The sequence below is a fragment of the Salvelinus namaycush genome, chromosome 5, assembly GCF_016432855.1.
Source record: "Salvelinus namaycush isolate Seneca chromosome 5, SaNama_1.0, whole genome shotgun sequence".
NCBI lineage: Eukaryota > Metazoa > Chordata > Actinopteri > Salmoniformes > Salmonidae > Salvelinus > Salvelinus namaycush.
The window spans coordinates 24,555,250-24,625,375 of NC_052311.1; the positions used below are offsets into that span (position 1 = coordinate 24,555,250).

Consider the following 70,126-nt stretch of genomic DNA (forward strand, 5'->3'; position numbering starts at 1 on the left):
GGGGAATGGTTTTGCCCTTCGGAATTGGAGGAGAGGAGAGAGGCAAAGAACGGTTCCCTGTATAATAGCAGAACAAGACCAGTTGTAGTGAGTGTGTGGAGGGAAGGGACAAAAGGTGAACCATGAGGAACCTCATCCTGGATGCAGAAAGTTATTTAAACGTTCAATGTAGCCATTTTTATCTCAATGTCAAATCATTTCTGGGTAACAGTTAAGTACCTTACTGTGATTGTTTTCAATTAAAATGGTAAAAAAAAAAAAAGCTCAGCAAAGCGCAATTTCTCTAGCAATAATTTTGTTAGGACTGTCTGGGAGTGGGGGAAGGGGAAACTGAAAATTGGTCACCATGGAAGGCCAAAAGTCCCTCCCACTAAAACAGGCAGAAATTTCAAGTGCTCTTTTCTAACAGCTCTTACACTGAAAGGGCTTATCATAATTTTCACAATTTCACAGTATTATTCCAAACTGATAGTGTGGAAATATATAAAACACAGGAAAATCAAGTTTTTGAGTGCACTGGGTCTTTAAAACAAATTATTCTCCTGCTACTTATATACAGTTGAAGTTGGAAGTTTACATACACCTTAGCCAAATACATTTAAACTCAGTTTTTCACAATTCCTGACATTTAATCCTAGTAAAAATTCCCTGTCTTAGGTCAGTTAGGATCACCACTTTATTTTAAGAATGTGAAATGTCAGAATAATAGTAGAGAGAATGATTTATTTCAGCTTTTATTTATTTATTCACATTCCCAGTGGGTCAGAAGTTTACATACACTCAATTAGTATTTGGTAGCATTGCCTTTAAATTGTTTAACTTGGGTCAACTGTTTCAGGTAGCCTTCCACAAGCTTCCCACAATAAGTTGGGTGAATTTTAGCCCATTCCTCCTGACTGAGCTGGTGTAACTGAGTCAGGTTTGTAGGCCTCCTTGCTCGCACATGCTTTTTCAGTTCTGCCCACAAATTTTCTATATGATTGAGGTCAGGTCTTTGTGATGGCCACTCCAATACATTGACTTTGTTGTGCTTAAGCCATTTTGCCACAACTTTGGAAGTATGCTTGGGGTCATTGTCCATTTGGAAGACCCATTTGCGACCAAGCTTTAACTTCCTGACTGATGTCTTGAGATGTTGCTTCAATATATCCACATAATTTTCCTACCTCATGATGCCATCTATTTTGTGAAGTGCACCAGTCCCACCTGCAGCAAAGCACCCCCACAACAGGATGCTGCCACCCCCATGCTTCACGGTTGGGATGGTGTTCTTCGGCTTGCAAGCGTCCCCCATTTTCCTCCAAACATAATGATGGTCATTATGGCCAAACAGTTCTATTTTTGTTTCATCAGACCAGAGGACATTTCTCCAAGAAATACGATCTTTGTCCCCATGTGCAGTTGTAAACCGTAGTCTGGCTTTTTTATGGCGGTTTTGAAGCAGTGGCTTCTTCCTTGCTGAGCAGCCTTTCAGGTTATGTCGATATAGGACTTGTTTTACTGTGGATATAGATACTTTTTATTTCCTCCAGCATCTTCAGTCCTTTTCTGTATGACGGCTGCTTGGTCCCATGGTGTTTATACTTGTGTACTATTGTTTGTACAGATGAACGTGGTACCTCTGGGCATTTGGAAATTGCTCCCAAGGATGAACCAGACTTGTGCAGGTTTAAAAAAAAAAATCTGATGTCTTGGCTGATTTCTTTAGATTTTCCCATGATGTCAAGTAAAGAGGCACTGAGTTTGAAGGTAGGCCTTGAAATCCACAGGTACACCTCCAATTGACTCAAATTATGTCAATTAGCCTATCAGACACTTCTGAAGCCATGACATAATTTTCAGGAATTTTCCAAGCTATTTAAAGGCACAGTCAACTTAGTGTATGTAAACTTCTGACTCACAGGAATTGTGATACAGTGAATTATAAGTGAAATAATCTGTCTGTAAACAATTGTTGGAAAAATTACTTGTGTCATGCACAAAGTAGATGTCCTAACTGACTTGCCAAAACTGTAGTTTGTTAACAAGAAATTTTGTGGAGTGGTTGAAAAACTAGTTTTAATGACTCCAACCTAAGTGTATGTAAACTTCCGACTTCAACTGTATATATATATATATATATACAATTTCAAAATCCCTTCCTCAGGTCACTGCAACTCAATCCCTTATGTTAGCGTTTCCCAAACTCAGTCCTCGGTCCCCCCCTTGGGTGCATGTTTTGGTTTTTGTCCCAGCATTACTACACAGCTGATTAAAATAATCTATAATTTTGCTAAAACTTACTTGTTTGCATGTGCATGTTTATCTGTTTATAATGAGTCCATTTCCTGTATGATGATAACTTGTGGTTTTCCCTTTCACAAAAATCTTAGTAATGAGAGAGACCTCAGTCAATCTTATTTTCTCTCTCGCTCTCTCTCTTTCTGTCTCTCTTGTGTCATTAGCACACGGTCATGTGTGCTTCCTGGTTCTAATTAAGTCTCTCATGTAACATTTATGTCTGAAGTGTATATAGATTTCAGAGAACCATGTCATTTCCTGGAACGTGACAACATTGCCTCGGTGTGTGCACTCAGAGCTCATATAACTGTATTGTGTTGCATTACTGTAATTTGCCACAGACGTAATGGAACCACTTAAGAAATGAAGAGATGCTATCTTCCAGCTCGGTCTCTAGACACTACACACATGTACACACGTAGCAAACACACACATTTTGAAATGATTGCATTAACACACTGTGTGGATGACTCTAAGCGTGACTATTATAGCCATTATCATTAGACCCATAATGATATGTCATATAGTTTGTATTGATCTCTCAAAGGCATCTACTATTCTGTGTTTTCTGTTCTGCAGAGTACTGTCCACACGTTGTTCTGTTCTGCTATCACGTTTTAGGGAAGACCCAGATGCAGACAGTGTTGAAGTAACACAAGTTTAGTACTAGAAAGGGGGGCAGGCAAAATGACAGGTCAAGGGCAGGCAGAGGTCGGCAATCCAGATCAGAGTCCAAACGGTACAGAATGGCAGGCAGGGTCAGGGCAGGCAGAGGTCAATAATCCAGTGTGATGTGACAACGTACAGAACGGCAGGCAGGGTCAGGGCAGACAGAATGGTCAAAACCGGGAAAACTAGAAAACAGGAACTAGAAACAGAATGGAGCAAGGGGAAAACGCTGGTAGGCTTGACGAACAAAACGAACTGGCAACAGACAAACAGAGAACACAGGTATAAATACACTAGGGATAATGGGGAAGATGGGCGACACCTGGAGGGGGGTGGAGACAAGCACAAAGACAGGTGAAACAAATCAGGGTGTGACAGTACCCCTCGTCTAGGGGAGCCACCTGGCGTCCTACCTGGGCGCATACCTGGTTGACCGGGGTGCCGGCGTTGGAAATCAGCGATGTGGCCTGGGTCCAGGAGACAAAGGACTGAGAGAGATAGGTTTGATTCTAGACACATGAAAAGTGGGAAGTATACGGAGGGTACGGGGCAACAAACGATGAACAGCAGAGGGGCTAATGACCTTGGAGATGGGGAAAAGGGGCAATACACCAGGGGGGAAGATTGCTGGACTCCACCCGGAGGGGCAGATCCTGGGTGGACAGCCATACCTTCTACCCGAGACTATACCGGGGAGCCGGGGTCCCGTGGCGGTCCGCATGCTGTTGATACCTGGAAGTGGTCTTGAGAAGGACCGACCAGGTTCTCTTCCAGGTATGACGACAGCGGCGCACAAACATCTGGGCCAAAGGTATGCCGACCTTTTCCTCTTGCTCAGGGAAGAGCGGGGGCTGATAACCCAGGGACCACTCAATGGGCGAGAGATCCGTGTCAGAGCAAGGAAGGATGTTGTCGGCGTATTCGAGACCAGGCTGCGAAGAGTCTTCTCCAGGTCTTGGTTTGCTTGCTCCGACTGGCCATCGGACTGGGGGTGGAACCAGGAGGACAGCCTGGCCGACGACCCAATGAGTGTGCAGAACACCTTCCAGAACTGGGACGAGAACTGAGGACACCGGTCAGAGACCATGTCCACTGGGAGTCCATGGATCTGGAAGACGTGCTGCATCATGAGCTGGGCCGTCTCTTTGGCAGAGGGTAGCTCGGAGAAAGGAATGAAGTGGGCGGCTTTGGAAAACTGGTCCACTACTGTCAGGATGGCGGTGTTGTCATCAGATGGGGGGGAGACCCGTGACAAAGTCCAAGGATATGTGGGACCAGGGACAGTGAGGGACAGGCAGAGGTTGAAGGAGACCAGCCGGAGCTTGCCGAGGAGTCTTGTTCTGCGCACAGATCGTGCATGCGGCGACGAACGCGGAGACGTCAGGAACCATGGTAGGCCACCAAAAGCGTTGTCGCACCAAGGTCAGGGTCTGACGGGAGCCCGGGTGGCAGGCAAGCCTGGAGTAGTGGGCCCACTCCAGGAACGAGGAGCAGACCGCGTCAGGAACAAACATCTGGTTATCTGGCCCCCTCCCCTGGGGTTCGGCTGGGAAAGCTGCGCCTCATGAACCTGCTTCCCCATTCCCTAGCTGAGTGTCATCGCCAGGCACGATGTGGGAAGGATGGTCTCGGGTTTCCAGGGTTGTAGCCGTGGGGCTATAGCGGCGTGCGAGCACATCCGGCTTGACATTCTTGGTTCCTGGTCGGTATGAGAGGGAGAAGTTGAAGCGGGTCAAAGGCAAGACCAACCTAGCTTGCCTAGAACTGAGACGCTTGGCGGTGCGGAGATATTCCAGGTTCTTGTGGTCGGTCCACACAATGAACGGATGTTCCAGCCAGTGCCTCCACTCCTCCAATGCCATCTTCGTGAGAAGCTCACGATTCCCCACATCTTAGTTCCTTTCCGTGGCGTTGAGGCGTTTGGAGAAGAAGGCGCAGGGATGTAACTTGAGGTCCAGGGTAGAATGCTGGGACAGGACAGCCCCCACGCCGACATCCGAAGCATCAGCCTCCACCATGATCTGGCGGGACGGATCAGGATGAACCAAGATGGGAGCTGTGGTGAAACAGTGTTTGAGATCCCGGAATGCCCGGTCAGCAGCTGGGGACCACGTGAACAGAACCTTGGGAGAGGTGAGTGCAGACAGGTGGGAAGCCAGGGTGCTGTAACCCCGGATAAAGCGTTGATAAAAGTTTTCGAATCCCAGTAAACATTGCAGCTGCACCCTGGACGTAGGCTGGGGCCAATCCACCACCACTCTCACCTTCCCGGTATCCATCTATACACTCCCTGCAGCGATGATGTACCCCAGGAAGGGGATGATGGAGTGATGGAATTCGCACCTCTGCTTTCACAAAAATCTGGTTCTCCAGGAGGCGTTGGAGAACCTGGCGGACGTGGATCACATGTTCTTGGGTGGAGCAGGAGAAGAAGAGGATGTCGTTGAGATAGATGAAGACGAACTGGTTCAACATGTCGTGGAGAACATCATTAACCAGAGCCTGGAACACAGCTTGGGCGGTTGTTAGGCCAAATGGCCTGACCAGATACTTGTAGTGACCTCTGGCCGTGTTGAAGACAGTCTTCCACTCGTGCCCTTCCTGTACCCGCACCAGGTGGTAGGCATTCCATTGGTCCAGCTTGGAGAACACCGTGGCCCCCTGGAGCGGCTCGAAGGCCGAGGAGATAAGTGGTAGCAGGTAGCGGTTCTTCACCGGGATGACGTTAAGGCCCCGGAAGTCGATGCACGGGCGCAGGGTTTTGTCTTTCTTCTCCACAAAGAAGAACCCTGCGCTAGCGGGCGAGGCAGAAGGACGGATGAACCCTGCAGCTAGTGAGTCAATGTAGGTCTCCATAGCCTTGGTCTCCGGACTGGACAGAGAGTACAATCATCCCAGGGCGGAGTGGTGCCTGGAAGAAGGTCATTCCCGCAGTCATAGGGTCGGTGTGGCGGAAGCGAAGTGGCCCGGGCCTTACTGAACACCTCCCAGAGGTCCTGGTACTCCGCGGGAATAGCGGAGAGGTCCAGAGCAACTTCCGAGACCCCAGGAAGACATCCTGGGGCAGGCTGCGCTGACTTCAGGCATTGAGCGTGGCTCCCGCCCTTGATGGCACCAGCAGTCCAGTCTATGATGGGCTTGTGTCTCTGGAGCCAAGAGAATCACAATACCATGGAACCTGAGGAGACTTACTGAGCAGGAATTGGTCCGTCTCGCTGTGGTTGCCTGACACACGTAGGTTGATGGGGGTGGTACTGTGGGTGACCCGGCCTATAGAGCGCCCGTCCAGCGCTCTAACGTCCATGGGAATGGAGAGGGGCTGAGTGGCGATGCCCACCTCAGACACCAGGGTAGCGTCCATAAAGCTCTCATCGATGATGAATCGATGAGAACCCGGAGAGATTTAATTGGTTCCCCCACAGCAACATGGCATGAAAAGGAATGCGAGTAAGGGGAGAGGAGAAGTTCTCCGTATGGCCCACCAGAGTACGCGTTCCTACTGGTGAGCCTGGTCTTTTAGTGGACAGGTGGAGACGAAATTACCAGTAGTCCCATAATACAGAAAACTCTTAGTGTGAAGCCTGTATAGCCATTCGGCTTGAGACAGCCTAGCTCTGCCTAGTTGCATTGGCTCGGGAAGAGGTGAATCAGCAGACTTTGGAGACTCTCAGGGGAACTCGGGTTCTCTTGGCAACGGAGAACTCACGGACTTCCGGGATGTCTTGGAAGCGAGGCGGAATTCTTGGGTGGGCGAGTGAAATCAAATCTCTCCTTCCTTCGTTCCCGTAGTCGCCCATCGATCCGAATGGTGAAGGCGATGAGCGAGTTGTGATCCGTCGGTAGTTCCCGGGCTGCAAGCTCATCCTTTACTTCCCCCGAAACTCTGTGCAGGAACATGTTGAACAGCACTTCTGGGTTCCAGCCATTCTCAGCTGCCAATGTGCGGAAATCCACCGCATAGTCTGCCACACTGCGGGAGTCCTGCCCGAAGCTCGAGTAACTTCCGGGCAGCCTCTCTCCCGGACAGTGGAGCATCGAAAACTTTCTTTACCTCCGCCACGAACTCCTCCAGACTGAAGTACACGGCCGACTGTTCTTCCCATACTGCCGTTGCACAGGCGAGAGCCCTCCCACACATTAGCGTGATGAGGTACGCTATCTTAGAGCGGTCCGAGGGGAAGGAGGAGGGCTGCAGCTCGATGATGAGGGAACACTGAGTGAGAAACGCCTGACAGTTGTCCGACTCTCCATTGAAGTGTTCCGGGGAGGTAAGCGGGGTTCCCGGGAAACTGAGGTGGCCGGGGAGGTGGTGCTGCTAACAGCTGGGTTACTGAGGGGCTGGGAGGTTACCGTCGTAGTAGGCTGCCTAACAAACAACCAGCGGAATTGCTCCAGCAATGTGTTCAACGCTCAGTCATGGGATTCGGTCAAGGTCTGGAACTCTTCCATAAGACCACGAAGCAACTCATCGTGCCTTCCAATGGTGGCTCCTTGGGAGGAGGTGGCTTTGCGGAGCTGGTCTGTGTCTGCTCGGTCAGTCATGGCCAGTTCGTACTATCACGTTTTAGTGAAAACCCAGATGCAGACAGTGTCGAAGTAACAAAAGTTTATTACTAGAACAGGGTGCAGGCAAAACAACAGGTCAAGGGCAGGCAGATGTCGGTAATCCAGATCTATAACGTTTCAGGTAAGACCCAAGTGCAGACTGTGTTGAAGTAACAATGTTTATTACAGCAACAGGGGCAGGCAAACGACAGGTCAAGGCAGGCAGGGGTCGATAATCCAGAGTAATGGGGCAAAGGTACAGGACGGCAGGCAGGCTCAGGGTCAGGTCAGGCAGAGGTTGGTAATCCAGAGGAGGGACAACAGTACAGGACGGCAGGCAGGCTCAGGGTCAGGATCAGGGAAAGGCAGACTGGTCAGGCAGGCGGGCTCAGAGTCCGGACAGGCAAGGGTCAAAACCAGGAGGGCGAGAAAAAGTGAGACTGGGGAAAAGCAGGAGCTGAGAAAAACGCTGGTTGAATTAACAAACAAGACAGGCAAGCAGAGATCAATAATCCAGTGTGATGTGATAAGGTACAGAATGGCAGGCAGGCTCAGGGTCAGGGCGGGCAGAATGGTCAAAACCGGGAAAACTAGAAACAGACAGGAGCAAGGGGAACAACGCTGGTAGGCTTGACGAACAAAATGAACTAGCAAGAGACAAACAGAGAACACAGGTATAAATACACTGGCGATAATGGGGAAGATGGCAACACCTGGATGGGGGGGGAGACAAGCACAAAGACAGGTGAAACAGATCAGGGTGTGACATCTGCAGAGTACTGTCTACGTTGTTCTGTTCTGCAGAGTATTGTCTACGTTGTTCTGTTCTGCAGAGTACTGTCCACATGTTGTTTTGTTCTGCAGAGTACTGTCTACGTTGTTCTGTTCTGCAGAGTATTGTCTACGTTGTTCTGTTCTGCAGAGTACTGTCTACGTTGTTCTGTTCTGCAGAGTACTGTCTACGTTGTTCTGTTCTGCAGAGTACTGTTCACATGTTGTTTTGTTCTGCAGAGTACTGTCTACGTTGTTCTGTTCTGCAGAGTACTGTTCACATGTTGTTCTGTTCTGCAGAGTACTGTCTACGTTGTTCTGTTCTGCAGAGTACTGTCTACGTTGTTCTGTTCTGCAGAGTACTGTCTACGTTGTTCTGTTCTGCAGAGTACTGTCTACGTTGTTCTGTTCTGCAGAGTACTGTCTACGTTGTTCTGTTCTGCAGAGTACTGTCTACGTTGTTCTGTTCTGCAGAGTACTGTCTACGTTGTTCTGTTCTGCAGAGTACTGTCTACGTTGTTCTGTTCTGCAGAGTACTGTCTACGTTGTTCTGTTCTGCAGAGTACTGTCTACGTTGTTCTGTTCTGCAGAGTACTGTTCACATGTTGTTCTGTTCTGCAGAGTACTGTCTACGTTGTTCTGTTCTGCAGAGTACTGTTCACATGTTGTTCTGTTCTGCAGAGTACTGTCTACGTTGTTCTGTTCTGCAGAGTACTGTCCACACGTTGTTCTGTTCTGCAGAGTACTGTCCACATGTTGTTTTGTTCTGCAGAGTACTGTCTACGTTGTTCTGTTCTGCAGAGTACTGTCTACGTTGTTCTGTTCTGCAGAGTACTGTCCACATGTTGTTTTGTTCTGCAGAGTACTGTCTACGTTGTTCTGTTCTGCAGAGTACTGTCCACATGTTGTTTTGTTCTGCAGAGTACTGTCTACGTTGTTCTGTTCTGCAGAGTGCTGTTCACATGTTGTTCTGTTGTTGGGTTAAATTGGATTTAAAGGTGTTTTGTGTTCACATGTAGTGAGACTTTTGTTTGTTCAGGAGTCAGAGCAGAGAAGTGCTATGATGAGGAGAGGGAGAGTACGTGATGGAGGAACAGAGATAGAAAGCCAAAGAGTTGTTTTCCTTTTTTCTCTTTGTTCAGCGAAAGGGGGAGGTCCAATATGACCATTACCCAATGTGTGAGAAAAAGAGAGAGAGGCAGGGAGGGAGGGGGACAGAGTGACCTATGGAATGTACTAAATCATTACAGAGATAGAGGCACAGATAGGGTGAAACGAAGAAAGAGAGGACATTTATGCGAAAAGTCTTATCAGCAGCATTATGTGGTAACTAAAGGCTCTCACTCACATACTTCTAAAGAAACTGATGCAAAATACACTTATCGCTGTAGCTGTCTCTCATATAGACACATGCACACATACACACAACCCAGCTCTCAGGATGCCTAAGATATGGGCCTTTATTACGGATTTCTTCACCTACGAGACGACCAAGTCGGTTGTGGTGAAGAGCAGGTCTGTTGGAATCATCAACCGCGTCATACAACTACTCATCATCATCTACTTCCTATGGTCTGTACAACCTGTTTTTGCCTCTGTGTGTGTGTGTGTGATAATGTTGACCTCTCTTCTTCATCTCCTTTCCTCTCTCCAACATTCTAGAACTCTTGTTAATAATCCTCCTTCATTACCCCCCCCCCCGTCCTTCTCCACAATCTTCACCTCCATCTATCTCTCTTTCTGTTGTTGTTTAGTTGGGTCTTTATACACGAAAAGGCGTACCAGGTGAGAGACTCGGGCATCGAGTCTTCTGTCATGACCAAGGTGAAGGGCTTCGGTTACCATAACAATCGTGTGATGGATGTGGCGGACTATGTCGCCCCTACACAGGTCTGTGACAACCTGACCCTGACCGTGACCACTAACCCTTGACCCTAATCTGAGACAACACCAAAGTTATACTGCAGCGCAACCATACTTAGTTACTATACACAACCTGTATATTGTACACTCCCCTCCGTATTTATTTGGACAGTAAAGCAAAAAAAAAATATTTGTCTCGATACTCATTTTGGATTTGAGATAAACTGTTTTATATGAGGCGGTAGTACAGAATGTCATCTTTTATTTGAGGGTGTTTTCATAGATATCTGTTCTACTGTTTAGAAATGAAAGCACTTTATGTATCTAGTCCCCCCATTTGAAGCTGTCATAAGCATTTGGACAAGTTCACTTATAGTGTATTAAAGTAGTCAAACGTTTTTGGATTATATTGTGTCCAATAGAAATTAATGATAAATAATGCACAACATTTTTTAATATTGGTCCCATGACTTGAATGGGATTTGTGCCACAAATGCTAAAACGTTAGCATGTGGAAACAGTGCCAAGAAAACTAAACCAAAGCATGAATTGCTGTCATGTCTTGTCCATAGACTGCTTACGGGGTAAGGAAACCATAGTCATTTTGTAATTTGGGTGAAGTATCCCTTTAATACATTATAAGTGAATTTTTCCAAATACTTATGATACCTTCAAATGGGGGGACTAGATAAACAAAATGCTTTCATTTCTAAATTAAATGAAAATAACCTCAAGTAAAAAGTGTCATTCTGAACTGTTGCCTCATATAAAACCTTTGATCCCAAAACAAAAAATTCTAGAGTATAAAGCCAAATTAAAAGTTTTTGCTTCACTGTCCAAGTAAATAAGTAGGGGAGTGTAACTGTGTATACTGTGCAATATACAAAATATTGATTCAACTTTTGATTAAATGATCGCAATATGTAGGCGGAGTTCACTCAGTTGAAACATACCCGAACAGTCTTTTGATACTTGATATAAAGTGATTGAGCACTTAGTGGTGGTCATTTTAAACACTTAAAGGGAAATGTTTTGTGTGAGGTGATGATGGAAAAGTCCTTTGGTTGGGTGGAAGAAGTGGCTGAGTGGCTCGTGATGTATAGCTACTACGTCGGTTTAGCATTAGCCCAACAAACCGGTTGAACAATTACAAATTCATGCATTGGTTGAGGCTTTGAGATGATTTTAGCAGTAGGCCTGATATGTTGCCTTGACGATGTTTAGGCTAAACTGTTGGTTTTGAATATGATCTGACAGGGTGCCGCAGTGTTCTGCATCATCACCAAGCTCATCATCACAGAGAACCAGTTCCAAGGATTCTGCCCGGAGGTGAGTCCAGTCCAGTATACATGTACCTACCTGCTCCAGCACTCTATACCAGTGGTTTTTGTTTTAGCCACGGACAAGCATACCTGATTCTACTTGTCAACTCATCATCAAGCCCTTGACACGTTGAATCAGGTGTTTTTGTCTGGGGCTACAACAGAAAGGTGTGCTGTTGGGGGTACTCGAGGACCGGAGTTGGGAAACACTGCACCTATGCCATGTTTATAACAATACAGTGTACTCTACTCTATGAAGTCCCGGCCATTACCATTACTGTCTGTGTTCAGAGTGAAAGCAAGTACAAGTGTGACACGGATGAAGAGTGCGACAAGTATTTGGGGAGCTCCACTGGAAACGGTGAGTCCCTCTCTTCTCTTCTTCTTTTCTCCATCATTCCCGTGCTGGGACTCCATTGTTTCTTTCTCCTCTCTCTCTCTCTTGCTCACTCTCTTTGTCACCACATCCGTCGAAGTCGGCCCCTCTCCTTGTTCGGGCGGGGTTCAGCGGTCGACGTCACCGGCTTTCTAGCCATCGCCGCTCCATTCTTCAATTAGCCATTGGTTTTGTCTTGTTCCATTCACACCTGGTTTGCATTCCCCAATCACACTACATGTATTTATTCCTCTGTTCCCCCTCATGTCTTTGTGTGTAATTATTTTGTGTGTTACGTGTTGTACGCACTGGGCTAAGCGTTTGTTATTATCCGTGTGCTTATTTGTATTGCTATACATTTATGCTGTGTGACATTTGTGCGCGCTATACACTTTGCCTTGTTGGCTGGAGGAGGTTTTTGACGCAGCTGCGTCCATCTGTTTATCTCTCCTGCCATAATAAAGTGTGCGCCTGTTCACAATTCTCTGCTCTCCTGCACCTGACTTCACCACAAGTACGTGTAACAGTATAACTTTAGTACGTCCCCTCGCCCCGACACGGGCGCGAACCAGGGACCCTCTGCACACATCAACAACTGACACCCACGAAGCGTCGTTACCCATCGCTCCACAAAAGCCGCGGCCCTTGCAGAGCAAGGGGAAACCCTACTTAAGTCTCAGAGCAAGCGACGTAACTGATTGAAATGCTAGTAGCGCGTACCCGCTAACTAGCTAGCCATTTCACATCCGTTACACTCACCCCCCTTTCAACCTCCTCCTTTTCCGCAGCAACCAGTGATCCGGGTCAACAGCATCAATTTAACAGTATAACTTTAAACCGTCCCCTCGCCCTGACACGGGTGCGAACCAGGGACCCTCTGCACACATCAACAACTGACACCCACGAAGCGTCGTTACCCATCGCTCCACAAAGGCCACGGCCCTTGCAGAGCAAGGGGAAACCCTACTTAAGTCTCAGAGCAAGCGACGTAACTGATTGAAATGCTAGTAGCGCGTACCCGCTAACTAGCTAGCCATTTCACATCCGTTACATACGCACACGCCTGACACTATTTCTCTGTCTCTTTTTCTCTCCTTCTCTCTCTTCTTCTCTCCCTCCCTTACTCCCTCTCACTCTCTATCTTCCCCCAGGAATAATAACTGGTGCCTGTGTGAACTCCTCTAAAGGACGACGCTGTGAGATGGAGGGTTGGTGCCTTGCAGAGGACGACAAAGTCAACATGTAAAACCTTTATCTCATTATAGAAAAACCCTTGAATGAGTATGTGTCCAAACCTTTGACTGGTACTGTATATATATATATATATCTCTCCCTCCCCCGTTCTCAGGCAACCAATGATGGAAGTGGAAAACTTCACCATCTTCATCAAGAATAGTATCCGCTTCCCTATGTTCAATGTTACCAGGTGAGTCCCACACACCTCCCATTTCTGGGGCTGTAATGGGCAGACCTTTATGAAGTTGTGCTTGAGTACTTTCAGGAGGTCTCACCCATATCCGCGGGAAGTTGTTTTGAGTAGTGAGACTAACAATAAAATCAAAATTCCTAATGTGATGAGTACCCAGAGCATAGGACAAGATTGGTTAACAGTATCACTGCAGCCTCAGTTAATTTAACTCATGGCTGTTTGCAAAACAAAGTCTGTTGTGTACAGCACACATATTTATTTGTACTACATAATTACAACAGGTGTGCGTGTGTGAGAGAGAGAGAGAGAAAACAAGAGGGGCGTTGTAACAAAATGAGGTTAACACAAGATTGTGCCTAATAAAAACTGAAGGGGGAAAAGACGGTTTCATGAACATAAACAGCTATGCGAGACATCTTGGAGAAAACCGCTCACCTCGATCCAGCACCGACGGGGCCGCGACCTGTGTTGCTTGCTAGTGGGCTCATAAGCAGTATGTATACGTGTTTGACGTGGGCCGGAGCAGGCCTGTGAGCCGAGGGAGAGAGAGTGACATGTTCCTTATATGATATTGGTCCCTTTTCGCCAAGTTTAGAATTGTGAATTGAAAATAGAAGACTATTGCGAGCACTATTCACCTTAAGGGGAAGAGGGACAGGAAGAGGAGGGAGAGAGAACCAACTCAAACGAAACTGTCTATTGCACAGCAGAGCATGTGTCTGAATCCAACCCCCCTCAACTGAATAGATAAGTGCATAAATCATGAGCACATCCCTTACAAAACAGAGCTGAGCGCTCTCCATGGAGAATCGGGCCGGTGCCACCCAACTAAATCTAGCAAAGTGAATTCATTTATCACCAACGCCTCCCACCAAAGCACAAATTCAAAAACAAAATCTCAACAAACCACAACATAACACAAATGCGTTCAAGAAGAGAAAAAACACAGTTGACACATGTTTGTAGCCAACACCATATTATCCACAACCCACTGGGCACACCACATCATTTCAACGTTTATAATTGGGTAATATTTGGTTGAGACGTTGATCAATGAGATTACAACCATATTCACCCACTCAAAAAGACAGCCAAAAGTTAGTTGAATTTCCAGTGTGCTTTCAACCATCTAAAAGCACAACCAAATTCCAATGGAAAAACAATGTCGGATTTTTGGTTTAGTTGTCATATAAATGTGCTATCAGTGCACGTTCAACCATTTATAAGCACAGCAAAGTTCAAATGGGAATACAATGTCAGATATTGTTTATTTATACAATCACTGTGCTTCATCTAATACCAGAACCAAATGACCTGGATTGCAGTTGAGATTACATCAAAAATACATGGAGCAAATGAACAATACCATTTGAGATTCTGCACAGATTGTTATTTTACGAGCACAAGGCGAGACCCAGATGCAGACACGGGAGACAGATGGTTTGAGTCTCTGATATTTATTATAATCCAAGGGGTAGGCAAGAGAATGGTCATGGACAGGCAAAAGGTCAAAACCAGGTCAGAGTCCAGGTGGTACAGAGTGGCAGGCAGGCTGGAGGTCAGGGCAGACAGAATGATCAGGCAGGCGGGTTCAGAGTCCAGACAGGCAAGGGTCACAACCGTGAGGAATAGCAAAACAGAGAGAAGGAAAAAGCAGGAGAATGGGGGAAAACACGCTCGTTGACTTGACAATCAAGATGAACTGGCAACAGGCAAGCAGGGAACACAGGAATAAGTACCCAGGGACTACTGAGGAAAACAGGTGACACCTGGAGGTGGGTGGAGACAATCACTAAGACAGGTGAAACAGATCAGGGCGTGAATTACAGCAATTGTGAAGATCTCCACAGACCTGCGATGACCTATGCATTCTATAACATGCACGCTTTATATGATTACATAAGACATTTTATAGTTACAGAAAGCTCAACATGTGGCCATGAATGTGTTACTCATTTTAAGGTTGAATGTTCCATTCATTTGTAAGAGCCTTAACTTTAAGATATAAAGTTTATTTTTATTTTTGTAAATGTATAAAACATTTACAACTGAAATACCACATTTACATAAGTATTCAAGCCCTTTACTCAGTACTTCGAAGCACCTTGTAACGGCTGATTTCCTCCTCTTCGTCTGAAGAGGAGGAGTAGGGATCGGACCAAAACGCAGCGGTTGATGAATACATGAAGATTTATTAAAGCAAGACGAAACACGAAGAACACTTGAATAGATTACAAAATAACAAACGACGTAGACCGACCTGAACATAAGAACTTACATAAACACGAAGAATGCACGAACAGGTACAGACTAGCACAAACGATACAGTCCCGTGTGGTAACAAACACTGACACGGAAGACAATCACCCACAACCAAACAGTGAGAACAGCCTACCTTAATATGGTTCTCAATCAGAGGAAACGTCAAACACCTGCCCCTAATTGAGAACCATATCAGGCAACACATTGAACCCAACATAGAAACACATAACATAGACTACCCACCCAGCTCACGCCCTGACCATACTAAACAAATACAAAAAACAACGGAAAACAGGTCAGGAACGTGACACACCTTTGGCAGCGATTACAGCCTCAAGTCTTCTTGGGTATGAAGTTACAAGCTTGGCTCACCTCTATTTGGGGAGTTTCTCCCATTGTCCTGTAGGAAGGTGAACCTTCGCCCCAGCCTGAGGTTCCGAGGGCTCTCGAGCAGGTTTTCATCAAGGATCTCTCTGTTCTTTGCTCCATTAATCCTGAGTAGTCTCCCAGTCCCTGCCGCTGAAAAACATCCCCAATGCAGGATGCTTCCACTACCATGCTTCACCGTAGGGATGGTGCCAGGTTTCCTCCAGATGTGATGCTTGGCATTTAGGCCAAAGAGTTCAATCTTGGTATCATCAGACCAGAGAATCTTGTTTCTCATGGTCTGAGAGTCCTATAGGTGCCTCCTGGCAAATTCCAAGCAGGCTGTCATGTGCCTTTTACTGAGGAGTGGCTTCTTACTGGCCACTACCATAACGGCCTGATTGGTGGAGTGCTGCAGAGATGGTTGTCCTTCTGGAAGGTTCTCCCATCTCCACAGAGGAACTCTGGAGCTCTGTCAGAGTGACCATCGGGTTCTTGGTCACCTCCCTGACCAAGGCCCTTCGCCTCCGATTGCTCAGTTTGGCTGGGGGGCAAGCTCTTCTTCCATTTAAGAATGATGGATGCCACTGTGTTCTTGGGGACCTTTAATTCTGCAGAATATTTTTGGTAACCTTCCCCAGATCTGTGCCTCGACACATTCCTGTCTCGGAGCTCTACGGACAATTCCGTCAATCTCATGGCTTGGTTTTTGCTCTAACATGCACTGTCAACTGTGGGACCTTATATAGACAGGTGTGTGCCTTTCCAAATCATGTCCAATCAATTGAATTTACCACAGGTGGACTTCAATAAAGTTGTAGAAACATCTCACGGATGATCAATGGTAATAGGATGCACCTGAGCTCAATTTCAAGTCTCATAGCAAAGGGTCTGAATACTTATGTAAATAAGGTATTTCAGTTTTTATTTTTAATACATTTGCAAAAATTTCTAAACCTGTTTTCGCTTTGTCGTTATGGGGTATTGTGTGTAGATTGGTCCATTTATTTAATTAATTTTAGAATAAGGCTGTAACGTAACAAATTGTGGAAAAAGCCAAGTGATCTGATTACTTTCCGAATGCACTGTATCTACTGCTTGGATGGTTCCATCTGAGCACCTGGTTTAATCACATTCTTTAACAACATTTTTTGGTTGAGTTGGAGATGTGAATGCAACATATAATTTGTTAACTTGTCAACTAGTTAATGGGCTATTTACTGTTCCAGTTTGTCCATAGGTTAATAATTGATATGTTGGATATGCGTCTCCATCTCAACCAACAATCTCAGTTAAAGAAGACTAAAGAAGGTCTTATTCTTTAACTTAGATTTTTGGTTGAGATGGAGAAGTGGATCCAACATATCAATTATTCATTTGTTGAACAACTGGATTTAAAGCCAGACTAAAATCAGTGGCAGAGATGGAACTATCCAAGCAGAAGACACATCTCCTTCAAATGTTGTTATTTGGTTATGTTGACAACCAAACACAATTCAATGTCACTAAATGTCATTACATTTAAAATCAACCAGAGCTTAAAACCCTAGGCCTATGTGTATTGTCTATTTTTATACTGAACAAAAATATAAACGCAACATGTAAAGTGTTGGTCCCATGTTTCATGAGCTGAAATAAAAGATCCCAGAAATGTTCCAAACGCGCTAAAAGCTTATTTCTCAGACACTCTTATCAGGCACTCTTATCAGGCACTCTTATAAGGCACTCTTATAAGGCACTCTTATAAGGCACTCTTATCAGGCACTCTTATCAGGCACTCTTATCAGGCACTCTTATAAGGCACTCTTATCAGGCACTCTTATCAGGCACTCTTATCAGGCACTCTTATCAGGCACTCTTATCAGGCACTCTTATCAGGCACTCTTATCAGGCACTCTTATCAGGCACTCTTATCAGGCACTCTTAGACCCTCTTATCAGACACTCTTAGACCCTCTTATCCAGAGTGACTTACAGTAGTGAGTGCATACGTTTTCATTCGTACTGGTCCCCCGTGGGAATCGAACCCACAACGCTGGCGTTGCAAGCACCATGCTCTACGGGGCCATATATGAACTGTAACTCAGTAAAATTGTTGCATGTTGCATTTTATTTTTGTTCAGTATAGTTCAATTCTGGGTTGAATTGAAACAATAGCTGTTGATGACTTTGCAAATGCTATATAGACCTAAATAGTATCATTGATGACATATGTAATGAAGTATGGTTACATTTAATTTGCTCTGTTAAACCTACCCTGAGGAGGCTGGTGGGAGGAGCTATAGGAGGATGGGCTCATTGTAATGGCTGGAATGGATTAAATTGAACGGAGTCAAACATGTGGTTTCCATATGTGTTTGATATCTTTCCATTCATGCCATTGCAGCCATTACAATGAGCCCATCCTCCTATAGCTCCTCCCACCTTCCTCCTCTGAAGACAGCACATTAACGGCCCTGTTATACTACACCATCGGGTGTGGCTTTGCTGTCAGACATCAGCAATTGAGGGAATGCTTCCTTTGAAATCAATGAAAGCTGCTATACTGCCCGTGTTGCGTCACATCCAATGGCAGCGTCCAAGCTCGAGAATTGCGGAGGTTACATTTTTGATGGCTTGCCGGTAGTCATAAAACACCAAATGTGGCCTTGCGCTTGGGGGTGATTCTGATGAAGGCCCTCATCAGGGCATGTTAGTCCAATAGAGCCCCACATTGGAAGTGTCATGATACCCATAAAACCTAGCGGTCAAACAGGGAAATGGTTCCAATCGTTTTTCCAACATTCATTTTTCCCATAGGGAAAATAGGAAAAAGGAAATAGGAAAAACACTTAAAATAATGGCTGTGTTTCATGTAGGCTTACTCTGGCATGACGTTTTAAAAACTGTGTAAATCTCTCCAGGACAAGGTGACTTTTATCAATATATTTTCGGCTCGATTTGCTCTCAGATTCAAAAATAGTAATTAGCATCAGTAGACATCATACAAGACAAATCCCTGCAAGCTCCTGCACATCATCTCTAGCTGACACCTTTGTTAACAGGTATTGCGTCGATTTCAAACTTGCACAAGACAGTTCACAGAATTGTCAATATAAAGAAATGTATTCATTACTAAATTTAGATAGTTAATCCAGAGATTCTTACCTTTGCCTCGATTCCTCAGTCTCATCCAGATCATCATGGCATTTGTAGTTCTTTATTATAGCCTCATTAGCAGCTATTTGGCATTTAATATTAGGGGGTAAATACAGGCGAATATTAATAAAAAGTAACCTTGTTCGAGAGAGATTTACACATTATCAAAACATCACACCAGGGTCAGCCTACACGAAACACAGCCCTTATTTGAAGTGTTTCTAAAATCCCCTATGGGAAAAATGAATGGTGGAAAAACGATTGGAACCATTTCCTTGTTTGACTCAGGGGTGTAGCCAGAATTTTGAGGGGATAGGCCTAGAAAAATTTAGATAGGCATTTTTTTCTACTTATTTATTTAATTTATTTTGCAACGCTCACCGTATATTATTTAAGAATACAATCGTTTTATACTAGTGCATAGTACTCGGAGCAACCTCGTTACATATACAAATAATTACCTGTCCCAGCATATTAAAATAAGACAGTAACTTCAGATCAGTTGTCAACTTGCCAACAACATAAAACTTATCTTCAGATGCACTTTAATCTCGATGGGCAAGCAAGCCTATATTTGATGTTACAATTTATACCACGGCGGGCAGTAGTACTATAAAATGGTACCTTACCTTTAGAAGACGTATCATAAGGCGTGACCGACATCACAAGGCGCAGACGGATGATTTCATCATAATCCAATGTATCTGTCAGTTCGCGCTCAAAAGACAGCAAACTGAAGTGGTTCAGCCGGGCGCTTGTCATTGATGTGCGAAGATGATTTTTTATCCTAGTTGTTGTTGAGAAAAGTCTCTCCACACTGCAGGATGTCATTGGAAGTGTGACAATGATCCTTAATTAATATTTAAATCAGGCTATCATTATTATTTTTCTTTCGATTTTGTCATTGTTTCATTGTTACATTATTCACTTTTTTCATCGATGTTACATGTCATATTAGTATATTATTATGTACATTTAGTGTACAAAACATTAAGAACATGTTTTATTGAGTTGCCCTCAGAACAGACTCAATTCGTCGGGGCATGGACTACAAGGTGTCCAAAGCTTTCCAAAGGAATGCTGGCCCATGTTGACTCCAATGCTTCCCACAGTTGTGTCAAGTTGGCTGGATGTCCTTTGGGTGGTGGACCATTCTTGATACACACAGGTAACTGTTGAGCGTGAAAAGCCCAGCGGGGTTGCAGTTCTTGACACACTCAAATCGGTGCGCCTGGCACTTAATACCATACCCCGTTCAAAGGTGCTTAAATCTTTGTCTTGCCCAGTCATCCTCAATCCATGTCTCAATTGTCTCAAGGCCTAAAAAACATTATTTAACCTGTCTGCACCCCTTCATCTACACTGATTGAAGTGGATTTAACAGGTGACATCAATAAGGGACCATAGCCTTCACCTAGCTTCACCTGGTCAGTATATGTCATGGAAAGAGCAATTTAGTACACTCAGTGTAAGTATTGGATGTGTTTTAACCTTGAGTTGTCTGTGTCATTAATTTAATAACATTTGATTTTAATACAAGCCTTGGCTGTCATCTCCTCCATGATGAGGTCATCTCTTAGTGCCCTGACCCGTTCCCTCAGCACATTTGCACATTTTAGTGCTTTCCTGTCAACTCGTTGCCCTCTCTTTTCTGCTGAAGGGGATTTGGCCCTATCGCTCACGTTTTTACCTTCCCTCTCTCTCCCACAGAGGGAACTTCCCATCATCCCTGAATGCGACTTATATCAGGAGCTGTACGTATGACCCGGAGCACAACCTCCACTGTCCCATCTTCAAGGTGGGAGAAGTGCTGCGCTACACAGGACAGAACTTCTCCACCATCGCTCAGACAGTGAGACCTATCTCCTCCTGTCTTCCACCTCTCCATCTCTCTCCCCCGAGAGTCTCCATCTTTCTTTCCTCTACTCTACTCTCCCTCTATCTATCTCTCTCGTTCTCTTTCTCTCTCTCTCTCTCTCATTCTGCTTTCTTAACCTCTCTTCCTCACTCCCCCCTCTCCATTTTATATATCTCCAGTCCCACATGCTTCTCCCTACATTTTCTCTTCCCTCTCCTCACTTATCTCCCCTTCTCTTCCCTCCATATATCTCCCTCTACCAGGGTGGAGAGATTGCGATCAACATTGAATGGCAGTGTAATCTGGATGAGTCAGAAGAGAGATGTGAACCACACTACTCCTTTACGCGACTTGATGCTGTGTTTCAGAAGAACGGCATCTCTAAGGGATACAACTTCAGGTACTGAAACCCTTTTCAGTTTAGTGTCATTCAAGGGAATCCCCCTCTTTCTTCCTCCTTCTCCCTTTCTTCTGTCAGGTCATTTTCCACCACCTTTTTCTCCTCTCCATTTTCCTTACCCCCTCTTCCTCGTTATAAAGCTGTGTTCATTGACACTGTCTCCTCCTCTGTCTCCCTCCACAGATTTGCCAAATATTACAAAAATGAGAACGGGACGGAGTTCCGCACTCTCCACAAGGCCTACGCCATCCGCTTTGACATCCTGGTCACTGGCCTCGTGAGTGTGGATTAGGGTGTGTGTGTGCTTTTGTACCTGTTATCTGTGTATCATATGGGATTAATCTGTCTCTGTTCTTTCAGGCAGGGAAGTTCAACACAGTTCCTACTCTGATCAACGTAGTGGCAGCCTTTACCTCTGTGGGACTGGTAAGGCTTCTGTACTCAGACCATATGTTTTAAAAGGAGGCCATGCAATACGTTTTGAGTGTTACCACCATTAAAAGCAAATACAGTAAGCTCCAAAAGTATTGGGGCAGTGTCAAATGTTTTGTTATTTTGGCTCTGTAAAGCAGCAGCACTTTGGATTTGAAATTATACAATGACTATGATCTTAAAGTGAATAGTTTTTAACCACTTTTTTCTCCCCAATTTCCTGGTATACAATTGGTAGTTACAGTCTTGTTCCATCACTGCAACTCCACATGGACTCGGGAGTGGCGAATGTCGAGAGCCGTGCGTCATCCGAAACATGACCCAGCCAAGCCGCACTGCTTCTTGACACAATGCCCGCTTAACGTGGAAGCCAGCCGCACCAATGTGTCGGGGGAAACCCCGGCCCGCCACAGGAGTCGCTAGAGCGCGATGGAACAAGGAAATCTCGGCCTGCCAAACCCTCTCCTAACCCGGACGACGCTGGGCCAATTGTGCGCTACCTCATGGGTCTCCCAGTCACGGCCAGCTGTGACACAGCCTGGGATCGAACCCAGGTCTGTAGAGACGCCTTAAAACGCTGCAACACTCGGGAGGCCCCCGAAAATTGATTTTAACCTACGGGATCGGTGTCCCCCCCCCATGGGACGGTTGAGCTAACGTAGGCTAATGTGATTAGCATGAGGTTGTAAGTAACAAGAACATTTCCCAGGACATAGACATATCTGATATGGGCAGAAAGCTTAAATTCTTGTTAATCTCACTGCACTGTCCAATTTACAGTAGCAATTGCAGTGAAAGAATACCATGCTATTGTTTGAGGAGAGTGCATATTTGGGCAGTCTTGATACAACATTTTGAACAGAAATACAATGGTTCATTGAATCAGTCTAAAATGTTGCATCTAGTGGCCAAAATCGAAATTGCGCCTAACCTGGAACAATACATTGTGACCTTTCTCTTGCATTTCAAAGATAATGGGAAAAAAAAAAAAAAAAAAAAACGCATGTTTTTACTATGTATTATCTTTTACCAGATCTAATGTGTTATATTATCCTACATTCATTTCACATTTCCACAAACATCAAAGTGTTTCCTTTCAAATGGTATTAAGAATATGCATATCCTTGCTTCAGGTCCTGAGCTACAGGCAATTAGATTTGGGTATGTCATTTTAGGTTGATTATTTTTGATTTTCCTTCTTTATTATTTCCCCCTAACCCTACCCCCCCCCCCCCCACCCCCCCCACCCCCACCCCTCTAATTTGAGTAAACTAATAGACAGCAATACTTAGGCTTCTACTTCCAGCTTATACAGTTGAAGTCGGAACGAAAACGGAACGACTTGACTAGTGTAGTGTTAGCTAGCTACATAGTTGTCTTTGCTGTCTTTGTATCTAAGATAATTGTGTAGTTTAGAGTAACTATCGAGGTTAGCTAGCCAGCTATTCTCGTCCGCCGCGCCACCGTTCTCCTACCTAGTCAACACTGCTAGCTAGCCAGCTAGCCAACTTCTACCGAATAGCAGCACTGTAGAAACTATTACATTACAACGGAACGACTTGATTAGTGTAGTGTTAGCTAGCTACATAGTTGTCTTTGCTGTCTTTGTATCTAAGATAATTGTGTAGTTTAGAGTAATTATCGAGGTTACCTAGCCAGTTATCGAGGTTACCTAGCCAGCTACACTTTCAAACAAAGTCAACAACGCAGCCACTGCTAGCTAGCCTACTTCACCAGTCAGCAGTACTGTATCATTTTAATCATTTTAGTCAATAAGATTTTTGCAACGTAAGCTTAACTTTCTCAACATTCGAGACGTGTAGTCCACTTGTCATTCCAATCTCCTTTGCATTAGCGTAGCCTCTTCTGTAGCCTGTCAACTATGTGTCTGTCTATCCCTGTTCTCTCCTCTCTGCACAGACCATACAAACGCTTCACACCGCGTGGCCGCGGCCACCCTAACCTGGTGGTCCCAGGGCGCACGACCCACGTGGAGTTCCAGGTCTCCGGCAGCCTCTGGAACTGCCGATCTGCGGCCAACAAGGCAGAGTTCATCTCAGCCTATGCTTCCCTCCAGTCCCTCGACTTCTTGGCACTGACGGAAACATGGATTACCACAGATAACACTGCTACTCCTACTGCTCTCTCCTCGTCTGCCCACGTGTTCTCGCACACCCCGAGAGCTTCTGGTCAGCGGGGTGGTGGCACTGGGATCCTCATCTCTCCCAAGTGGTCATTCTCTCTTTCTCCCCTTACCCATCTGTCTATCGCCTCCTTTGAATTCCATGCTGTCACAGTTACCAGCCCTTTCAAGCTTAACATCCTTATCATTTATCGCCCTCCAGGTTCCCTTGGAGAGTTCATCAATGAGCTTGATGCCTTGATAAGCTCCTTTCCTGAGGACGGCTCACCTCTCACAGTTCTGGGTGACTTTAACCTCCCCACGTCTACCTTTGACTCATTCCTCTCTGCCTCCTTCTTTCCACTCCTCTCCTCTTTTGACCTCACCCTCTCACCTTCCCCCCCTACTCACAAGGCAGGCAATACGCTTGACCTCATCTTTACTAGATGCTGTTCTTCCACTAACCTCATTGCAACTCCCCTCCTAGTCTCCGACCACTACCTTGTATCCTTTTTCCTCTCGCTCTCATCCAACACTTCCCACACTGCCCCTACTCGGATGGTATCGCGCCGTCCCAACCTTCGCTCTCTCTCCCCCGCTACTCTCTCCTCTTCCATCCTATCATCTCTTCCCTCTGCTCAAACCTTCTCCAACCTATCTCCTGATTCTGCCTCCTCAACCCTCCTCTCCTCCCTTTCTGCATCCTTTGACTCTCTATGTCCCCTATCCTCCAGGCCGGCTCGGTCCTCCCCTCCTGCTCCGTGGCTCGACGACTCATTGCGAGCTCACAGAACAGGGCTCCGGGCAGCCGAGCGGAAATGGAGGAAAACTCGCCTCCCTGCGGACCTGGCATCCTTTCACTCCCTCCTCTCTACATTTTCCTCTTCTGTCTCCGCTGCTAAAGCCACTTTCTACCACTCTAAATTCCAAGCATCTGCCTCTAACCCTAGGAAGCTCTTTGCCACCTTCTCCTCCCTCCTGAATCCTCCTCCCCCTCCCCCCCCCCCTCCTCCCTCTCTGCAGATGACTTCGTCAACCATTTTGAAAAGAAGGTCGACGACATCCGATCCTCGTTTGCTAAGTCAAACGACACCGCTGGTTCTGCTCACACTGCCCTACCCTGTGCTCTGACCTCTTTCTCCCCTCTCTCTCCAGATGAAATCTCGCGTCTTGTGACGGCCGGCCGCCCAACAACCTGCCCGCTTGACCCCATCCCCTCCTCTCTTCTCCAGACCATTTCCGGAGACCTTCTTCCTTACCTCACCTCGCTCATCAACTCATCCTTGACCGCTGGCTACGTCCCTTCCGTCTTCAAGAGAGCGAGAGTTGCACCCCTCCTGAAAAAACCTACACTCGATCCCTCCGATGTCAACAACTACAGACCAGTATCCCTTCTTTCTTTTCTCTCCAAAACTCTTGAACGTGCCGTCCTTGGCCAGCTCTCCTGCTATCTCTCTCAGAATGACCTTCTTGATCCAAATCAGTCAGGTTTCAAGACTAGTCATTCAACTGAGACTGCTCTTCTCTGTGTCACGGAGGCGCTCCGCACTGCTAAAGCTAACTCTCTCTCCTCTGCTCTCATCCTTCTAGACCTATCGGCTGCCTTTGATACTGTGAACCATCAGATCCTCCTCTCCACCCTCTCCGAGTTGGGCATCTCCGGCGCGGCCCACGCTTGGATTGCGTCCTACCTGACAGGTCGCTCCTACCAGGTGGCGTGGCGAGAATCTGTCTCCGCACCACGTGCTCTCACCACTGGTGTCCCCAGGGCTCTGTTCTAGGCCCTCTCCTATTCTCGCTATACACCAAGTCACTTGGCTCTGTCATATCCTCACATGGTCTCTCCTATCATTGCTATGCAGACGACACACAATTAATCTTCTCCTTTCCCCCTTCTGATAACCAGGTGGCGAATCGCATCTCTGCATGTCTGGCAGACATATCAGTGTGGATGACGGATCACCACCTCAAGCTGAACCTCGGCAAGACGGAGCTGCTCTTCCTCCCGGGGAAGGACTGCCCGTTCCATGATCTCGCCATCACGGTTGACAACTCCATTGTGTCCTCCTCCCAGAGCGCTAAGAACCTTGGCGTGATCCTGGACAACACCCTGTCGTTCTCAATTAACATCAAGGCGGTGACCCGTTCCTGTAGGTTCATGCTCTACAACATTCGCAGAGTACGACCCTGCCTCACACAGGAAGCGGCGCAGGTCCTAATCCAGGCACTTGTCATCTCCCGTCTGGATTACTGCAACTCGCTGTTGGCTGGGCTCCCTGCCTGTGCCATTAAACCCCTACAACTCATCCAGAACGCCGCAGCCCGTCTGGTGTTCAACCTTCCCAAGTTCTCTCACGTCACCCCGCTCCTCCGCTCTCTTCACTGGCTTCCAGTTGAAGCTCGCATCCGCTACAAGACCATGGTGCTTGCCTACGGAGCTGCGAGGGGAACGGCACCTCCGTACCTTCAGGCTCTGATCAGGCCCTACACCCAAACAAGGGCACTGCGTTCATCCACCTCTGGCCTGCTCGCCTCCCTACCTCTGAGGAAGTACAGTTCCCGCTCAGCCCAGTCAAAACTGTTCGCTGCTCTGGCACCCCAATGGTGGAACAAACTCCCTCACGACGCCAGGTCAGCGGAGTCAATCACCACCTTCCGGAGACACCTGAAACCCCACCTCTTTAAGGAATACCTAGGATAGGATAAAGTAACCCTTCTAACCCCCCCCCCCCCCCCCCCCCCCCTTAAAAGAGTTAGATGCACTATTGTAAAGTGGTTGTTCCACTGGATATCATAAGGTGAATGCACCAATTTGTAAGTCGCTCTGGATAAGAGCGTCTGCTAAATGACTTAAATGTAATGTAAATGTAAGTCGGAAGTTTACATACACCTTAGCCAAATACATTTAAACTCAGTTTTTCACAATTCCTGACATTTAATCCTAGTAAAAATTCCCTGTCTTAGGTCAGTTAGGAACACCACTTTATTTTAATGTGAAATGTCAGAATAATAGTAGAGAGTGATTTATTTCAGCTTTTATTTCTTTCATCACATTCCCAGTGGGTCAGAAGTTTACATACACTCAATTAGTATTTGGTAGCATTGACTTTAAATTGTTTAGCTTGGGTCAAATGTTTTGTGTAGCCTTCCACAAGCTTCCCACAATAAGTTGGGTGAATTTTGGCCCATTCCTCCTGACAGAGCTAGTGTTATTGAGTCAGGTTTGTAGGCCTCTTTGCTCGCACATGCTTTTTCAGTTCTGCCCACAAATTTTCTATAGGGTTGAGGTCAGGGCTTTGTGATGGCCACTCCAATACCTTGATTTAGTTGTCCTTAAGCCATTTTGCCACAACTTTGGAAGTATGCTTGGGGCCATTGTCCATTTGGAAGACCCATTTGCGACCAAGCTTTAACTTCCTGAATGATATCTTGAGATGTTGCTTCAACATATCCACATAATTTTCCTTCCATGATGCTATCTATTTTGTGAAGTGCACCAGTCCCTCCTGCAGCAAAGCACCCCCACAACATGATGCTGCCACCCCCGTGCTTCACGGTTAGTGTTTTTCGGCTTGCCCATCCTTCAGCTACAGTACCCTCAACCCCTCCCATCTATCTCTGAAGACCATCCAGTTTTGATTTCTAGCTGCCATATATTTTTAAACCATGCTGTAATGTTTCACAAAAGTGTCTGAACCTTCCTATTCTCATAGTTTCTACCGATTGTAAATTAAAGACAAAATGTTTTGCTAAGAGCATTATATTATTGATCAATTGACTATGACTTTTGAAATCACCCAGCAGTGCTATTTGCAGAGTTAGCTCAAGGTAAATGTTGTAATTCTTAAGTCATTCCTGAACCTGCAACCAAAAACAAGCTACTGTACATAATATGGGCATAACCAAGACTATGGGCTGTACCAAAACAAGTGAGCTAGTGATTCTGTCTCTTCACAGCAAAATCTGCAGAGCTGGGATGGTTGTATCCCTCATAGATATAACATAATTTTGGTTTCAATCATTTTTTTTATTCATTTCAATTGAAAAAGTTTTGAATCTGGCGTAGTTTTGTGTATCAGTTCATAAACCATGTGCCATGGAATCGATTAATCGAAAATCTCTTCCCAACTATTTTGCAACCTGTATGGCACAGCTGTACATTTTTTGGTCCTTAAATTAAACTAGTATACTTTCTTATTTATCATAATTTTCTTTAACCAATTTTGGTCTTTAATGTAGGTTCCTTACTGTAACGGTTGTTCTCCTCCTCTTCGTCCGAAGAGGAGGAGTAGGGATTGGACCAAAGCGCAGCGTTGTTATATGACATAATGATTTATTTAAACGAATAGACGAAACACGAAAACACTTTAACAAATTACCAAAACAAATAAACGATGTAGACAGACCTGGACTTGAGAACTTACAATAAACGAAGAACGCACGAACAGGAACCGACTACATGAAACACAAACGAAACAGTCCCGTGTGGTAGACATACAGACACGAGATACAACCACCCACAACCAACAATGTGAAACAACCTACCTATATATGGTTCTCAATCAGAGGAAAACGTAAAACACCTGCCTCTGATTGAGAGCCATACAAGGTCAATTAAACCTGACACTTAACATAGAACAAACAACACAGACTGCCCACCCAGCTCACGTCCTGACCCACTAAACACAACTATACAAAAGGAAAACAAGGTCAGGAACGTGACACTTACCTTGTCCCCCTTCCACTTGCCTCTTCAATTTTTGTGTTAATGCTGCAATTAGTTGGTTATAATTTTGAATAGAGCAGACATTTCCATATATTTTTGTTAGCTGCATGTGCGACATAAGTAGCAACCAACTTTCTTTTCCATCTATTTTAGGGTACCAAAGGTATTGGGACAAATTTGCTTATAAGTGTATTAAAGTAGTCAAAAGTTTAGTATTTGGTCCCATCTGTAACTTTCTCTCTCATCATTATTCACGATTCAGTCAGGAATATCCATAATCATAGTAGCATCCACATTATTGTAGATGTGTTTTGAAACATATTCTATTCTTATTTACAGTAAAAGTGACTCCAAAATGACACAATACATTATTTCCCATTAATTTCTATTGGGCACAAAATAATTTGAAACACAACAAAAACAAATGCATCCAACAAGTTTGATGTAATAATTGCGTGCTAGGAATATGGGACCAAATACTAAACTATTGACTACTTTAATACACATAAGTGAATTTGGCCTAATACTTTTGGTCTGCATAAAATGTGGGGACTATACACAAAAAGTGCTGTAATTTTTAAAGGGTCCACTTGGTATGGATGAAAATATCCTCAAATTCAAGCTGACAGGCTGCACCATTTTCCTCATATTCATTGTGTCATTTCAAAGTGCTGGAGTACAGAGCCAAAACAACAACAAAATGTGTCACTGTCCCAATATTTTTGGAGCTCACTGTATTTCACGATTCGTTAAGTCAACTTGTATAACTCTTCGTTCTGACTGGCTGCAGGGTACGGTCCTCTGTGATATCATTCTTCTGAACTTCCTGAAGGGGGCAGACCAATACAAAGCCCAAAAATTTGAGGAGGTACTGTTTTAATTACTCAGATAAAAGTATATTGTTTTGTGTTATGTATCGTTTGTGTGTGGGAGAGAGAGGTGAAGAGCATCTGCAATCTGTCTTATTCTCTCTTTCTCTCTACTCCATCTTCTCTCCCTCTCTTCCTCTCCCTCTGTTCCTCTACCCCATCTTCTCTCCCTCTCTTCCTCTCCCTAGGTCTCTGAGTCACAGATACAGATATTACTCTCTCTCGAGAATGTTGCAGCCAGCTTTCAATCCAACCAGAGGAGAAGATTTCAGACGACTCGGGAACTGTCTCCCTCTGCCTGGACCAGCAGCTTTGAGTGATTTGAGGCAGGGTTTGTTAGAATTTAATAGGGATTTATTTGTATTTCATTTTTTTATTTCCTAGTTGTACAGAATTAGGCAAACCATGATTGATGGCACACTCCAGCACAGTAGGTGGCGGTGTGCACCTTAAAATTTTGTTTGAGGACCGCCATTATACAGAAGAAGAAGCTTTGAGTGACAGCCCACATCAACCCAACGGCAGAGAGGAAGATCCTCCCACACTTCCTTAGTTCATCAGCAGCTGTTGATATGTTCCATGTTCATGTGGGTGAAGCAGTGGCGATTTTAGCATGTAAATCTTGGTGGGGCAAACTCCCCAAATTGTTTTTAGATGCATGCCAGCAAAGACACTACACAACACAACACTTAACAATACATTAATTACACTATCACGGCGACAAGCGGTGCCCGCAAACTGTTAGGGCCTACATAAAGATGTCCCAACAGCAGAGCTTTCTTTCCAGCACCATGGAGTGAATCCTTACCACCGCTACACCTGGCAATCAGCGGAGCCTTGTCTGGCAGCAAAACAATTAATTCAGCCTTGTTTACTGCCTTTAAAAAAAACATAGCTGATAAAACAAATGTGGTTTCTACTGACAATTAAGATGTCCAAACTATGGCATAAGGGAATGACGAGCGGATAATAGACATTCCGTAATATCGATTAAGACATTAATGAGCAAGCGGCGACGGACGTAGTCAATACAACTATGTGTTCAGCACTTTTGAAATGTACAGCGACAGAATGCAGAACATGGGCTGCTCTTACAGAATTTTCCCTGTACACCAAGTCAGAACTGTAGGATAAATGAAGGGGGAATATAAGCAGACAATGAAACCTCTTACAATATTAGATGACATTTCTCAAAAGCAGGTTATAGGCTACATGTGCAGCACCACCGAGACAGAACAGTAACATTAGGCAAAATTAGAGGTGAAAATAGACCAAATTATTAGGGTGAGGAACATGGGCTACTAACAGCTTACGACACAACATACACTTAGTATTACTTCCTTAGCTATAGTATACATAGCTCCCTTGCATATTACATAATTTATGCAGCAGCATACAAGACATTTTTGGACTCACCTTAGCTTGTGATGTGCTCACTTAAACATGAAGGTGGCACAGCGTTTTTGTCATCAAACTTTGTCATCAAAGTCTGGCATTCTTTGGATTTATGGTGGGAACTCACAGCCACTCCATTGAATAGCTGGCTACTGGTTGCATTGCAATGCTTGCAGTTAGCCACTGATTCCTTCCAAACAACTCATTGTTGAATCTTTATGTCCAATGGCCGATGAGCACCGATACATTTTATCTATAATTTCTCTTCATTATTTCTCTTCATATGACAAGGATTAAAAAGGATTTGCCAGTAGATTGCTGACTTGATTCGTGATGATGAATGCTAGCTAAGACATTGAAAGTAAGATGTTGACATGATCAGTCTAATCATAGCTACTGTACATATAACGTGATTTGATGTCATTTTATCTGTGGCCAATGACCTTGAGCCTTCTTGGAAGGGCATATAACTCTATGGCAGGACCCAAAGGGCTGACATTTTGGATGTCTACCCTTACTAAGGACATAAACTTGGCCTGTGACATAGTGTCCCCATGAGTGACAGAACACTGAGCCAATCACGGCACAATGCTCCTATTTTTGCTGGCTCGCCCCACCACCACCACAGAAAGCACTGAGCTAGGCTGAAACACCTGCATTTTGGAGCTGCCTTACTCAAGAACACAAAAAAGAGACCATGTGTGTATGCAGATTTATTAACTCAATGATATATATATACATTTTTTTTACATAGTTTGCAAACTGATATGTGACACATATTAATGCCAAAATAACATGCAAAACGGCAAGCCTCCCCAATTAAAAAAAATATACATGTTTTATTTATTTATTGCTAAAAATGTGGGGCTCAAAACAGATGGGGCTCTGCCCCACTTGCCCTGAATGACGTGTCGCCACTGGGGTGAAGGTAACAATTTAATCTCTGAGTAACTTTTAAAATGTGCTTTTAAAATGTGTTCCGATCTTTGGGGGCAAACTATCTCTGTACGGTGGGATGAATACATGAGTAAAAACAAACTATTGTGGCTTAAAATAACTTTATAAACTGTTACTCTCAATATTATAGTTGTTACACAGTCTGCCGCCACATAAAAGCTTTGCCCTGGTCCCATTACCTTTGTACATACTCTGTAGTTCATATGTTATAGTTATCCGGCCTCATCCCTTTCTCCATCTCTGTCTTGCTCCATTTGTGAAGTACTATAACAATGGGGGGTATGAGAAAAGATGACGTGGTCCTATACTGATCTTGGAACCTGGTGGAAAACAAAGGTAACCAGGAATTATACAATTATCGGATTTGACTGAGTCGTGCCTGCTGTATTGGGTTTTTCTGTATCTGACTATTGCAATACACACCCAATATGCACGGACACATACACACACACACAACCTGGGCACTCCTCCTCTCACCAAGGACCCATCACAACACTAATAGATCAGCAAACGAGCTTCTTAATGGTCTTACACCACTGTTAATAAGGACTGATGAGGAGCGAGGGAGAGAAACGGTCCATTATAACTATTGTCTCCTGACATTCCATGCTAATGGACTTAGAACACTTTCATACGTAAACATAACGATCATGTAATGACATGAGTTTATTTTTGTGTTTTGGCTTGTAGATTGATCGAAGTAATCTTGTTTCCTTTCCTCTTCCCGTCCCCATGGAAAGCATTAATAACTCAGTATCAAACATTTGAGTTGAATGAAAAAAAGATGCAAAAGTAATTACAAAGTGCTTTTACTATCTTGCCAAGTCTCTCTGGCAAAGGAGATTCTCAAGATAATTTATTGGTTAAATAAGGGTAGACAAGTATGAGCCTGTTATTGTTCAGTGTCTGTGTTTCTTCCTTGTCTTCCTCCTCAGAGCTAATATCCAGGCGGGGAGAACAGCAGCGGGCTGTGACATCATCGGCATAACTTTAACTTCCTCCATCACTGCATTCTCCTCTAGCGTGGAGTCCTCCTCTGTCCCACAATCCTCCTCTGAGTCGGAATACTGCTGGATCAGGAGGCTGGGCGGCATGGTAACTACCTCCTCAGAGAACCGCACGTGACGAGATTTTGACATCCGCCTCTGAGAAAGAGAGAGGAGAGAAAAGATACAGAAAGAGAGAGAGAGAGAGCGAGACAGAGAGAAGGATTGGGTGAATGCCCCAAGTGATTTTTCAATTTGCAGTTGTCCAAATGCTGACTGTGTGGGACAGACAAATGAGAGTAAAATCTGTACAAACCTTTTTGGTCACTGTTTCCATTGATAGTGAGGACTCTGAATCTTGAAACACTGAGTGTCGCAGTATACTTCGGGTGACAAGGGGATGTGAGGTGGAGGAGGAAGAGGGGGAGGATGGAGGGAGAGGGGAAAGGGAGGATTTCAGGGGGTAGACAGGCATCATGAAGTTGTCCCCCTCTTCCCTCTCCTCCTCATCAGATGGGACTGAGTTGTCTTCTAATCTCTCTCCCCCCTCTCCTTTTAAAAATTCTCTCTCGTCTTTCCTCTCCTGTGACTGGTGCTCTCTTTTTCTGTTCATGTGGACCCTGCTCTTCAGGGCAGAGCTGTCCAAGACCTCCACTGGCTGTGGAACAACAAGGCACACTATTATCATCTTTAATCCTTAAGAGTCTATTATTGATGTACACGTGCATCAATATATGTGACGTAATTAAAAAATTCCCCATCACAATCTGTCAGTTTAAGATAGAGAGATTTTTATTTTTGCATGGACTGCGTCAATCCACCTCATCCACCTATGTTGACCTTCTGCATCTGCGGTGGAAGGTGGCCAAACTACAACAGTGTTTGTCAGACCCGAAAATTGGTCTTTCACTAAAATATCTGTAGCATCTGGTCTGGCCCCACTGGACTCATCTAAAGTCACTACCTCCGATGTGCCAACTTCTGTCTGTAGTGTCCCAACCGTTTGGGCTACACTCTATGGAAAGATAAGGTTCTCACTAACACGTTGGTGTTCTCCGTTTTGTTCTACAACCCCCACAAGTGTCACGGGACTCGTCTGAAGATAACCCAGTACCGGTTTAAACAATCAATATTAGTATGGAGGTAGTTTTGTGCCAACAAAAAAAGGGGTTAAGTATGTTTCCAAAATCTTTTTTATAATATATTTTATCTCCTAGATATACGACAGACACTTCAAAAATGATTCCTTATGATTTATTTTTTGTCTGTCTGTTTTGCCATTTATGAATGTTATTCAATGTGTTTCTATGCTATAGTACAGTAGTAAAGGACAAATTCAATATGTTATCAAAATAAATGTATATATATTTTTTAGACCTACAGGGGTCCTAAAATTCCAAATTAAATAGCTAAATGATCCATGGTATGACCATCTTAAAACAATTCCATATGTTATCTTAGTAGAACCCCCCCCCCAAAGGCATAGACTTTTAGTTCATCAGGATTAGTTCATTTAGGGTTACATAAAAGGCTAGTGATAGGGTTTAAATTAAGGCCTATAGGGGCGATTTCCTGGTCACAGATTAAACCTAGAACTGGACTAAACTACAAACTCAATGGATAATTACTTTTTAGTCCATGTTAGGCTTAATCTGTGTACAGGAAACTACACAATAATGTTTGAGTGAAATCTTACCTTAATGAAGGAGAACTCTAACACAGGTATATGATTTGGCCTCACTTCATCAGAACTGGTTTGTGATTGGACATGACCGTATTCCTTTGGTGCTGATTGGATGAGTTCACATTTACTGTTCTGTTCTTGGACAAGGCTTGGTTCTGTGATATTCATATTGACAGATGAAGAAACATCAGCGCTTCTATCATAACTTTGGTCCAATTCACTTTGTCTGAAGTCCCACTGACTGTTCACATTTCCTGACTGGCTGACTCTGTCCAAGGTCATAGTTGATCGGCCACTCTCATGATCTTGTGGGCGGCTCTGGCTGGTCTCTAATTGATTGGTGACCTCTTCAGCTGGTGTTTGATTGGCTAAGGTGTCTACTTGTGATGGGTTTAGAAACCTGGCCCACTCCTGCCCTGTGAAGATCTCCTCCAACAAGCTAAAGGACCCAAGGCCGAACTCAAAGGAACTTGGGGATCTGTCATGACAAATAAGGAATACTAGATTAGATATATCAAACATGTACATACAGTATATAACTATCTAACAAAGCACCACTGTCTTACTCAATACTCACTAAAACAGGAACTGAGAACTTCCTGTGTGAGTGAGAGAGAGAGTGCGAGCGAGAGTGAGAGCACGTTAACAAGCGGGTAATTGACAGTAACTGTCAGTGACTAGGGTGTGTCTGACACCTCAAAGCTGTCAGTGCCCAGTATCACCCTGACTAATGTCTCTGCTATGACAACCTCCCTTTGCATATACCAATAGCACACAGAACTTACTCAGATGTGAAAGCAAGGTGTTATTCCTAGTTAGATCGCATAGTCAGAAGAATCTCCTGGCCCTGTATTTGTATTTACTAAGGATCACTTCATGTGTACGTGTGTGTAGAGTGTGCGTCTTATCATGTGTATGTGTGCCTGTACGTGTGTGTAGTGTGTGTCTTATCATGTGTATGTGTGTCTATGAATGTACGTGTGTGTAGAGTGTGTCTTATCATGTGTATGTGTACCTGTACGTGTGTGTAGAGTGTGTGTCGTATCATGTGTCTGTGTGTCTGTGCCTGTACGTGTGTGTAGAGTGTGTGTCTTATCATGTTTCTGTGTGTCTGTGACTGTACGTGTGTGTAGAGTGTGTGTCGTATCATGTGTCTGTGTGTCTGTGCCTGTACGTGTGTGTAGAGTGTGTGTCTTATCATGTTTCTGTGTGTCTGTGCCTGTACGAGTGTCTCTTCACAGTCCCTGCTGTTCTATAGTGTATAATTAAGGCAAAAAGGTTTTCATGACCACCTGACCTGACTAGGAAATACTCCATGCCGTAACTATAGGCAAACTGGTACACAAATTACATTTGAACCAATGCACATCAAATCACGAGACAGTAGTTAAAATCTACTTCCTTGGGAAATGAGTTAGCCATATGCACAGAGGCTGAACAACCACAAATATATCAGTTAAGCAAACCATGGCCGCTAACACATACAGTACCAACGCTGATCTGCTATACTGACAGCTGTTTGTTTGTCTGTTTGTTTTGAACTGACCTGAACTGACCCAATGTACCGCTGTCTTCTGACAGAGTGGGAGGGGCTTCCCCCTGGCCCTCTCTGATTGGTGACTGAGTGGTCGTATAGCCTTCTTTATTGGGCATCTTAGTGACGTTATCATCTCTGGTTGACAGCTGAAACTGTTGAATGAAAAGTATATTGAATGTTCGAGTGTAATGCTAGACAGTTAGCTAACAAAGGTTAGCAAAGATGTTACTTGTATTTGCTAATGAAACGGTCTGCATCATCAAATAAATAAAATGAGTCAAAGTAAACTCTACTGTACTTACTTTAACTTGTTTTGCATCTTTCCTTTCTTCTCTCACTCCGTCCTCCGCTTTCCTTTTCTTCCCTAAACTCCCCTGCCTGTCCCTCCATTTCTCCTTTATCCTCTGTGTCAATCTCTTCATCGACTTAGTTGACGAGGTGTTTTCTGCTACACCTTGACCAGGTGACATAATCTTCATGACATCTCCATGTCCCGGAACCTCCGACCCCCCATTCCCCAAAGTCCGCCACCTCTCCATTTGAGTCCCCATGTCAAATGGAATAAAGTCAGAGTTTGACGTCATTAGAACCGACCGGTCATGGTTCTGAGAACCCTTGGTCTTGGAGCTGAGAGATGAGTTACTGAGAGGTGATGCGTCAATGTAGCCCTCGTTCCCGGTTTGAGTTCCTGTGAAGGTCATCACTGTTGGCAGAGCCCCCACTGACCCCCCTGGGTCACCTCTTACACTGCCAGCGTTCTGTGAGGGGACGAGGACAGCGGCACCCTGAGCAGCTGAAGGGGATGACACCATATGTCCCCTGTCCAACTTGGGGAGACTGCCAGTGGGTTGCTTCCTCCCTTCCTCCTCTTTCCCTTTCCGACTGGATCCCCCAAAATTACAGTTCCACACCGGTATCCCAAACTCCTCCCTGGAGTCCAACCTCCTCATCTCACGCTTCCTGGCCTTCTCACATCCCCCTTTTCCCTCAGCCGCTCTGACATCATCAGCCGGAGACAGCCCCAGAGCCCCATTGTCAATGGCGTTAGCCCAAGGTCTCCCCCCATCCTCCCCCTGGCCCTGGGCAGCTGTGGTGGGGCCGTGGGGGGCCTGGTCCTGCCTGCCGTGCTGGGTCTCTGAGCCAGGCTGGAGCCTCAGTCTCTGGAGCATGGACTGAAGCAGAGTCTGGGTGTCAACGGAGGGGCTTGGCTGAGACATTCAGGACAGAGAGCACTCTTACATCAGACCCCCTGGGTTAGACCAATGATGGTATATACAAACAAACATACAGTACATACATATGATATGCTGTATATGGATTATGGATTAGACAGACCAGCGGCTATTGAGATTGAGTTACAGAAAACAATCTGGAATATTCCTTGTGTTTGTCCTCAGTCTTAGTACAGTTTCAGGCGTGTGCACTGGCGTCTTTTGTCTTGTTAGGAAGCATGTTAAGATTGTTTTCTTTTTCATTCCAGTTGTTCTCCATTGTCATACTTCACCAGTTTTTCCAGATGGATTGTTGACATATTCTTTCCCCTTATTTCCTCTGTCTGATGCATGGTCACTCCAGTCCTCCATGGGTTGTCAGAAAAGTTGCGACATCGCTCCGTAGACTCAGCAGTGTCAAAAAAACAGCAACGCTCAAACTCTTCTGTCTCTCTTACACTCACGCTCTCTCTCTCTATCTCTCTTCCTTTTCCTCTATCAAATTATCTCACTCTCCTGTTTGTTTGGTCTCTATCTCTAGAAGTCACGCGTGTCTATTTGCGTGGTGGAGAAGTTGTCCTTCTTTCGATTGGGGAGTGATCATGTCATCACTAGGAGGAGAAGCAGGGGAATAACATTCAACATGCCTTACAGACAGATAAATGCACCCAGACCAGTGAGGCTGGTCTAACTACTCTATAGCACTTTCCTCCACAAGTGACAGTGACTCAATCTCGCTCGCTTTTGTCTATCTTTCTTTCTCTTTCTCTCTCTCATTCGGTCTCTCTGTCACACGTGTACACTGGCACATGCCCTCTTTCTCTGAACAGTGTGGTCAGGAGGGGTTTTTTGGGGCATTTTTGCTCAGCAAAAGGAGTTGGCCTCAAATTAGGAAAGACATTGCTTCTACTGTTCCACACAAAGATATATCTGTGATACATTTACAAAATCCTTTTTGTTCTTCTAGCAGACATTTGACCATGTTTTGAACATCTTTGAGATCTTCTCTGCAAATAAGTGTTTTTATATGTTATTAAGGAATCTACACTGAACAAAAATATAAATGCAACATGTAAAGTGTTGGTCCCATGTTTCATGAGCTGATATAAAAGATCCCAGAAATGTTGGATGCGCACAAAAATAGTATTTAAAAAAAAAATATATGTTTTTACATCCCTGTTAGTGAGCATTTCTCCTTTGCCAAGGTAATCCATCCACCTGATAGGTGTGGCATATCAAGAAGCTGGTTAAACAGCATGATCATTACACAGGTGCACCTTGTGCTGGGTATAACAAAAGGCCACTCTAAAATGTGTAGTTTTGTTACACAACACAATGCCACAGATGTCTCAAGTTTTGAAGGAGCGTACAATTGGTATTCTGAATGCAGGAATGTCACCCAGAGCTGTTGCCAGATAATTTAATGTTCATTTCTCTACCATAAGCCACCCCCAACGTCGTTTTAGAGAATATGGCAGTACACCCAACCGGCCTCACAACCACAGACCACGTGTAACCATGCCAGCCCAGGACCTCCACATCTGGCTTCTTCACCTGCGGGATCATCTGAGACCAGCCACCCAGACAGCTGATGAAACGGAGGAGTATTTCTGTCTGTAATAAAGCCCTTAAGTGGGGAAAAACGTCTTCTGAATTGCTGGGTAGGCTCCCCAGTGGGTGGGCCTATGCCCCCCCAGGCCCACCCATGGCTGCGCCCTTGCCCAGTCATGTGAAATCCATAATTAGGGACTAATACCTTTTTTCAGTTGATTGATTTCATTATATGAACTGTAACTCAGTACAATCATTGAAATTGTTGCGTTTATATTTTTGTTTAGTATAGTTACAACCCCCAATTGAAAGCTGTGGAGTGTGTGAATTGATAGGACCAGTTTCTCTAATGAAATATTTACCGGTTAGACTTGATACCCAGCATTGTTTGGAAGCTGTCCGAAGATCCAGTCATATCACTACATGGGCAGGCGCTGAATCACCAAGAACACGCCCATTCGTTTCTCTCATTGGTCGGTCGAAAAGACGCGCGTTATGGCGGCTTTGAAGTAAACAAAGTGAGTATTTACAACACTTTGCTGTGTATATTTATAGCTAGCTATGGAGGTTAGTGAATAGTATTAATGGCCAATATAATGCACAAGCCTTCTGCATATAGCCAATCGAGCAGGAATGATAGTTTCTGACTAAAATGCTAGCTAGCTAAACAGATTTCACTTTACTCAACTAGCTAACGTTAGCTGGTCCTGTTAGCTAGCTAGCTATCCAGGCAGCAAGTACCCTTAGCTAGCTACATTGTGAACTGGTGTTATAACGTCGCTAGCAATCTTTGGTCAGTAAATAACTTTGCTAATTTGCCAGTAATATAACGTTACTCCTTTGGAATTACATTTGTAGCTGGTTAGCTTCCTTCTGCAATCATGTTGCCAAGTGCTAACGTTACCCATTTCAAAAGTGACTGGAGCAACCTTTGCTCACTGATCATTTGCTATCAAACAGAGAGTCACTTTGATATTTGTCAGCTTTCTGCGAGGGATGAGTAGCCAGGAAAACCCTTGTAACTGTAGCTATATGTCTCTGACTGACATACCCTTATTGTCCAGGCACTATGAAAGTGTGATCTGTACACCTGCATTGTAACTCAAACAAGTACTGTCATCTCCCTGACATGGACTGTGTTGTGACAGGGGGCAACGTGAAAGGTACTTATCCCATCTGACATTGAAGAAGACATTTTATACCACCACCTACAATACCAGTCAAACGTTTGTACACACCTACTCATTCCAGGGTTTTGTATATTGTAGAATAGTAGTGAAGACATCAAAACTATGAAATAACACATATGGAATCATGTAGTAACCAAAACATTGTTAAACAAATCCAAATATATTTTAGATTCTTCAAAGTAGCCACCCTTTGCCCTAATGACAGCGTTGCATACTCATTGGCATTCTCTCAACTAGCTTCACCTGGAATGCTCTTCCAACAGTCTTGAAGGAGTTCCCACATATGCTGAGGACTTCTTGGCTGCTTTTGCATCACTCTGCGGTCCAACTCATCCCAAACCATCTAAATTGGGTTGAGGTCGGGTGAGTGTGGAGGCCAGGTCATCTGATGCAGCACTCCATCACTCTCCTTCTTGGTCAAATAGCCCGTACACAGCCTGGAGGTGTGTTTTTGGTCATTTTCCTGTTGAAAAACAAATGATAGTCCCACTAAGCGCAAACCAGATGGGATGGCGTTTCGCTGCAGAATGCTGTGGTAGCCATGCTGGTTAAGTGTACCTTGAATTCTAAATAAATCACTGGCTGATGTCCTCACTATTAGTTTACAATGTAGAAAATAGTAAAAATGAAAATAGAAAAACCCTTGAATGAGTAGATGTGTCCAAACTTTTAACTGGTACTGTAGCTAGCTAGCTACATGCCTTTTTATTGAATGAAATTGGGATGATTTGTGTGTCTGTGTTTTACAGTGCTGGCCAAGGCCATCCACTCTCTGTCCAGGATAGGTGATGAGTTGTACCTGGAGCCACAGGAGGATGGGGTGAGTTACCATGATACACACACAAGCACACTTTAATATGCATACCAAAATACATTGACACTCATTCTCACTAAATTCTACAATATTGTTGCCAAGACATCATTGAGGCCCAGGGATTGGGCTGAAGTTGTAAAGTTTCTCTTTCCTGTCTCACAGCTGGCTCTGCGTTCAGTGAACTCATCCCGCTCAGCCTACGCGTGCTTCCTTTTCTCCCCACTCTTCTTCAGCAGGTATGGGGAGGGTGGGTGAGTGTGTGTGTGTGTGTGTGTGTGTGTGTGTGTGTGTGTGTGTGTGTGTGTGTGTGTGTGTGTGTGTGTGTGTGTGTGTGTGTGTGTGTGTGTGTGAGAGAGAATGCGAAAGAAAGAAAGGGTACACTACCTATGGCTGCTTCCATTCTTTTACAGGTACACCATTCCCTTAGGACATGCTTTTCGCTGCAAGATGGCTATCAAGGTACATTGACACATTGCTTTGACCCCAGGGTTGGGCGCAATTCAAATTGAAGGCAGTCAATCCAGGAAGTAAACTAAAATTACAATTCAATCATAAAAAAAGGGCATTTATTTTCAATTGCTTTCTCAATAAACTGAAAAGTATAAGCTATTTATAAAAAATAGAAATGATATATATATCATTTTTATCTTCTGAATTTTCATTCTAACCACTTCCTGAATTGACTGCCTTCAATTTGAATTGAGCCAACCCTGTTTGACACATTTCTGTTATCTACAGTTTAATACTCTTCTGTTATATCTGTAATGTCTACTTATTCTCTTCCCTCTCTGCCTCTCTCTCTCAGTGTGTACAGGCTGTGTTCAGGTCCCTGTCGTCTCTGGAGAAGACAGTAGAGAAGTGTCACATTGAACTGGATGGAGAGACGAGTCGTCTCACCTTCACCCTGCACTGCAAACATGGTACAGACCGTTAAAGTGCCATAAAATAACCACAGAACAGTTTAATCTGGAGTTTTAACCACTTTAAACCTCCTCACACCCTTAACTTTCCCCTAACCAAGGCATATCAAGTGTGTGTGTTTGCGTTCTGTAGGGCTGCTGAAGACACACAACCTGTCATTCCAGGACAGTGAGAGTCTGCAGGCCGTGTTTGATAAAGAGAGCTGTGCCAACATGCTTCGCGCCCAGCCCAGGTCAGCACATTCTCTCTCTCTCTCTCTCTTTCAGTGTTCTTCTCCTGTCATCTTACCTCCTATGCATCACTTTGATTTTTCCTTCTTTCTTTCCTCCAGGTTGCTGGTTGACACGGTGCTGCACTTCCCTCCCTCTCTGGAAGAGGTGAGTGTGTCAGTGAGTGGAGAACGAGTGTGGTTCAGGAACCATGTAGATGACGAGGCAGGTGAGGAGAAACCATTTTGTTTTTCTACACTATTGAAGTGTTGGCGGTGTAGTTTTTATTTGGTATTTTTCAATAAGTCAATAACCCTGTATAGCAAAATGATAGTAACTTTAATCCCCCCCCTTCTCCTTTTCTCTCTCTCTCTCGTAGAGCAATCCAAAGCCATGCTGACTGAACTGTGTTTGAGTTCTGATGAGTTTGACCACTTTGCTGTCGGAGCTCAGACCAGCATCACATTCTGCCTAAAGGAGCTGAGGGTATGTAGGGTTATGTTACTTGTTAAATGGGTTATTTCCGTTTTTATAATCTGGCGTGCTATGTCATAAGTGATTTGAAGGCATCATAGCAGGCCACTTAATAAAGCGTTGCGTTGTCTTTCAGGGCTTGCTGGTGTTTGCAGAATCCACAGGTCTCCCAGTCTCAATGTATTTTGATGAGCCAGGCAGGTTAGGATACATATTCACCACTCACACATACCAATATGAAGGTATAAGGATATTTTGTTTCCCGTGTAGCATTCATTTCTGTTTTTGTCAGTCCTGTGGTGTTAAGTGTAACAGACAGTGTTCTGGAGGTGAACTTCGTGCTTGCCACTCTGTCTGATGACTCCAACCTCTGTAACCATAACAATAACACAAAACGGTAATTGAACATTAACTGTCAAACATTCAGAACAGTCATGCCTCTTTGTACAGGGCCCTGTTCTTTACCCAGAATCCTCTCCGTTCTCCCCAGAGCTCGTTCGCCGCCACCTCCTGACGACTTTATGACTGACGACATTGACTCTTATCTCATCGCCATGGAGACCAGTGAATTAGCGGGTCCCTCCGATGCCCTTGCGCCCCGGTCCCCCTCGTCCAATCACACGCTTACAACTCAGCCATCTGCAGCCATGCGCAGTCTAGAGAGAGGAGAGGAGGAGGAGGAAGATACCGAGGACACTGAAAGACCTCCAAATAAAAAGGTGAGCTTTGTTGTTAAAGGGCTTGCTGTTACTTACACAACTGCTGGGATCAATGTAAAACTAACCCCTCTCCCCCTCTCTTTCTTTATTCCCGCTCAGTTCCGCTCGCTCTTTTTCGGGTCAGTCTGTCCCTCTGATTCTCAACTGACCAATCAGACGATCAAGAGCCAGGAAGTGCTGGCCAGTGACAGCGAGGACGACACCCAAGCATCATTGCCGTGACCTGGGGTGGTGGAGTTGAAGCCACGTGTGTTTGTGTGTGTATGTGTTTGGGAGAAACCCACTTATAGAATCCCTTGGAATAATTTTTTCGAATATGGATTTGAAAAAATCCAGACCTTTCTAGTTCTAATGACCGTTGCAGCTTTGAGAGGAAAGTCTGCGCTCAGTAGGTCCTCTGAGGGACAGTGATGGGACATTCAGACTTTTTATTGGACCATGGTATCACACTGGGGACTCTGGAATTATGAGGAAATGGACAACAAGTACTTCCTGTTTATGATGGCATGTCAATGATCAATGTACACAAGCTCTAGAATTAAAAAAAAAAACATTTTTTATTTTCAAGTCTACACTTGGATGAGATGCTTTATGAGTAATTTTTGTGGTTTGTAAAAACTTTTAGTATGTCTATTTCTTTCCTTGCTTGTTAAAAGTATGTCTCCATAGATGGAGTTGAGTTTCTTTTGGAACCAAATGTCTGTGAGCCACTGTTTCCAGGAAGGGGAACACTGCTGTGTAGCACCTGAAAACTCTTCCCCCTCGTCTGAGGCTTCCTCCTCTCCCTCTTTCTCTCTTTCTCTAACTCCTTCTCCCTCTTCTTCTGTAACTTGTCCTCCTCTTTCTCCCTCCTCTCCTGCTCCCTCCGTCTCCTCCTCCTCTCTCTGGAGCTCAGGTTCTCCTCTTCCTCCCCTCTGACCGTGCTCCCCTCACCCGTCCCATCACTGAAGTCCTGGATCAGGATTTGAGGAATGGGGACTTTGTGCTCCCCTTTCTCCTTGTCCGGCCTTGGTTGCTCCCCTTTGAGCCTGCGGAAGAGACCAAATAGCCTGGGGGTGTCGGTAGGCCCAGTCTGAGGTGGGACAGTGTCCGGGTTGCTCCCTGTCACTCGTTTGGGTGATTCTGGGTGCTTTGGTACCTGAATGGGAGATGTGGGTTGTGGTTGATTGGACTGAATGAAGCCTATATTTGATTGATTGGATTGTGTGAAGGTGGGTTGTGATTGGTTGGGGTTAGTGAAGAGATCCTCAGAGAGCCTGCGGGTGAGCCTTCGGGAGCTGGAGGATTTGCAGAGCCGGAAGTCTCCGGAAGGGGTTGCCCACGGTCCATCACAGGGCGTAGTCCTTTGGGACGAGACATCAATTTGTGTGGACACCGAGTTGCCAGAGTCAGCCTTTGAGTCTGCAGGAGGGGGAGACTCACTCTGACTTTGTGACTTCGGGTTGTCAGGTATGTGAGGGAAGTCACCTGTCAGTGATTCCCTCTGATGTAATGGTGGAAGGATGTCAGTTGAGGCTTTCTCTCCTTCACTCTCTCTGACTTTCTGGGTCTCCTGACCTGGATGGATGGTGACTGGACTCTGGGGTTTTTCAGGAAGCTTCTGTTCTGATGAGTCCCTCTCCTCCGCAGGCTCAGTAGTGGATGTCAACTCTGGAGAAACCTGGCTCTGATTGGCTGGTATTATGCTAGAGGGCTCTGTGTACTGTACCTCTGTCTTTGCTGTCTCTGTGTGTCTCTGAATGTCATGTGGAGACTCCATGGTCGTCTCTATCCCTGTGTTTGTGTCAGTGGCTTTCTCTGTGCGCGTCTCAATCCCTATGTATACATCTACCTGTATCTCTGATTCTTTGTCCATCTGTGTTTCTGCCTCAATCTGTGACCCCAAGTCTGTCTCTGCCTCTACTCTTGTGTCTGCCTCTATGTGCATCGCTGACTCGTTTTCTTCCTGTCTCTCTGGTTCTGTATGTGTCTCTAACGCCGTTTCTCTCTCTGCCTCAGATTTTTCATCTGTGTGCGTCTCTGTCCCTTTGTGTGAATGGATCTCTGTACGTGCCTGTATCTCCTTGTCGGTGTGTGTGTCTGTGTCAGTGCCTTTGTCTCTCTCGGTCAGTGAGCCCGTGTCTGTTTCTGCCTCCAAGTTTACATCTGCCTCTTGTTGTGTGTCTGTCTCCGTGTCTGTATTCACATCTGTTTGAGTCGCTGTCTCTGTGTCTGTATTCACATCTGTTTGAGTCGCTGTCTCTGTGTCTGTATTCACATCTGTTTGAGTCGCTGTCTCTTTTGACCCCATGTCCGTCTCGGTCTCTACACTTTTATCTGTGTGTAGTCCTTTCTGTACCTCTGCCTCCATTTCCTCCTCTGTCTTTGCTTCAATGTATGTCTTCAGGTCTGTGTGTGGAGCAGTTTCCTCCTCTGTCTTTGCTTCTGTGTATGTCTTCAGTTCTGTGTCTGTGTGTGGAGCAGTTTCCTCCTCTGTCTTTGCTTCTGTGTATGTCTTCAGTTCTGTGTGTGGAGCAGTTTCCTCCTCTGTCTTTGCTTCTGTGTATGTCTTCAGTTCTGTGTCTGTGTGTGGAGCAGTTTCCTCCTCTGTCTTTGCTTCTGTGTATGTCTTCAGTTCTGTGTGTGGAGCAGTTTCCTCCTCTGTCTTTGCTTCTGTGTATGTCTTCAGTTCTGTGTGTGTGTGTGGAGCAGTTTCCTCCTCTGTCTTTGCTTCTGTGTATGTCTTCAGTTCTGTGTGTGGAGCAGTTTCCTCCTCTGTCTTTGCTTCTGTGTATGTCTTCAGTTCTGTGTGTGTGTGTGGAGCAGTTTCCTCCTCTGTCTTTGCTTCTGCATGTGTCTCTGTCTCCTTGCTTTTCTCTGCCTCACCCTTCGTCTCTGTCGCTATATGCACTGTGATGATATTTGCACTCGCTGTTGACTGTTTGTTCAGTACTTCCTGTCTTTGCATGGTGTCTTTACTGTGATCAGTTTCCTGTGTCTGTCTGTCGCTGTGCTGCTCAGAGACCGGTGTCTGGCTGAAACCCCCCTGCTCCCCTCCCTGGCCCTGTGAGGTGACGCTGTGGTCAGAGGTGAGCTGACGCTGCTGGGAAGGTTCTCCGTCTGAATCTGGGGTCAGCTGGGTTTTCTGTCTTCTGTCCTCCTGTTCTAAGGATTCTTTGTGTTCTAACGGTTCTCTCGTTTCCACTGGGGCCCTGTCCTCTGTAGGTGGACGTGGAACACCCGGAGCCCTCACTGGACTACCATCCATCTCACTTCTTCTCCTCAGATTCCCTCCCTCGCTTCTCTCCTCCCACACCTCCTCTGAAACCTTCCCTACCTCTCTGCCTTCTCCCTCCCACTCCCCTATGTCTGTCCTACTCCCTGTCATCCACCTCTTGCGGAGGAGCGAGGGAGAGAGAGAGAGGAGGGAGGGCGAGCGAATCAGAGGGAGGGACAGGTTCCCTTTCTTCCTCTCCTTCCTGTTCCTCTCCTCCTCCCTCTCTTGAACCCTCGCCCACGCCATCCGATATCCGTGGCAACGACCCCGGGGATCAAAGGTGGAGGCGGGCCGTTCCATTCTCCACTTCTCCAGCTCTCTCTCCGTCTGCCTCTCCAGATCCTTACTTGACAGGGGGACAGAACACACCTAGGTGGGGGTGAAAGGGAGATACGGGGGGAGGTGGTAAAAGTGGGGGTTTATCTACTATCACACAAGTGTGTGTATTTATATACATGGTAAGATAGTTCAAGTATAACTTGTGTACATGCGTATCGGTCCTGAGGCCAGGTGTCTGACCTCTGCAATGAAAGTATCGTCCTCCTGCTGCACCTGCTCCCTCACACCCCTCAGCCTCTCCAGAGTCTCCATCTGGCCCTCGCACGCCTCCCTCTGCTCCACCCGGCCCAGAGCCCTGCGCACCAACACCACCGCCACCTGGAACAACACACGCACTCCTGATGGAGGGGGGATAAAAACAACACAAGGAGGGAAACGGAGGAATCAAATCTCCTCTTAGAGAGATTCTTTCAATCTTGTGTGGACAGAAGGGCCAAGAAATAAGAATAGGTAGATTAGATAAGAGGATTGATAGAATGCATAAATATGACCATAGATGATGGATTGATTAAGTCCCTTATTCAGGTACAGACCGTAGCAGAAGAACAGGTCCCAGACCCTGAGCAGGGTGTTAAAGGGTAGGTGGCGTGTGAACAGGCACATCAACCAATCGGTGGCGAACATCAGAGGCTCCACGCCGTGTCTCTGCAGGTGCTTGTGAGCCGCGGGACACGTCCTCTTCAGCACCCTGGTCAGCATGGCTGCGTCAAAGAGAACCCCCTCCTACCGACAACATTAGAGGGACAAGTGTCCGGAGAGCTGCTATTCAGCTATGTTACAACATCCAAACCCTTTACTTATGAAAAATATATGCACGTTACACTGTTGAGCACGCTGTATCACAAATTGATCATGTGTAGTAAAGTAACTGTGTAGAGCCATCATCTTACCAGAAGGGGACTGTAGTAGCCAGGGAGGTACTGTTCACTGATCTGCACCAGACACCAGAATGCCTGCTATAGGAGGGGAAAGCAAAGGTATTAAGAGAGATGGAAGGTCCAGTCCTTTCAACGTGATGATGAAGGATCACTGGTGATAACATGGTGATTGTAACAGTACCTCAGTAGGCATGTTCATCAGCAGTACAGCTGCTACAGGTCCCTGGGCCTGGCAGTAACCCTCCTCAGGCTTCAGCTGAGTAAAGGCCTTCAGCACCCGGAACAGACCACGCTGTCTGCCCACACAACCAACACAACACTCTGATGAATCAAACATTGACGGGATAACGCTCTAGATAATATTTATACAAAACTACAAGATGGAGAAAGATGTGTTTTAGTATGTCATCATTCCATATGTAGTATTATGAGGCTCTGTTACCCATGGCCGTCTCTGGAGAGGAACATCTCATGGAAGGGGAACTGGCGGTCTAAGTCTCTCTCTATAACGTCCACCCAGCTCTGTAGTGCGGGTCTGGAGTCCAGAGTCTGATAAAGGGGGAGAGATTTACCTGATGACTAGGTTTTACTCTGCAATATTTGTAGATTTACAGTAAGTATATCATGCAAATGGAACAGTAAGGTTCTAATTGTTGGTTCTATCTGTAGAGGTGGTTGCTCTCTTACCTGATAGAGGTCCTTGTTGTGGCGCATTCTGTCTGTGGCGCCACACAGCAGTGGCCAACACTTAGCCCTGAGGGATGCTGGGATGCCTTTCTGACACTGCTCTTTGACCTGAGAGACGGGTGGAGGGTTTGTAACGGTCATGCCAGAGTAAACACCTGGGTCTGGTGTTCCAGAAAAGGTTACATTTAAAAGTACACACCTTACTGGACTTTTTTAGTAAGACACGATCCCATTGGCTTATGATGTTGATCCATTTGGCCTCTCTTTGTCTAACGAGCTCAGGGGGCGGGCCTTCACTCCTAACCAACATATCATCAGCAGAATAAGGTAAACAGTTTAAACAAAACTGTCATAACATTTCCAAGTCAGTATATTTCTCGGGTAGGTAACAAACTTCTCACGATGGCTCGCTCTATCCTGTTTCTGTGGACCAAATGATCTGCAAATTTACTGAGATGAGTCAAATGCACCTTCAGTTCTTGTCACAGAGAACGAAAACACCATAAACACCCACAGGAAACAGGAAAACCACAAGGTGGCGGTGCGACTGTCTCCATGGCAACGGGTCAGGATGTTCAACGACACAGAGTGAGTGAGAGAGTGTAGGAGGTGATTGTTATATTGGTGTTCTGATTCTACCTGGGTTAAGGCCCATTTGTACTTGCATCTATTGAAAAACAATTCTGTCTGATGCTGAACTGTCATCTTTCCTGCCATAACTGTGTTTTTTGCATTCAGTTGCAAGCTATAGGATGTCTTTAGTGTATTTTATTCACCAGAAATGCATTCTCTCAGTTTGTTTCTCTTATCGTAACTAATCAATCTTTTAAAAAAACAGAGAGAGACAGAGAATGGTCAAAAAATATTTTTCAGTGCTGCTGAGCTAGAAGATCTGCGTAGTACTGACCCAGCAGTGGATCCATTCCCCAGGATGAAGCCGAAGCGGTCTGTCTCTGTGGCTGGAGCTCCAACACTGACCTCTGACCCCCTGTCAGAACCAGAACTGTCCTCTCCGCTTGGGGGCGTCTGGGTCGGGGTGGACGCACTCAGCATCTTACCTTACAGAACAGAGAGAGGAGAGACAATGGTCTCAGTTACAATATAGTGCACACGTGTGTGTGTGTGTGTCTGTACTGTTTGTGTTCAGAATGAAAGCAAGTACAAGTGTGACACAGAATACTCATCCTGTATATTAGAAATTAGGATGTTTAAAACCTTTTACAATCTAGGCAACATACATACATACAGTTGAAGTCGGAAGTTTACATACACCTTAGCCAAATACATTTAAACTCAGTTTTTCACAATTCTTGTTATTTAATCCTCATAAAAATGCCCTGTCTTAGGTCAGTTAGGATCCCCACTTTATTTTAAGAATGTGAAATGTCAGAATAATAGTAGAGAGAATGATTTATGTCAGCTTTTATTTCTTTCATCACATTCCCAGTGGGTCAGAAGTTTACATACATTCAATTAGTATTTGGTAGCATTGCCTTTAAATTGTTTAACTTGGGTTAAACGTTTCAGGTAGCCTTCCACAAGCTTCCCACAATAAGTTGGGTGAATTTTTGCCCATTCCTCCTGACAGAGCTGGTTTAACTAAGTCAGGTTTGTAGGCCTCCTTGCTCGCACATGCTTTTTCAGTTCTGCCCACAAATTTTCTATAGGATTGAGGTCAGGGCTTAGTGATGGCCACTCCAATACCTTGACTTTGTTGTCCTTAAGCCATTTTGCCACAACTTTGGAAGTATGCTTGGGGTCATTGTCCATTTGGAAGACCCATTTGCGACCAAGCTTTAACTTCCTAGCTGATGTCTTGAGATGTTGCTTCTGAGCGGTATGACGGCTTTGTGGTCCCATGGTGTTTATACTTGCGTACTATTGTTTGTACAGATGAACGTGGTACCTTCAGGCGTTTGGAAATGGCTCCCAAGGATGAACCAGACTTGTGGAGGTCTACAATTTATTTTCTGAGGTCTTGGCTGATTTCTTTTGATTTTCCCTTGATGTCAAGCAAAGAGGCACTGAGTTTGAAGGTAGGCCTTGAAATACATCCACAGGTACACCTCCAATTGACTCAAATTATGTCAATTAGCCTATCAGAAGCTTCTAAAGCATGACATAATTTTCTGGAATTTCTAAGCTGTTTAAAGGCACAGTCAACTTAGTGTATGTAAACTTCGGACCCACTGGAATTGTGATACAGTGAATAATAAGTGAAATAATCTGTCTACAAACAATTGTTGGAAAACTTACTTGTGCCATCCACAAAGTAGATGTCCTAACTGACTTGCCAAAACTGTAGTTTGTTATTAACAAGACATTTGTGAAGTGGTTGAAAAACGAGTTTAAATGACTCCAACCTAAGTGTATGTAAACTACCTGCTTCAACTGTACATACATACATACATACATACATACATAGTGTGGTGCTACAGAATTCTAGCCACAGCATCAGCAGATGAAGTTGTTTCATTTGAAGCAGAAGTGATACCCCATCTACTCCTTGCCATGCCATCAACCGTGACTGTAACCCCACCTGGTAGTTATAACGTAGTAATGATGTAAAACGATGTAAAATCAAATACCTTTTAGTTCTCTCTCTCTGATCACTGGATGGGAGGCTTGCTGGAGAGAAGTGTTTGGTTAGAACGAGATTGGAGAGGACGAGAGAAACTTCCGCTATTTTCCGCTATTGATGCTGTCACTTGCGCTCTCTATCACACGCTCATAGGAAGTCATTACAATAATGCGCGTGTGCGAATTACGGTGTAATAGCATTTTATAGGAGAGTGATGTTGTGTAAGGAATACTACCATAGTTGATTATGCACAGGACAATTAGTGAGAAATTAAGTAAGTGAACCTTTGCCACATTTAAAATGGCGACAACGTCTACCCAGGCCTACGCTGCTGTTTCCCACGCCTCCTCTGAGTTCCTCTGGGAGCGACAGTGCCAGAGCATAGTATTGGGAAACCGAGGATTTCCGCATGCTTCGGAGCTTTCACCAAAGTGTGCCAAAAAACTGTTCAATCTTCAGAGCTTTATCATTATCGGTTCAAAATGCACATGAGTGACATCTGCTGGTCAGCAATACATAGACGCATGTGATTTATTAGATTTTTTTTATTTTTAATTATCCGTTGTTTTCTTCAAACCTCCGTGGCGCAGCAGTAAATCGTTGGCTTTAGTAGCCTATAATCAGTTGGAATACCAGATTTGCATCTTACATCATTCTCCCCTTTTTTGCCTTCAAGTTTACTATTTTTCAAAAACGATATCTATTGCATTATTTAGGGTGCTTAAACAGACGCGTATACTATACTAAATACAACTAATTATTTGAACAACAGTGCAGAAAGAGTGGTTTCACATAAAAAAAACAAGTGTACCTTCAATGGGTTTCGACCTCCTACCCTCATGTCCCTGAATATGCCATAGTTCCCTACTCAACCTGCTAAACCAGGGGTTCCCAAACCTTTTCCCTCAGACCACGCTTCCAGCATTGGGGAACATTCTGCACGTCACATCTTTTTGTATGGTTACTTCTACACATTTTGTCATGTCAGAGAAAATGTTGCAGTTTTACAGCTAATTTTCTTGCAATTGTATATATTTTGCCATGTCTAATGTGTATTCATGTGATATAAGTGCCTCAAACATTATAACATAATCTTTGGGCTAAAAAACCTAGATAAGATACGTTAGCTGTCATGGGCTAGTTGATCTGGACATTTCTGGCAAGTTATAAATAGCTCTAAGGTATGCAATGACAAGAGGAAAACTGATTATGCACTACCCAATTTCAAAATTGCACCTTGTGCATTCTACTATTACAACTTTCAAGAGTAAGTTGAAAGCCGGACTGAGTTCCTAAAAAATAAAATGTTATTTTAAAAAAAATCCTGGGCTGGCGTGGTTACACGTGGTTTTGAGGCCAGTTGGGCGTTCAGCCAAATTCTCTAAAACAACATTGGAGGTGGCTCATGGTAGAGAAATTAACATTAATTCTCTGGCAACAGCTCTGGTGGACATTCCTGCAGTCAGCATGTCAATTGTGGTGTAACATTTTGTTGAGTGACATTTAAGAGTTACCTTTTATTGACCCCAGCACAGTAATGACCATGCTGTTTAATCAGCTTCTTGATATGCCACACCTGTCAGGTGGATGGATTGTATGGGCAAAGGAGAGATGCTCACCATTTTTGGGGGGTGAGAAATAAGCTTTTCTATGGAACATTTCTGGGATCTTTTATTTCAGCTCATGAAACGTGGGACCAACACTTTACATGTTGCATTTATATAGTATATATATATGTTTGTAAGTAGGTGTCCAGGCAGCTTAGAATCAAAGAAAGCACTGGAACCACGGTGAATTCAGTGGGATTTCGCATTTTGCGACACACTGTTTGAAAAGCACGTGATCAAACGAAGCTTTGGACGGGTGACAGAGATGGTCTCGCGAATGAGAGGAAGATGGCGGAAGTGGATGCTGAGTTCGAATTAAGCAGCGCGTTGAGCAAATTTGGTGAAGATGAATGTTCTGATTGGACAACAGTAGTATCAAAAACTGGAACAAAAAGGAAATTGTCTAAAATTGGAGTGGAGGATACGTGTGTAAATGATAATGAATTGCTTTTTGTTGGGATGCGTTTGTTGAGTAAGGATCCATATGTGGGAAACCCGTTTGAGGTGTCAAAAATGGTGAAGTATGCGCTTGTAAAAGTGGAGTCTGTCACAGTGACCAGGAGTGGTCTTGTTTTGATTAATTGTATTTCTGAAGAGCAGAGGAAGATTGCAGTGGGCCTTAAAAGAATGCAGACAACAAAAGTGTGTTCTGAACTTCGGAGTGGAGTACCAGTCAAAGGAGTCATCACAGGGGTGACAACGGATGTTCCATTTGAATTCCTGAAGATAATTCCTGGTGTGGTTGGTGCCCGGCGTCTGACCCACTGGGTGAATGGAGAAAAAGAAGAAAGTCTGTCGGCCCTGTTGTTTTTTGATAAAGAGCAAATACCTACGCAGCTTGGTTATGTAAGATACGCTGTAAGAGCTTTTGTCCCCAAACCACTGCAGTGTAAGAATTGTAAAGGATTTGGCCATGTTTCAAATGTGTGCAGACGAACAGAGTATATTGAAGAACGGTGGGTAGAAGGATGACGGTGTTGCAATTGTGGTGGGGATCAGGATCATGAGTTCCTGGAGTGCCCTGTAAGGTTGAAGGAAATTGAGGTGGCAAAAGTTTGAGCGGTAAATCGAATTACCTATGTGGAGGCGATTATAAGAACTGAGAAAACAAGTGATGCTAGTGAAGATATGGTAGTAGAACACCACAGCCTGTATTAAATGTTTTCTGCCAGACAAAAGTGTGTTAAAAAGATGGATTTTGTTGCATTCATTGCCACAGTTATAAACTGTACAGCACAAGTCTCAAAGAAGTCAAAGAAACGGGACATTATTGTGGCTGCGGCAGAAAAGTTTTTGATTTTACATCTGAAGACTTCGAAGGGGTAATGGCACCGGAAGACCCGCCCTCCTAGTTTCCCCTTGAGCCTGTGTAGGGATCTGATCTGTTTTATTTCTTTATTTTTAACTGAAAAGTTATCTGATTTCGTTTATTTTTTGGTCGGTTTTTTTGGTCCATTTTTGGTAGTTCCGTTTTTTGGGGGAATCCTGTTTCCATCCAAATTGTGTGATTGCCAATATACCATAGAAGAAGAAAAAGAAGAAAAAGAAGAGCAGCAGCTTTGCAAGTCACTTCTGATAAAGTGACATGTCTCAGCACACTGCTTCGCTGCTTACGAATTTGATGCATATATGGGAACTCCGTATCAAATTTAATGCCTTGACCACACCTACATTGCTTTTGCACAAAATGGTAAGCAGCATCATCTGGATATACAGTACCAGTCAAAGGTTTGGACACACCTACTCATTCAAGGGTTTTTCTTTATCTTTACTATTGTAGAATAATAATGAAGACATCAAAACTAGGAAAAAACACACATGGAATCATGTAGTAACCAAAAAAGTGTTAAACAAATAAAATTCAAAATATATTTGAGATTCTTCAAAGTAGCCACCCTTTGCCTTAATGACAGCTTTGCACATTCTTGCCATTCTCTCAACCAGCGTCACATGGAATGCTTTTCCAACAGTCTTGAAGGAGTTCCCACATATGCTGAGCACTTGTTGGCTGCTTTTCCTTCACTCTGCGGTCCAATTCTTCCCAAACCATCTCATTTGGGTTGAGGTCGGGTGATTGTGGAGGCCAGGTTATCTGATGCAGCACTCCATCACTCTCATTCTTGGTCAAATAGCCCTTACACAGCCTAAAGGTGTGTTGGGTCATTGTCCTGTTGAAAAACAAATGATAGTGGGACTAAGTGCAAATCAGATGGGATGGTGTATTGCTGCAGAATGCTGTGGTAGCCATGCTGGTTAAGTGTACCTTGAATTCTAAATAAATCACTGGCTGTGTCACCAGCAAAGCACCCCCACACCATCACACCTCCTCCTCCATGCTTCACTGTGGGAACAACACATGCGGAGATCATCCTTTAACCTGTCTCACAAAGACACATGCGGTTGGAACCAAAAATCTCAAATTAGGACTCATTAGACTAAAAGGACAGATTTCCACCCGTCTAATGTCCATTGCTCGTGTTTCTTGGCCCAAGCAAGTCTCTTCTTATTGGTGTCCTTTAGTAGTGGTTTCTTTGCTGCAATTTGACTATGAAGGCCTGATTCAAATGATGTTGAGATGTGTCTGTTTCTTGATTTATGTGAAGCATTTATTTGGGAAACAATCTGAGGTGCAGTTAACTCTAATGAACTTATCTTCTGCAGCAGAGGTAACTCTGGGTATTTCTAACCTGTGGTGGTCCTCATGAGAGCCAGTTTCATCATAGCGCTTGATGGTTTTTGCGATTGCACTTGAAGAAACTTTTGAAGTTCTTGAAATTATCCGCATTGACCGACCTTCATGTCTTAATGTAATGATGGACTGTTATCAAAAACAACCAAGGCACTCTTCATATAATTAATTAAAATGCCTTTATATGTATGGCATGTTCAATGGAAACAAAGTTTAAAAACTCAGACGTGTTTCGGCTGCATGGTCTTTGTTAAGGAGTACAAAAAAATTATAATACAATGTCCTCTTTTGAGCAGCTTTTTCCAATCAGCCCTGGTTTGAAGAGGGAGTGGTTACAGAATTCATTGGACAACACCTAGTAAGCAATACTATACACATTAAAAAGTGAAATGTAGATAGGTCATCAAAAAATTCAATTCAAAGCTAGAAGCATCAGAACGCCTAGAAAGGTAGTTCTAACCTTAAATATGACTGGGTGCCAAAATTCCAAGAATAGGAGAACCATCTATTCAATAGTACACTAGAACACAGAAAACATGGACAACAACAGTCTAAACATAGCTGAGGGCAATAGAGCAAAATGTCCATTAGATAACAGAAAATGGACCTATCACGACCTTACAGGAAAGGTGGGAAATCCATATCTTCATTTAAACCAGGGTACTTAGTGGCCTGTAGTTTGTAAATCCAAAAACGGTCCCTTTGGTTTAGCTGTTTAAGACGGTCCCCTTTTCGAATACCACGTACCTTCTCCGCTATGCAATCTGATTTCAGAGCTGGTCATGGGTGCACCTCAGCCACGCTCAAGGTCCTAAACGATATCATAACCGCCATCGATAAGAAACATTACTGTGCAGCCATATTCGTCAACCTGGCCAAGGCTTTCAACTCTGTCAATCACCACCTTCTTATCGACAGACTCAACAGCCTTGGTTTCTCAAATGACTGCCTCGCCTGGTTCACCAACTACTTCTCTGATAGAGTTCAGTGTGTCAAATCGGAGGGCCTGTTGTCCGGACCTCTGCCAGTCTCTATGGGGGTGCCACAGGGTTCAATTCTCGGGCCGACTCTTCTCTGTATACATGAATGATGTCGCTCTTGCGGCTGGTGATTCTCTGATCCACCTCTATGCAGACGACACCATTCTGTATACTTCTGGCCCCTCTTTGGACACTTTGTTAACTAACCTCCAGATGAGTTTCAATGCCATACAACTCTCCTTCTGTGGCCTCCAACTGCTCTTAAATGCAAGTAAAACTAAATGCATGCTCTTCAACCGATCGCTGCCCGCATCTGCCCACCCGCCTAGCATCACTACTCTGGACGGTTCTGACTTAGAATATGTGGACAACTACAAATACCTAGGTGTCTGGTTAGACTGTAAACTCTCCTTCTAGACTCATATTAAGCATCTCCAATCCAAAATGAAATCTAGAATCGGCTTCCTATTTTGCAACAAAGCATCCTTCACTCATGCTGCCAAACATACCCTCGTAAAACTGACCATCCTACTGATCCTTGACTTTGGCGATGTCATTTATAAAATAGCCTCCAACACTCTACTCAGCAAATTGGATGCAGTCTATCACAGTGCCATCCGTTTCATCACCAAAGCCCCATATACTACCCACCACTGCGACCTGTATGCTCTCGTTGGCTGGCCCTCGCTTCATATTCGTCGCCAAACTCACTGGCTCCAGGTCATCTATAAGTCCTTGCTTGGTAAAGCCCCGCCTTATCTCAGCTCACTGGTCACCATAGCAGCACCCACCCGTAGCACGTGCTCCAGCAGGTATATCTCACTGGTTACCCCCAAAGCCAATTCCCCCTTTGGCCGCCTTTCCTTCCAGTTCTTTGCTGCCAATGACTGTAACGAATTGCAAAAATCACTGAAGCTGGAGACTCATATCTCCCTCACTATCTTTAAGCATCAGCTATCAGAGCAGCTTACAGATCATTGCATCTGTACGTAGCCCATCTGTAAATAGCCCATCCAACTACCTCATCCCCATATTGTTATTTATTTTATTTATATTTTTTATATTTTTTGCTCCTTTGCACCACAGTATCTCTACTTGCACATTCATCTTCTGCACATCTCACTCCAGTGTTTATTTGCGAAATTCTAATTATTTCGCCACTACGGCCTATTTATTGCCTTACCTCCCTAATCTTACATGCTGACCAGACCGACATGTCGCGTGCGCGAGCGTCGCAAAATAAATTTAGAAATCCATGTTATTCAATTATTGCACCCACACTGCTCGCCTTCGCCAACGAGCGTCTGCGATGCCTAGGGCTAAAATAGAACTCCTTTCTATTTCTGACGCAGATCTCGCTGAAAGTCCTGCCACTCCCATCTCCTCATTGGTTTATAGAAGCAGGTACCCACGTGCCATCTCCTCATTGGTTATACCCACGTGGGTGATTGAAAGATTAACTGTTTTGCCGGTAGTCGTCGGAATACTATGAAAGTTTAGATGCCGATCACCATATAAGTTCAACAATGAAAAAGCTTGGAAGGTGGAGAGATGACTAGAAACGATTCGGTTGGCCGTTTTATGTGTGGATTAATTTGTCGGAGTAGAGGACCTTGTGCAGTTCAGGTAAAATAACAACTCAATGTTTATATCCCAGGACAAATTAGCTAGCAACAGCAAGCTAGCTAAATAGGACAAATTAGCTAGCAAGTGCAAGCTAACTAGCTAAATTGCCATACAGGTTTAATGCTTTTCGACCTGTCCCCAAATGAATGTCATTGGTTCAAAGTTTGTTTTGATATTTTAACCTGTGTGTCGTGATCGCGTTTGGTGTAGGGGGACAAAATACATTTATGCACCATAGCGCATGATGGTGCACGCGCGCAGCCGGTTTGGGTTCCGTGTTACTTCATTTGCACACACTGTATATAGACTTTTGTATTGTGTTATTGACTGTAGGTTTGTATATTCCATATGAAACTCTGTTTTGTTGTTTGTGTCACACTGCTTTGCTTTATCTTGGCCAGGTCACAGTTGTAAATGAGAGCTTGTTCTCAACTGGCTTACCTGGTTGAATAAAGCTGAAATAAAAAAATACTGTATGTTTGAATGTCTTATGTCCGTCCTACATGTAGTGTTGGTACATGGAATATTCCTCAACTGCATATATCATAAATTGCTATTGCAAATAGAAGTATTATGTTCAACAACTGACATTTTCAGATATAATTTTGACAAACACACTTTGGTGCTTACAATTCATTCTCTATTGTCATAGATTTGGTGGGCACTGTCATCTGTGATCTTTGTGATATGACTTTCTTTAAGCACATACTGATGAAACTGTCACTTAATATTTTTTTCTTAAAGTCTACAAACGCTCTACATTTATTCACTCTGTGATAGGGTTGGATCCTATATACTACTTTTATTATTGTCCTGTAAATGGTTCAGTGCCTATAATTTAGGCTGTTTATGTAGAATGGGGTATAAAGGAAATTACCTCTACTAATAAATTACTATTAGATTATACTGATAAGGAAACGGCATCCAAATTTGGCTTGTGTATTCATTTGCCTATAACTAAATCATAATTCCATTTTGTTTACATAAAAAAGAGAATACTTAAAAATGAGAAGATCCTGCCATGGAAAAGACAACTGGGTGTACATAAAGTGGAAAGGAGGGGAAATAACTCCCACCATGCAGCAGGACACCTTCAGCTGCGGGGTCTTTGTAATGCAGGTTTGATAGTTATATTTTCAATAATGAATGGTTAGTTGTTATGTGACAATTAGGTCAAAACTCTATTTTATTTTTTGGTGTAGATGGCCAAGGAGGTTGCACAGAACTTCCCCAACATTCCCTCCCAAATTGATTTGGAACCTTCAAAAACACATGGAGCAACTGCAAAAAGAAATGGCTGAGGATATACTAAAAATGTCTGGTATGTAATGACATTTAATTCAAAGTAAATGTAAATTCTTTATTTTTATGTAGTTGTGTAGGACAGCCAAATGTTCAGTTCATGCCTATGATTTCAGAGTTCAACAAAGCCAACAACTGCTTCATGTGTGCCACTGATAAAGAACCAGCTGGATGTGGCCCAAAGACTGACTGGGTTAGTAACTTTATTTAACATGTTTATAATATTTTGACAACAGTGACGGCATGTAAGACAATTTATGATATAACACAATGGATGGCAAATTCATCATTCGTCATACTGCATTGATATTTTATATTATTTATAACGTGTTACGCTTTGTTTTGTTTTAGATTGAATGTTTTGCATGCCAACGGTGGTTCCATGTGCTGTAACTAGGAATGAAGACAAAATAGTTCAACAGAGTAAAGAACACAAACTGGAAGTGCAGTCTTTGTTGTTGAAAATGTATGCTCTACCCCATCCACACTGAAGTGGCTCTGAAATCATCAACCAGGGATAAAGAGAAAGTTAACTCTGTGAAATGTTTCATACTTAATTGAAGTTAAGTGTCTGTTGACATGTTGGGAAAGATTAAAGGTCTACAATTTGTGTTTAATTTGTCAATATTACATTTTTATTCATTGATTTACTGGCCACCATTACTGTGGTTACATGTTCAGTATATGTATTGACCAGCAAACCCACTGCAGCCTACCTAACTAGCTCACTCTCCATCCCTGCTTTGGACAATTAATACCATGACTCTCGTACTTTGCCCTTTATGGTTGATATTAACGATGAAAGGAGATATTCTGTCTCTCTCCTATTGTGTACCGTAGTTAAATACTGTGGAAAAATAAAAAACAGGGAAATAAGTACTTAGAACTACCAATTATTGTAGATAAATATTAAAGAAAAGGGGTAAACACAACACGGGACTGAACCCCCTAATTGTCAAACTAATATTAATGTACAACAATATAGAAGATACATGACTAGAGTTTATGCAATATGGGTGTATATCCACTGCATGCTTCTTAGGTGTGTAATTGACATGACCAAGGAACTATTGCAAATTTGAAACTATGAAAAATGTACTCTACACTGCGTAATTTTACAGTACACAAACAAGAGTGTGCAATATAGAAGGGTAGTCAAGGAACATTAGGTCACATGACCAAGAAGCTATTGAAATTTTACATTTGGAAAAATTTATGTAAAATCATGTGAGATGAAAATAGACAAACTAAAGGGTGTGCAGTGTGTAGGCCCACTGAGTGGACTTTCTGAACCATGTTTGAAGTCACCAGGTCACATGACCAAGGAGCTATTGAAATTCTACATTTTGAAAAATTATTTTAAAATCTTGTGAGATGAAAATGTACAAACTAAAGGGTGTGCAATGTGTGTCTATGCCATCGGGTTAGCTACAACCAGTTTTGAAAGTGTTAGGAGTAATGTTTAAAGAGCTATTGAAATTTGAAAAATTTGATTTGTCACTATGTTGACGGTCCCTGGTGGACGTAAGGAAAACTACAGGCGAAAATCCGTCGAATATCCTACCTGTAACTGTCTTTACCTCGGTCAGCCACTCCACTAAGTAGCAGGCCAGTGATTGCTTTGCAATGCTTGCAGTTAGCCACTGATTACTTCCAAACCACTCATTGTTGAATTTGCGATTTCCAACTTGTTGTGTAATGGGTATGTCTAATGGCCGATGAGCACCGATACATTTTATCTATAAATTCTCTTCATTATTTCTCTTCATATGACAAAGATTAAAAAGGATTTGCCAGTAGATTGTAGACTTGATTCATGATGATGAATGCTAGCTAAGATTTTGAAAGTAAGATGTTGACATGATCAGTCCAATCAAAGCTACTGTACATATAACGTGATTTGATGTCATTTTATCTGTGGCCAATGACCTTGAGCCTTCTTGGAAGGGCACTTATAATATAACTCTATGGCAGGACTCAAAGGTGTTAGGATTTATGTTTATGCACTATAGCCTGTTAGCATATTGTTTGAAGATGAATGTTGTTTTGTTACACACACACACAAACAATACAGATGGGTGTGTGTGTGTAGGTGTGTAAGGACTGACCAACACAGGCCATAAAAGCTGTGGTCAGTCTGGAGAGGGGAGGGGTGCATCACTCTAGGCCAACCAGGGTGGTTGGGAGACTGTTCCGTACCATATTAGGAATTGTGTGAGTGAAGAATCAAGGGGAGACACAAGACGGAGCTAATCTACCCAGCAACCAGATGTGGACAAAGGAAAGCGCCAAGGGGCTTGGACAAGTCCGAGGGCCAGCAAAGGCGGGGCAAAGTCTAAACCGCGCCCAGCCTCTACTGTGATAGGCCAACAGACGCGTTGGAACTACGTCATCACGGTATAAGAACAGCTGTTTACGTACTTCCTGCCAGTTCCCTGTTTACCCTGCGCGGTGATACAGCGAACCCGTATATACGAAAATTGCATTTGCCATTCATTGTTTGCGGTAATTAAACATAATTAAAGAAAGTTAGCAGACCTTGCTTTTTATTTATCCTGACACCGGATGTGTAACACGCAGCGTTCACAAAGGGCTGACATTTTTGGATGTCAGCTCTTACTAAGCACTTAGACTTGGCCTGTGAGGTAGTGTCCCCATGAGTGACAGAACACTGAGCCAATCAGGAGCAATACTTCTATTTTCTGCTGGCTCGCCCCACCACCACTGAGCTAGGCTGAAACACCTGCATTTTGGAGCTGAGTTACTCAAGAAAACCAAAAAGAGACCATGTTTGAATGCGGCTTTATTATTTCAATTATATACTCTCTTTTTTTTTACATAGTTTGCAAACTGATATATGCGACACATATTAATGCCAAAATAACATGCAAAAAAAGTGCTCTGCCCTAAATGCCCTGAATGATGGGTTGCCACTGTTTATGTCATAGTTGTAATGTCTTCACTATTATTCTACAATGTAGAAAATAGTAAAAATAAAGAAAAACCCTTGAAAGAGTAGGTGTGTCCAAACTTTTGACTGGTACTGTATGTGCAACAAAAGTTCAACTTTCACCTTCTGCTACCCTTTATGTCAAGCGGTTTACGCATAGAGTTTGATGCATATACCACGCCGACAGGGTCATTTCATTTTGGTACACCAGCATTACATTCATTTCCAATGAAAAGCTGCGTTTGTGCAGCATTGCGTTGCAGAGGCAGTTGCAGTGCATATGTTGGATTTATCGAACGTATGCGTCAAACTGTATAAGTAGACAGCTTGAATGTGAATGTTGAACTTTTGTTGCATACATAACCAGATGATGCTGCATAATATTTCGCGCAAAACACTGTCGGTGTAATCGAGTTGTGACTGCTGCCGCTCGAGTCTGCAGGTGGGTTTATTTATATATCTTTACAATGATTGATGCTGTTTGCAGTTATATATTACAAAGTAGTAATTTATCATGTTTATTTCGTTTTTTAATCGGTATTCCTGCATTTCCAATTACTATCAGTGCTCAGAAAATATAAGGATATACTGAGCGCCGCTTGTCGGATACTTGGGAAGTTATAGCCAACCGTGCCTTATTATTCAACTTTTTTTTTTTTTATTATAGAACCGTTTTTCCTTAAGGTTTATTCATCAAATCATAGCCAGTTAATGTTATATCCACTGTGCCAGATTTACGATGATCTGCACGCTTTTCCTTTCAACTTTGTTTGCCAGTGACATTAACCATATTTATTGCTACAGTAGTATCCTATGCTGCAGGCCTAAATGTTCGTGCGGCTACAATTTTATGACATTTATTTGTACGGTCAGTATGATGTAAGGGCCAGATTGGGGACGGGAGATTAGGAAAGTGCAGGGTAAATCAGCTGCCTGGCAGTCTGTTCACCGCTTTACACACTCACAAATAGTGTCTGTGTTTAGGATGTGCTCACTGGAGGTCACATAGAATGGTTTTTTTCTGCTGCTGGACATGTGGGATCAGAATCCAATATTTGGTCTATTTGACTCATTTACTTTTCAACAAATGCTCCATCTCTCTCTTTCACTCTCTCCAGTTTCTTCTTTCTGTGATGTCTACTGCATTGTGTGCTTTACTGCTCCAGGCCAGGTAACACAAGACACCTCTAAATCTAATTGCCCTGAAGCTTCCAATGTTAGTGAATTGTGGACTTGCATTGCATCCTTATGACAGTCTGCCTTAATTTGGGGGTGATGGATACCTGTGTCACTCTCCTCTCTGTTTCTTTGTTAGGCGTCTTTGCAGTCAACAGCCTTGCCTTGGTTCGACACTTCAGCCTCAGTATACAGAGAGGGATGTACAGTAAGTAACACAAATGTTGATATTTAGTAGCAATAACACAATTGATTGTGCTACTGATTTAGGGCAGCCCCCCGCAACTCTTTGATTCAGACGGTTTGGGTTAAATGTGGAAGAGACATTTCGGTTGAATGATTTCAGTTGTGCAACTGACTAGGCATCCCCCTTTCACATTATCTGCCTCTCTTCTCTTCTCTCTCTTTCTCTGTCTGTCTGTGTAGAGTATGTGAATGCCAAAGAGCTGCCCCTTGATATGAGGTCAATCACAGACCGAGCTGCTCAGACTCTCCTGTGGACCGAGCTCTTCAGAGGTGACGCACACACACACACACACACACACACACACCATAGGCCTAAATAACATATTTTTTGTTGTATTTTATTTGACAATTTGTGGCTTTTTTTTTTTTACAACAAAAAAACCAATCATACATAGACAAAAACGATAAACAACTTAACGTTTACATACATTTCCCACCATATCCATCCCCAATGTTGTTTCTAATACTTGTAAGACTGCCCCAAATGACTTAAAATTGTGTTATGTTGTTTCTGTCTGTAGCCAGATTTTTTTCAATATTTAAATAATAAAGCATTTGCTTCTTCCATTCTCTTAACAGTGGAGTATAATTATTTAAGTAATAGCTTCTTCAATATAAGTGAGGAAAATAATATTGTCCAACCCATTGGGTATCTCACTGCACCCCCATATGCCATGTCTTGAGGTATGCCAATAGACCGATTAAAAGTCAATTTACATTGTAAAACTGACAGCCAGCTTTCTAACTCTGCCCATAACTTTTGGACTTCATAGCACTACCAGAAGGCAATAATTAGTTTTACACTTAAGACATGACTCTGCTGTTGTGCTGTAGCATTTGTCAATTTTGTCTCTTGTTTAATAAATTCTATAACATTCCTTTACCTGTCTTCCCACACTCCTCCAGGTTTGGGGATGAGTTACCTTTTCCGCGAGCCCGCTACCATCAATTAACCCGTTTGAGAAGGGTCCCCTGTCTCCTCGTTTCCGTGGGGAACACGCTCTGCGCCGGTACCCCAACGGAGAGGAGCATTGTATCGCCTGCAAGCTGTGTGAGGCTGTCTGCCCTGCCCAGGTGACCTTATACACACCTACTGTACCCTATACACACACTGGCACTGGCAATGCACTACACTGCCCTCAATGCCCTGGTCAATATACACACTGGTACTACAAACTACTGTATATAGGCCTATATATCAGTAATACTTGATTGTATGTACCTGCAGTCCACAACATTACCCAGGGTATAGGTAACTTCATATACTTTACTATGGAATGCTACCCCAACCAGGTAACCCCTATAAAGTCCAGGTATGTCCCCCCCAGGTAATTTCCTACCCTCCTGCACAGCTCAATAGAGCCCCATAGAGTTCACATGGTTGACATTCCCTCCTCCTGTTCAATAAGTCCTCTCTCTGCTGCCCCTTGTGTCTGCCACAGGCCATTACCATTGAGGTTGAGACGCGTGCAGACGCAGCAGGAGGACCACTCGCTATTACATTGACATGACCAAGTGCATCTACTGTGGCTTCTGCCAGGAGGCCTGCCCTGATGATGCTATTGTGGAGGTAAACAGCTCACAACCCATCTCTTTCTTTCTTTTTTTCAATTCAATGGACTTTATTGGCATGGGAAACATGTTTACATTCCCAAAGCAAGTGAAATAGATAATAAACAAAAGTTAAATAAATAATAAAATTGTACAGTAAACATTACACTCACAAAAGTTTCAAAGGAATAGAGACTTTTCAAATGTCATATTATGGCTATGTACTGTGTTGTAATGATGTACATACAGTTAAATTGCAAAAAGGAGAATAAACATACATAAATATGGGTTGTATTTACAATGGTGTTTGTTCTTCACTGGTTGCCCTTTTCTTGTGGCAACAGGTCACAAATCTTGCTGCTGTGATGGCACACTGGGGTATTTCACCTAATAGATGGGGCGGCAGGGTAGCCTAGTGTTGGACTAGTAACCTGGACTAGTAACCTAGTGTTGGACTAGTAACCGAAAGGTTGCAAGTTCAAACCCCTGAGCTGACAAGGTACAAATCTGTCATTCTGCCCCTGAACAGGCAGTTAACCACTGTTCCTAGGCTGTCATTGAAAATAAGAATTTGTTCTTAACTGACTTGCCTAGTTAGTTAAATAAAGGTATAAATAGTTATGGGAGTTTATCGAAATTGGATTTGTTTTCAAATTCTTTATGGGTCTCTGTAATCTGAGGGAAATATCACTCTCTCTCAGTTTGTCAAATTCTAGAACAGAAAATTCAGCAGCCTATTCCAGAACTTCTGGATTATTCTAGGGCTAAGGGTTTCTGGATTTATTTCTCTCTTTCATGTCCCTCAGGGTCCAAACTTTGAGTTTGCCACAGAGACCCACGAGGAGTTGCTGTACAACAAAGAGAAGCTACTGAACAATGGAGATCAGTGGGAGTCGGAAATTGCTGCCAACATACAGGCAGACTACCTCTATAGATAGACCATCGTACTGGCAAACCAACCTAACTACATATACTATGCATACCGTAAACACTAAGACAATCTAATGTCAATGAATATTACACAAACAAACAAGGCCTTATATCATACATTTAACATGGAGAGCCAGTGTCAAAGGGAAAAAAACACACAAGTGTAAAAGTGCACACAAATTGTACATTAATCATTATTTGATGCACATTTTGATGCACATTTTGTCATTAACAAAAACTTTAAAGTATTATAACTGTAGATGAAATTGTAGGTTATGTACTGTATTTGTATGAAGAAAATAAATCATGTTTTGAAGGCCTCTTTTTGTGTATCTTTTCATCCACTTTTGGAAGAAGTTTAAAAGTGATATCTTGGCACTGTAGCTCGATTTGCCCTAATGAAAAATGTATCAACCCCTACAAAAATGTCCATTAATTATAATCGACATACTAATATGCATTTCCTGTTGCTGCAGGATTATTTTTCTGTTCTAGCATACTGGCTCAAATTAAGATCCTACATCTGTGCCTGTATGATATCATCGGGAGTTGTAACAAAAAGCATTGCATTGCTGGCCTTGATCACATGACATGGGCGGAAACTGACTCAATTCCACGCTGAATCTCCCGCGAACGCAGCCATTTACTCTTTTTCTCTTCGTTTCAACGCTGGTGAGTCTGAACATTTTTCCTGATGTGATGCTTGTCGAAATTCATTTTTTAATCTTTGTGAATCAAAATTGGTTTAGTCGGAGACAATAAAGTACGTTGTTGGTATACTTATACACTCAGTTTAGTAGTTATGTTGATAGTATGCGAAGTTATTAGATAATTTTATTGATTTCCAAGCCCATGCTAGCGAACGTTAGCTACCATGTTAGCTTGCAGCGAACGTTAGCTTTGTGATAAGTGGTTCTGTTGGCGAAATGCTAGCTAACTGGATTGCTAGACTTTACCTAATTTGTTGTTTCTGCAATTGAAGCTAACTATTGTTATTGACAATACAAATAACATTCGACCAGTTGTGTGCTTTGAGACGGAGTTAGTTTGTTAGACAACAAACGTTAGTCTTTTAGCTAAACGGGGGACAGATTTTAGCGCTGCACAGACATTGTTCCAGTCGAAACTAGAAAAGTGCGGCAGCCTCAGCCTGCTGAATCAATGGCGTACTCATCAAATGCTAACTGTTAGCTAGCCTTTCTCTGCGTTGAGGATGCATGCTGTGCTAGGAAAAATAAAACTATTTTATTTAGAAAGCATATTTCTGCATTTAGGTTGTAATACTTCTGATTGTTTACACGTTTAAATATCGTGTTGTCAGATGTCTGAAAATATGCAATGTATTTGGAAGAAGTTGATACAATAAAAATCGCCCAAAAACAAGCGTTAGCTAGCGAGGTTACTTGTTGGTTAGCTAGCAGCTAGTTCCTGGGCGCGTGCTGCTGTCTCGATATGTCGAAAGTTAGTTTGTTGTAGTTGAGCGATCCCATCATCAGAAAATAGTTATCAAACCAGTTAACTCTGTAGATAGTTGACCCATCTACACAGGTTATGTAACTAGTTAACGTAACCATTCCGGCGCCTTGTTCTGTTTTTAGGAGAACATCAAAATACACGACACATTTAACAATGGCAGAAGGCGAGCCACAGGTCCAGTTCAAGGTGAGGGCTATTATATCTCAGACGTCAACGGTTTTAGAGCATGAAATTGGATTATATGTTTGGTCATGAGTGGTTAGCTGCTGTTTTCACCTATGTTTCAACTTCTATCCCTCTTCCCCTCTCAGCTTGTGTTGGTTGGCGATGGAGGAACGGGAAAGACCACTTTCGTCAAAAGACATTTGACGGGAGAGTTTGAGAAGAAATATGTTGGTAAGTCACTCCCATCGGCATGTAATTGCTTAAACAACACATTGTTGTTTTTTTATATTGAGAACACAGCCACATGGGATGATAAATGGGTGTTAGGCCTCTGCACACAGCCTGTAATAGTAGAATGCTTCATCAGAGTTTGTCATTGGGAGGGAGCAATGTTGGCAGATTAAACTGTCAAAATGCAGAGGCCTCCAATATGAGAGGATACATGGAGGCACCAGATGGCAATGTGCAGCAAGGGTGTGACACTGAATGAAACAAACAGCCACCATTCTAGCATCTTCTAATCTCCAGTGTTACTAAACTGTCTTTCTCCTCTCATCATTTCTCCTTTGCACCCCAACTATCTCTCCCTTATTTCTTGCTATCTCTCCCCTCATTTCTCCTGTTGGGTTTCCCCTCTATTCTCCCCTTTCCTTCCTTCTAGCCACTCTGGGAGTGGAGGTGCACCCGCTGGTCTTCCACACTAACAGAGGGGCCATCAAATACAACGTGTGGGACACAGCCGGGCAGGAGAAGTTTGGAGGGCTCCGAGACGGCTACTACATCCAAGGTATGGTATAAAACGATACTTATTAGCTTATCCTAGAGTTTCTCATGACCAGGAGGAAGAACTCTAACTCTAGTTACTAAAAAATAACTAAAAAGGAACTAATGAATGACAATAGCTATTCTAACAATGGGTAACCACTAGAGGTCGGCCGATTATTGGAGGAACAAAAAAGGCGGTACCGATTAATCAGTCTTTTCACATTTTTTTTGTGTGTAATGACAATTACAACAATTCTGAATGAACAATAAACACTTGCATTTTAACTTAATATAATACTTAAATAAAATCAATTTAGTCTCAAATAATGAAACATGTACAATTTGGTTTAAATAATGCTGTTTGAATAATTTTTTCTCCATGTTGGAGAAAAAAGTAAAAGTGCAATATGTGCCATGTAAAAAAAAAAAGCTATCGTTTAAGTTCCTTGCTCAGAACATATGAAAGCTGGTGATTCCCTTTAACATGAGTCTTCAATATTCCCAGTTAAGAAGTTTTAGGTTGTAGTTATTGGACTATTTCTCTATACCATTTTGTATTTCATAGACTTTCATAGACTGTTGGATGTTCTTATAGGCACTTTAGTATTGCCAGCCTAATCTCGGGAGTTGATGGGCTTGAAGTCATAAACAGAGCTGTGCTTCAAGCGCTGCGAAGAGCTGCTGGCAAACGCAGGAAAGTGCTGTTAGAATGAATGCTAACGATCCTGCTGCTGCCTACCACCGCTCAGACTGCTCTATCAAATCAGACTTAATTATAATAAACACAGAAATACGAGCCATAAGTCATTAATATAGTCAAATCCGGAAACGTATAATAAAAAATAACGTTTATTCTTTTGGTGAAATACGGAACCGTTCCATATTTTATCGAACGGGTGGCAACCCTAAGTCTAAATATTGCTGTTACATTGCACATCCTTCAATGTTATTTCATAATTATGTAAAATTCTGCTAAATTAATTGGTCTTTGTTAGGAAGAAATGGTCTTCACACAGTTCGCAACAAGCTAGGCGTCACAAACTGCTGCCTAGAAGTGACACAATTTCAGGCACTGCATTGATTATATGCAACGCAGGACAAGCTAGTTAAACTAGTAATATCATCAACCATGTGTAGTTTGATTGTTTTTCATAAGATAAGTTTAATGCTAGCAAGCAACTTACCATGGCTCCTCGCTGCCTGCACTCGCTTAACAGGTGGTCAGCCTGCCACGCAGTCTCCCCGTGGACTGCAATATAATCGGCGCCCAAAAATGCTGATTACCGATTTGTTATGAAAACTTGAAATCGGTCCTAATTAATCGGTTGATCTCTAGTAACCACTTCCCCCTCTAAGGATGCTGTGTTGAGTAGATTCATGTTGTCACTCTCCCTCTACATCCTTCTCTTGCTTTCTTTGACTCTTCACTCCATCTGTGCTTTTCTCTCCACTCCTACTTTGTACTCTCACTTTCCACTCTCCAGCACAGTGTGCGATCATCATGTTTGACGTCACGTCTCGAGTCACCTACAAGAACGTACCCAACTGGCATCGTGACCTGGTGCGTGTCTGTGAGAACATTCCCATAGTCCTCTGCGGCAACAAGGTGGACATCAAAGACCGGAAAGTCAAAGCCAAGAGCATCGTATTCCATCGCAAGAAGAACCTCCAGGTAATTATTACACACTTTATTACAGTAGACTGTCCTTATGCAGTGTGTTTCTGTGCAAACTGAAAGACTAGCCCTGATTGAAATAATGGGTAAACAAGCAACATTTGTGACCTTGTGCACCACAGCAAGGTGATGATAATCCTCTCTTCTCATTCTCACCCCTTCTCTCTCAGTA

The 70,126-nt window shown here is 43.7% G+C and overlaps 5 protein-coding genes and 1 pseudogene across 6 annotated transcripts in view; 4 read left to right on the plus strand and 2 right to left on the minus strand.

Moving 5' to 3' along the window:
- The first annotated feature begins 9,546 nt into the window (after window positions 1–9,546).
- On the plus strand, window positions 9,547–29,623 carry p2rx3a (purinergic receptor P2X, ligand-gated ion channel, 3a). The gene is made up of 12 exons (XM_038992530.1): window positions 9,547–9,837; window positions 10,020–10,155; window positions 11,386–11,457; window positions 11,742–11,811; window positions 12,978–13,068; window positions 13,175–13,252; window positions 20,731–20,872; window positions 21,142–21,278; window positions 21,462–21,555; window positions 21,639–21,704; window positions 21,949–22,039; window positions 29,616–29,623. Exons 1-12 carry the CDS (start codon window positions 9,632–9,634, stop codon window positions 29,621–29,623), a joined length of 1,191 nt encoding a protein of 396 aa, XP_038848458.1. The 5' UTR covers window positions 9,547–9,631.
- Window positions 29,624–31,632: 2,009 nt separating this feature from the next.
- LOC120048091 lies at window positions 31,633–37,790 on the minus strand. The gene is made up of 5 exons (XM_038993795.1): window positions 36,289–37,790; window positions 35,996–36,138; window positions 34,462–34,927; window positions 33,082–33,423; window positions 31,633–32,924 (listed from the first exon to the last, which is right to left on the minus strand). Exons 1-5 carry the CDS (start codon window positions 37,201–37,203, stop codon window positions 32,679–32,681), a joined length of 2,112 nt encoding a protein of 703 aa, XP_038849723.1. The 5' UTR covers window positions 37,204–37,790; the 3' UTR covers window positions 31,633–32,678.
- A 1,435-nt stretch (window positions 37,791–39,225) lies between these two features.
- rad9a (RAD9 checkpoint clamp component A) lies at window positions 39,226–43,647 on the plus strand. Of its 2 annotated transcripts, XM_038993797.1 has the most exons (13): window positions 39,226–39,266; window positions 39,813–39,911; window positions 40,688–40,758; window positions 40,915–40,988; window positions 41,163–41,211; window positions 41,558–41,672; window positions 41,806–41,905; window positions 42,005–42,111; window positions 42,262–42,368; window positions 42,493–42,557; window positions 42,649–42,753; window positions 42,847–43,075; window positions 43,175–43,647. In XM_038993797.1, the coding sequence occupies exons 2-13, from the start codon at window positions 39,878–39,880 to the stop codon at window positions 43,295–43,297; spliced, it is 1,179 nt and encodes a 392-aa protein (XP_038849725.1). In that variant the 5' UTR covers window positions 39,226–39,266; window positions 39,813–39,877; the 3' UTR covers window positions 43,298–43,647. The 2 variants fall into 2 exon arrangements, with proteins under 2 accessions (XP_038849725.1, XP_038849726.1); XM_038993798.1 differs by lacking the exon at window positions 39,813–39,911 and having other exon boundaries at window positions 39,228–39,266.
- Window positions 43,607–50,906, minus strand: tbc1d10c (TBC1 domain family, member 10C). Its single transcript, XM_038993796.1, has 10 exons — window positions 50,824–50,906; window positions 49,143–49,293; window positions 48,435–48,534; window positions 48,236–48,343; window positions 47,991–48,097; window positions 47,730–47,844; window positions 47,561–47,626; window positions 47,204–47,393; window positions 46,851–47,008; window positions 43,607–46,700 (listed from the first exon to the last, which is right to left on the minus strand). Exons 2-10 carry the CDS (start codon window positions 49,286–49,288, stop codon window positions 43,725–43,727), a joined length of 3,966 nt encoding a protein of 1,321 aa, XP_038849724.1. The 5' UTR covers window positions 49,289–49,293; window positions 50,824–50,906; the 3' UTR covers window positions 43,607–43,724.
- A 9,616-nt stretch (window positions 50,907–60,522) lies between these two features.
- LOC120046982 lies at window positions 60,523–65,881 on the plus strand (annotated as a pseudogene).
- Window positions 65,882–66,477: 596 nt separating this feature from the next.
- ran (RAN, member RAS oncogene family) overlaps window positions 66,478–70,126 on the plus strand; it is a 4,371-nt gene continuing 722 nt past the window's right edge. Inside the window, exons 1-6 of the mRNA XM_038993800.1 lie at window positions 66,478–66,545; window positions 67,472–67,535; window positions 67,661–67,745; window positions 68,176–68,301; window positions 69,764–69,951; window positions 70,125–70,126. The exon at window positions 70,125–70,126 is cut by the window's right edge and continues 169 nt beyond it. Of these exons, the coding sequence (XP_038849728.1) occupies window positions 67,503–67,535; window positions 67,661–67,745; window positions 68,176–68,301; window positions 69,764–69,951; window positions 70,125–70,126 (434 nt within the window). The 5' untranslated portion in view covers window positions 66,478–66,545; window positions 67,472–67,502. The remainder of the gene's footprint in view (window positions 66,546–67,471; window positions 67,536–67,660; window positions 67,746–68,175; window positions 68,302–69,763; window positions 69,952–70,124) is intronic.

What these genes read in the sequence shown, in the direction of transcription:
- p2rx3a (XM_038992530.1), top strand. Translation starts at nt 9,632, where the DNA reads ATGCAAAATACACTTATCGCTGTAGCTGTCTCTCATATAGACACATGC. An exon ending in ATCATCATCTACTTCCTATG is followed by an intron (nt 9,838 to 10,019) that starts GTCTGTACAACC and finishes GTTGTTGTTTAG; the next exon opens with TTGGGTCTTTATACACGAAA. An exon ending in ACTATGTCGCCCCTACACAG is followed by an intron (nt 10,156 to 11,385) that starts GTCTGTGACAAC and finishes ATGATCTGACAG; the next exon opens with GGTGCCGCAGTGTTCTGCAT.
- LOC120048091 (XM_038993795.1), bottom strand. Translation starts at nt 37,203, where the DNA reads ATGTCTCAGCCAAGCCCCTCCGTTGACACCCAGACTCTGCTTCAGTCC. An exon ending in GGTACATTGGGTCAGTTCAG is followed by an intron (nt 34,928 to 35,995) that starts GTCAGTTCAAAA and finishes TTGTCATGACAG; the next exon opens with ATCCCCAAGTTCCTTTGAGT. An exon ending in TAGAGTTCTCCTTCATTAAG is followed by an intron (nt 33,424 to 34,461) that starts GTAAGATTTCAC and finishes GTTGTTCCACAG; the next exon opens with CCAGTGGAGGTCTTGGACAG.
- rad9a (XM_038993797.1), top strand. Translation starts at nt 39,878, where the DNA reads ATGGACTGTGTTGTGACAGGGGGCAACGTGAAAG. An exon ending in TGGAGCCACAGGAGGATGGG is followed by an intron (nt 40,759 to 40,914) that starts GTGAGTTACCAT and finishes CCTGTCTCACAG; the next exon opens with CTGGCTCTGCGTTCAGTGAA. An exon ending in ATGCTTCGCGCCCAGCCCAG is followed by an intron (nt 41,906 to 42,004) that starts GTCAGCACATTC and finishes TCTTTCCTCCAG; the next exon opens with GTTGCTGGTTGACACGGTGC.
- tbc1d10c (XM_038993796.1), bottom strand. Translation starts at nt 49,288, where the DNA reads ATGCTGAGTGCGTCCACCCCGACCCAGACGCCCCCAAGCGGAGAGGAC. An exon ending in TGATGAACATGCCTACTGAG is followed by an intron (nt 47,627 to 47,729) that starts GTACTGTTACAA and finishes CCCCTCCTATAG; the next exon opens with CAGGCATTCTGGTGTCTGGT. An exon ending in GGACCTGTTCTTCTGCTACG is followed by an intron (nt 47,009 to 47,203) that starts GTCTGTACCTGA and finishes CCCCTCCATCAG; the next exon opens with GAGTGCGTGTGTTGTTCCAG.